At 32.4% G+C, this 51626-nt stretch overlaps 8 protein-coding genes across 8 annotated transcripts in view; 3 read left to right on the forward strand and 5 right to left on the reverse strand.

Moving 5' to 3' along the window:
• Nucleotides 1-333, forward strand: part of HELRODRAFT_172660 (hypothetical protein) — a gene marked incomplete at both ends in the record, with an annotated part of 1421 nt that extends 1088 nt beyond the window's left edge. The window contains one exon of the mRNA XM_009019325.1: nt 142-333. Coding sequence (XP_009017573.1) covers nt 142-333 — 192 coding nt within the window. The remainder of the gene's footprint in view (nt 1-141) is intronic.
• A 2789-nt stretch (nt 334-3122) lies between these two features.
• On the forward strand, nt 3123-4533 carry HELRODRAFT_172661 (hypothetical protein; the record flags this gene model as incomplete). Its single annotated transcript, XM_009019326.1, has 2 exons — nt 3123-4167; nt 4223-4533. The coding sequence occupies 2 exons, from the start codon at nt 3123-3125 to the stop codon at nt 4531-4533; spliced, it is 1356 nt and encodes a 451-aa protein (XP_009017574.1).
• Nucleotides 4534-6637: 2104 nt separating this feature from the next.
• HELRODRAFT_172662 (hypothetical protein) lies at nt 6638-7579 on the reverse strand (the record flags this gene model as incomplete). The annotated part of the gene is made up of 3 exons (XM_009019327.1): nt 6638-6703; nt 6879-7067; nt 7496-7579. 3 exons carry the CDS (start codon nt 7577-7579, stop codon nt 6638-6640), a joined length of 339 nt encoding a protein of 112 aa, XP_009017575.1.
• Nucleotides 7580-8553: 974 nt separating this feature from the next.
• Nucleotides 8554-11906, reverse strand: HELRODRAFT_172663 (hypothetical protein; the record flags this gene model as incomplete). Its single annotated transcript, XM_009019328.1, has 7 exons — nt 8554-8649; nt 9736-9787; nt 10068-10226; nt 10701-10797; nt 11060-11219; nt 11752-11838; nt 11895-11906. The coding sequence occupies 7 exons, from the start codon at nt 11904-11906 to the stop codon at nt 8554-8556; spliced, it is 663 nt and encodes a 220-aa protein (XP_009017576.1).
• A 225-nt stretch (nt 11907-12131) lies between these two features.
• HELRODRAFT_172664 (hypothetical protein) lies at nt 12132-15896 on the forward strand (the record flags this gene model as incomplete). Its single annotated transcript, XM_009019329.1, has 3 exons — nt 12132-12306; nt 14113-14397; nt 15673-15896. The coding sequence occupies 3 exons, from the start codon at nt 12132-12134 to the stop codon at nt 15894-15896; spliced, it is 684 nt and encodes a 227-aa protein (XP_009017577.1).
• A 10859-nt stretch (nt 15897-26755) lies between these two features.
• Nucleotides 26756-28268, reverse strand: HELRODRAFT_172666 (hypothetical protein; the record flags this gene model as incomplete). The annotated part of the gene is made up of 2 exons (XM_009019330.1): nt 26756-26792; nt 27841-28268. The coding sequence occupies 2 exons, from the start codon at nt 28266-28268 to the stop codon at nt 26756-26758; spliced, it is 465 nt and encodes a 154-aa protein (XP_009017578.1).
• A 1822-nt stretch (nt 28269-30090) lies between these two features.
• HELRODRAFT_79183 (hypothetical protein) lies at nt 30091-40788 on the reverse strand (the record flags this gene model as incomplete). Its single annotated transcript, XM_009019331.1, has 14 exons — nt 30091-30193; nt 30609-30682; nt 31212-31287; nt 32276-32468; nt 32670-32784; nt 32956-33055; nt 33483-33634; nt 38419-38643; nt 38761-38824; nt 38998-39109; nt 39343-39418; nt 39983-40105; nt 40296-40475; nt 40735-40788. Coding segments are annotated over 14 exons (1647 nt in total), but the record flags the coding sequence as incomplete, so codon positions are not given.
• A 10388-nt stretch (nt 40789-51176) lies between these two features.
• HELRODRAFT_172670 (hypothetical protein) overlaps nt 51177-51626 on the reverse strand; it is a gene marked incomplete at both ends in the record, with an annotated part of 1462 nt that continues 1012 nt past the window's right edge. The window contains one exon of the mRNA XM_009019332.1: nt 51177-51567. Coding sequence (XP_009017580.1) covers nt 51177-51567 — 391 coding nt within the window. The remainder of the gene's footprint in view (nt 51568-51626) is intronic.

The following is a 51626-nucleotide window of genomic DNA, read 5'->3' on the forward strand; positions in this document are numbered from 1 at the left end:
AGTATGGATTTTGTTGAATCCTGACTGGAATGTTAACAAATCACATAAAAGAAGATTATTTCTGCTGGAACTTGGAGAAGTAAATTTTTGAGACAAGTCTGATATATTTGCAATATTAAAATTATTTAATTTTTTTCACAGAGTATGATTAACTTTGGCCACAAGGATGACTTGGTAGAGACAAAGATTCCTGCTATACTCAGCAAATCCGGCAGATGTCATGCTTGTCCTAGAATAAAGGATAAGAAAACAGCACTAAAATGTTCAAAGTGCAACAAACCAACATGTAGAGATCATGTTTTTATGATATGTAGGAATTGTTCTACAAATTGAACAAATTACATTCACTTTTTGTGTTAAAAAATTAAATAAATTTTTTGTAACAATAAAAACAAATTATTATATTGTTTTGTTCATTAAAATTGTTGTTATTCACCAAACGTGTTTTATTTGCATGATAAAATTTATTTTGTGTCATCATTATTTGTTGTTATCATCAGATTTAACCTTGGGGTAGAAATCTACCCCATTCGTCTTCAGTGGATGAAAAAAATCGCCGTCATCGCAGGGTTAATTCGACAACAATTATTGAACATCTTGCACCTCAGTTACGGTAATCAGTACAAGTTTTCATTATAACTTCTTGATTGCCTTTGATGTCAATAAAATTTTGGAAAAAAAAATGTTGTAGTTGCGTTGTTAATGCCGTTGTTGATGTTTCTGTAGTTGTTGTTATCAATATATCTGCAGTTTTTCAAGGTAGAACACATAATTTAAAAAAATTTTGTTAAATAAGCAACTCGACTCGAAGTTTTGACGAATTTGAAATATAATTTGTGAAATAAAGTAATTCTCAGTGGTCAAATTAAGAGGCTGACCTCTCATGAATATATTGGCTTCACATTTATTAGTTTGCTTTATGCTGGGGTGCATTGGCTATGAGGCGCGTCCCCAGGTGGTGGACAGGGGAAGTCTTGGGCAGGGAAACCTTCTAGGAATGCATCAAATAATACGAATAAAATGCCGCGAGCCAACTGTACCAGAAGACAACGGTGAAAGAGGCAATAGCGGATGATCTTCGATTCTAAATCCACTGCCTTGTGGAACAGGGACCTTTGACCCAAAGGCTAGATGCACTGCTTACAAAAGTGCTCTCTTGGGCACGAGATAAACTGCAACCGCACTGCCTTGTGTGCTACCCGCAAAAAGCCTAGGCCTACTACTTATAACTGGTGGTTGTCGTTAGAAATTGGGCAATTCCAGATATAAAAATTTTTTGACCCAAACATCTTCCATGTCATCACAATCATTAGTTTGGACGATATACTGGACATATGCCTCAAAACGATGACGATATAGCATGATGTACACTAGAAGCAGATATATGCATTCAACATTTGTTATTGGTGTAAGATTATGGAATGCAACACCGTTTAACCCTCAAACACATTCCTGTCTACAAATGTAGACATTGCATTTTCAATCTTCAACAACTTTTTTATTTCTTATTTCATTGGGCTGAAATTTTATTTCCAAGAAAATTTTAGTTTGATCAAACAATTTTTAAAACTTCAACAAAAAATTTTTATAGGTGGCGCTACTAGATGTAAATCATCTTATTTCACTTACCTCTCTACATTTGTAGACATAACGGGGGTCAAGGTGATCGAGTGACCTTTAATACCCCTATAAAGAAGATGATCTGCTGTTTCATTTACCGTTTTGTAATAATAACTTATTCATATATTTATACATACATAATTACATTTCTGTCAGATTTCAGCCTTATGTATGTTTTTGCCGAATAGTACTTGCCAAGCAGTGAATCAATCTATTTTTTATTATCACTCGTAAACATTTTGTGTTCAGATTTTTAAAATACTATTACAAATTCAGAAATTAAAATGTCTAAAAAATATAGTTTAAAAGAAGCTATTACTTTTATTAATGTATCTGATAGTGAGGATGAAGTAGATAATGTTGAAAATCCTAATATTAGTGATTCTTCATCGGATCAGTCATCAGACACACAAGTTGAAGATAATTTCAATAGCGACAGTGACATTGATATTGATATGAAACTTACTACATATGATGATCTATTGCCTAGTAGCAGTGATGAAATGGAAGAAAGCGATGAAAATGAAGATGGGTCCATCAAGTTTGAAACAGTGAAGTCGCCCAATGGTATAGAGTGGACATCTTCAAAGCCAGTTTCGAGAAGACTAGCAAGAAATATAGTTAAATTTTCTCCAGGTCCAACAACAACTTTTAATGATGAATTGGAATTATTTCATTGTTTTTTAGATGAAAATATATTGCGTGTGATTTTATTAAACACAAACAGAAGAATGAAAGCCATTGGGAAGAAAAAATTTTCTTTTGAGGAATTGAAAGCTGGTATCGGTATTATGATAAGAGCAGGTGCAGATAAAGATAATTTATCATCTGTTCGTTCCCTATGGTGTCCCAAAGATTCAAGGCCATTTTACAGAATTGCAATGGCTCAAAATAGATTCAATTTATTGGTTCGTTATCTGTCACTAGATAACCGAAATACGAGAAAAGAAAGGCAAAAAAGCGATAACATGGCAGCAGTAAGAGATATTTGGGAAATGTTCCAAAACAACCTTAGAAAGCATTATGTACCATCTGAATGGCTAACGGTTGATGAACAACTTTATGGTTTTAGAGGATATGCACCTGGTCGTAGTTACATGCCAAATAAACCAGCTAAGTATGGAATTAAAATATTTTGGGTTTGTGATGCTACAAATGGTTTTGCCTTGAAAGGAGAAATTTATGCTGGCAAAAAAGGAGATGATCGACAAGTAGGTCTTGCTGAAGATATGGTTTTAAAGTTGGTGGAATGCTATAAAGGAAGCGACAGAAATATATTTATTGATCGCTATTTTACTGGTTATTCATTATGTGTGAAGCTCCTTGACAGGGGATTAACTATGACTGGTACAATTATGCCTAGTAGACGGGACGTACCCAAGTGTTTTAAAAATGTAAAATCAAGAGAATTAATTAGAGCCTTAAAATAAGAAAGAATTCGTGACACGGAGGAAGAAGCGAAACAGGAGGAGGAAGATAGAAGGATCAGAAGAGAGGCAGATATGCGGAGAATGGAACACAAGGAAGATACGGAAGAACAACTCGGAAGAAAAACACAGCAGCAAAAGTACGCGATTGGAGTCAAAGGACGAGTGGGACCGATGATTGACATGTGCCCGTCTGACCCGCGAAGAATTGCATCATATTTCCATCTCATTGAAGGCGTGTTTGACAAGTTTCAAGTTGAGGACAGTTTGAAGGTTAAAATATTGCTATCCAAATTGGATGTAAAAATGAGGAATGTGATGAACGAACTAGATAATGATAAGCGGTATGATTACGAGGTGGTGAAACGGCAAATACTGCAACGATGTCGTTTCTCTCCTATGAAACTGCGGGACGAGTTTTTTGGATCTAGGAAAGCGAAGGATGAGACCTTTCCGGCATTTGCTGCCAGATTACATAGTTGTCTCAGACTTTACTTCCAAAGCCGGCAAGCCGAATCATTTGACCGAGGGTTGTCACTTCTAGTGGCAGATCGTATGAAGGAACTGCTGCCGAAGAACTTATTGGATCATATTCTTACGCGAGAGAGTGAGGATTGGTTTACACATGACCAGATGGCTGACATACTGGAGCGCTATGAAGCCAACATGAATATGACCTGTTCCACCGCTCACGCGGCCGGGTATAAGGTACGACCGATGACGAATCAGGATAATTTGAACACAAGATGGCAGAAAACGGAGACAAAAAGTGGGCCAGTGTCAGTAAGTGGTTGTTATAGCCGTGGTAACACTGGTCATCTTGCCAAGCATTGTTCGAGGAAAATAAAGGACGAACCAGTAAAACGGATCATGAAATGCCAGGTGAACCAGATGTTAGATGGTACAGTGAATGAGCAGGCCCAGGAGGGAGTTGGTAAAAAGGTGCAAGTTGGAAAATTTTTCAAAAGACCCTTTGTGAAGGTCCAGGTACAGGGGAAACAATTCTGCGATGCTCTGGTGGATAGTGGAGTCGAGGTATGTTGCATCAGTGAAAAATTCTTTGATGCTTTAAATCTAGAGCGAATGGGCCAACTACGGATTGTAGGATTGGATGGACAGAGTAAGAAGGTTGACGCTACCTGGGTAACTGTGACTCCCCAGATAAAACACTGAAGTCATCGCACCAAGTGTGAAAGTTTGGTGTGCCATTATACCAAATGCCCACAAAAAGCTACTTATCACCCCTGATGTAGTTGAACGTTTGAAGGGGACAGAAGAATATGCAGTGCCGTTGGTGAGTTTAGAAGAAGATACAAGAAATGCCTCGGGTAAAGTTATTCAAAGAAGGATAAAAACATTTGATGGACTAACGCAAGAAGGTAAAGGACAGATGTTTTACGATCCGGAGGTTGGGCTCACACAATGGGAACCATGGAATCAAGAAGCTAATAATAATAATAACATTGATCACATTGAATCTGGCTGATGTTGAAATTCCAGATTGTTATAAATTTTTTGCTTGGTAGGGTTTTTTGTACGGGGGATATTTGTTCTGGAGTTAATTGTCCGGGGGGTATTTTGCTCGGGAAATTTTTTGCTCGGGGCTATTTGTCCGGGGAGTAAATGTCCGAGGGGTATTTGTCCGGGTGGTATTTGTCTTGTTTCCATTCAAAGTTATCATCAATTAAACCAACCCTGTTATTGCAACTAATAAAATCCAACATAATGGAAAACAATAATATTGCTAATTCGATATCAGACTTGGATTGTGAATTCGAAAACTTAAATTTTTTTATGTAAGTCGGACTATTATTATGCTAATCATATAAAAAACATTTTCACCCCATCATTATCGTCTGTAAACTGTTACACATAAATACACGTAGCTTATTTTTTAAAGTTAATGAAATTGAAATATTACTAGCAAATCTTGATATTAATCTAAATGTTATAGCGATTACGGAAACTTGGCTAATTTAATAGATAGCAAATGTTTTTTGCTTTTTTAATTTACAAGATATAATGTTCCAATTTTGTTCATTAACTTTTATTTATTTATTTTATATAGAACGAATGAAACCCTGTTAAAAAAAATTTATATTTTTTTTTACAAACAATAATATTACTAATCATTTTCAACCCATTAGTTTAACTTTTTTTATATTTCTTAAATTATTTTTAATAGACGGAAAAATGGTGTCAAAACGATACCAAGATACCTCATTTACGATATAATCAGAAAAGATGGACACAATGTAGGCAAGAGAATGATATGCGCATACTAAAAAATATCATTGAACTTCGAAATGAATGCAAAATAAATAAATCCGCGAAACCATTTAGCATCAGAGCTAAACCATTTTGGAATACAATTTACTCTAAAAGTTTACTGGATGGAAATTTTGCAACAAAGGTGTGCAATGAGGTAGATAGACTAATTTTTCAACCAGTTAATATGGGCTATAAAATGGGCCAATGCTAACCACTTCGAGTTAATACAGCTGACTTCAAACTCTCCGTGAGAACCAAAATGAAGGAAGGGATGCTTCCAAATTTTATTGGAGATCTTCATGTGAGCGGACTGAATCGGCCTTTTGAAAAAAAGACTAATGATAGCAATAATCTGCCAAAACATTTCCGCCATGGATAAAAACGAAGTCACGATTATAATGAATCAACGAGAGACGACTTGCCGCCCGTCAAAATGCCGAAACCCTCGGCTTGACGTAACAAAATGTCATAACTGACATCCCGCCTGAATTGAAATTACATTTTCTTTATTTGACATTTCATACATTGTCACTTTCATTTACAATAATCTAATCGACTCAAAATTATACTTAAAAATCCATATTAAAAATGTCAATAATAAAATCAATAAAACTCTAGGCTTGGTTTATCGTATAAACCCTTTCTTAAATAATAACTCTAGGGAAGTCTTTTATTTTTCATTGGTCAAAAGTCATCTGTTTTACTGTAATCTTATTCGAGAATAGACTAACAAAACTGTTTTCAAATAATAATCGGGATGCTTTCCTTAAAAATGAACTTCATTCTGTTTACGAAATAAACAAGTACAAGGCTTGCTGCTACTTATTCAAAGGGTTAAAGGGGATGTCAGCTAAAAAAAACCTCATACCATCTGCCCTAAATTGCATTGCTTGAGTAATAGTTCAATTTTATTTAGAACATTGATGGCAACCGACAAGCAAAGTTCCAGAATATTTTCTTTTTATGCACCAAAATTTTGGAATGATCTTCCAAATTATTTAAAAATCATTGACTCTTTGAATGTTTTTAAAAAAAACAATTGAAAGTATTTTTATAGTTGTTTCTCATGAATCATTTTTTAATTTTTTATTTATATTTACACATCTTGCAATGGTATTTTGACTTTTGAAACGTACTTCCGAATTATTTAAAAATCATTGACTCTTTTGATGTGCTAAAAAAACAGTTAAAAGTTTTATTATAGTTGTTTCTCACGATTCATTTTCTAATATTTATTCTTTTATTTACATGTCTTGATATTTTGACTTAAAATTTAATTTAATAAACTATTAGATATTTTATTGTTTTGTTTCATTACTTTATGTTATTACTTTAGTCAAGGTCACCAATAAAATAGCATTCATTGCTAAGGTTGCACCTTTTTTCTGTCATTTACGTAGTTTTTGATAGAAAAAAAACCATTTTATTATGGTCATCCTAAATTTTTATAAATAAAAATTTTGAAAAGCAAATACAATTTCGTTTCTTCTCCCAAGTTTTTGAACACTTATTCAAGTAGGTGTATGGGCGTGTAATCAAAACTCTAAAAAAGTAACATACAGCGTCCTTGATGGCCTCAGGTGCAGTCCACTTGATAGGGAACTTGTTGTTGAGGTGGATGATGTTCTCATGCGAAGGCTGGCTCTTCCTATCGGTGAATGAAGTGGGCGATGATGGCGTCGATGATGATGCAGCGCCATTGTTTAATAATGCTTGTTCAGGAGGAATAGCCAACCCAAAATCTGCCACCTGGTGAACCATATTTTTTATAATTCTAAAAACCCGCGAAAACTGATTAAAAATAAATTTAACTGTTAGAGTAAATATCTGTTGCTGAGAAAAAGCATTAGATTAAACAGCGCATCATCATAATAACACCTGAAGATAATAAATATCGTCCAGATATTAAATAATTAAACCAACGATCACTTAACTACAAACAATGACATAGCAGAATAATTAGTAAAAAATTATAATCTGGTAGAAAAATATATATTTGCAGGGCTAAATTCTACCCAAACCTAACCCAAACCGTAACATCATTACTACAGCACACCAACACAAAACATAACAGAACAAAGCTTAGATATATGATAGATACAGCACATAATAAATACAACCACACAGCACGGCAAACGACGTATAGTGTATCACAAAATAGTAACATAAGACGATACCTTTGCAGAACCATCTTCGTGAAGTAAAACATTCCTGGCAGCGAGGTCCCTATGAACGATTCCCCGTAGAGCTAGAAATGCCATGCCCTCACATACATCTCTGTCGTGTTTAATATGTGTATATGTTTGAAGTGTTTGCTGTGTTGAAGCATGCATTTAACAATGAAGTGCGTTTATATAATGTCTGTATGTGAGGGATAGGTTTATGTTATAGGTTATGAGGGATGTATGTACGAAACATGGACATTACCTCCCGTGCGTACAAGATCAACATTCATCCCTTGTAAAAATTAAATAGAGGACATGCTAACCAAGACATGCGGAGAAATAAAGATGCGGAGAAATAAAGAGTGAATACATCAATCACATTGCCAGAACAACTACTGAACTGGAACTTACGGACTCTAGAATTATCAGAAAAAGTAAGGATCCGAATAACATTACTAAAAGACTTTTATTCCTTATGAAAAAGATAGAAAGAAAGATAAGGATAGAAAGAAGGATAAGGATAGAAAGAAGGATAGTCCGGAATTTATTAGTGAGCTCAAGAAATGTAAAGAATATGTGGTTAGCATTAGGAAGGTAATTTTTAACATTAAAATTATTGCCTCAATATTTTATGGAAAAAAAATGAAAATTTTCAGCAAGCGTTTATTTGGAGTGTGATGATATGAATCTGAAGGCTGTCAAATGTCAATTGAAGACGCCAGGATTGAGCATTGACTCTTTAAAAAATATTTTTGAAACATATTTATTTCTGAGATGAAAATGAATATTTTGTATTCACTTTTATTTTATTTTTCATTGTCATAAATTTTTGTTTTTTTTTTTAATTTAATTTTGTTTTTTAGGAATTTTTGTGATGGCACTTTTTGAAAAAATTTAAATTTAATAAAATTTAAATTATAATTAATAATTAACCGTAGGAGATATAAATGAAGCTTTATATTGACACACTTCACAAGTGGCGCTTATTAATTTGTTATCATATCACATTTAATCACTAATGTCACTACACTCGTTGTTAATAAACCAGCTGCCTTTCATTGATAACATTTTTAGCAATAGTTCCTCATCTCATGTTGCTGAGATGCTTTTATCTGGTTCGACAGATCAGTATCCCATTTTTTTCTTTTTTGATTGTTTTCATGCATCTATCAAATTCAAGTAGAAAAAAATTATTAGTGCTGAAAAGGGACTTTGAATAGTTAGTTCATAAAAGCTTATTAAGCTTAAAAAAATTAGTTGAAAACATTTTAAAAAACTAAGTTTAATTTTAAATAAATTGAAATGAGCAGGTTTTAAAAAATAATTTAACTGTCGTTTTTAAATTATTCTAACGCTAATTGGTGCCTTTATTAGTTATTCATGAGTTAATTTAATAAACAGAAGGAATTTTAAAGCAAACATTAAAAAAGTCATTATACAATACAAATTTAATTTATGCTGAACCGAAATTATGTTTTTTTTTTATTATAAAGTTGGCTGTGCCAATGAGTTGATCGTCGACTCCACGCAGTCCTCCTGCACCTCATTTTATTTATGTTTGGTGAGGTCGAACAAAATATTTCACACCGAAAAAAGATGACCCTCGCGCCAAAATAAAATAACAATTTGAATATATGAAATACTTATTAATATGAAATCTTTGTACGTTTGAGATGCTATTTAATCAGTGATATATTAACAAATTTATAATTGCTAATTCGTAAACTGTTATTAGTTATTAATTCACAAATTCATAATGAACATCCGGGTGTCTGAACACACAATTTGACAGGCGCTCCGATGAGCTTCCAGTTGTTCGATGGTTCGATAAAAATCTTACTATTTTTATTTCTAACCCAATAACAATCAAGCCAAATACAAAAGTTATATAATTATCCTTAGGGAGATAAACAAAATAGACCTGCTCAGAAGTCAGTATCTATCAGAATGTGCGTGCTTACGTATGTATGAACTAGGAAGCGTGAATGTAAAAGTGTGTATGTATGAGGAGTGTGTGTGTGTGTGTGAAGTGTGTTTGTATCAAGTGCGTTTGTATGAAGTGTGTACATGTATATGTGAAAAATGTAAGTTTAGAAGTGTGTATGCTTAAAGTGTGTACGTGAATATGTATAAAATATGTATTTAATCACATGAAAATCCGTTGTAAAGATGTTTGAGTTGGCAACATGACAGCTATATTGTTATAATGCACTGAATAAACAAGGAAGTTAACTACGAACAAAGCCACAAACGATGTTGTAGATGATGATGATGCAGTTGTAGATGATTACGATCTTGTTGCGGCTGTTAATAATGTTGTTGTAGACGATGATGTTTTTGTAGGTGATGACGATGATGATGATGAAAAAAACTGTTGAAGATAATGCCGATGTTAAAAAAAATGTAGATGTTGAAACGTCAACTATTGATATATTGACAGGCAATAAAAAACCAAACATGATAATAAAATATTGTGATGACGATAAATTTGCGATGATTATGACGGAAATATGATAAAACTAATTTAAAAAAAAAATAAAAAATGAAAGGAGAATGAGAGGAATGAATGAGCAACCAAACAAACCTTGAGAACTTGATCTGGTCGGCAGGACTGATGACTGACCTGCCCCTCGTTCTCAGGTAGTCCACCAGGCTACCCTTCAACAGCAGCTCCATCATGATGTACGTCGGTGTGCCCATCACAACCCCCTTCAAATGCACCAGGTTTTTGTGCTTCAGTGTCCTGTAAGTTTATTGGTTGATTGATTGGCAGACGTGCCTGGTGTTCGAATATATAATTATATACTTGTGTATCTGTGCGCAAACGAGCGTGTGTGTTTGTTACATCAATCACTAATTGATAGTTTAATGAAAAGATTGCAGAAAGTAAAACAAAATTGACATTTCGATACAAAGCACAGATACAGACAACAGTGCCACCATCATCCACCCAACAAGCAGATGGTGAACAGTTGTAGTGATAATGATACAAACGAAAAAATAAAGCGAGCAACCAACTTGATCACATCCATCCAAACAGGACAACAACATCAATCAAACAACAAACTTATAAACGCTGCCAGTAACATAGTCGTCTCAACAGATAGAAAACCACAAACATTGGATCACATCAATGTGCATGAAACAACGTAAAACAATCAGGACGATCATAGCAAGAATTGACACAAAGTAACATAACAACAGCAATGACACGAACGTCATGACGGATGCTTCTTGTAGGAAGGTGTGCACCATTGTTCCTTTGATCACTTTGATAGCCACGTCCTCCCCATTAAGGGTGCCTCTGTATACCTCTGTCAGGTGATGAAAGTTGTCATGATGACGATGATGATGAAGGTGATGTTGATGACGATGGTTGTTAAGAAGTTAAGATGATAACACACACACACACACACACACACACACACACACACACACACACACACACACACACACACACACACACACACACACACACACACACACACAAACACACTAGCATATATATATTTGTTGTTCAGCAGGTAAAAGCACACATATATAAGCCCACTTATACATGTACGCACAAACACAAACCTCCATACTCTCCCTTTCCAATCTGTTCACCCAAAGTGATGTCTGAAAGGTTGAAGTTCCAGAGGGAACGAGTGAAAAATTCTTCGGTGGATTGATGCTGTGTTCGTGGGAGGGCTCGTCCTAACTGACAGACCAATCCATCGCTGTCTCTCTGGTAATGCTGTTGTTTCATTGGTTACCGTCAATGATTGATGTATGAAGTTTAAATTTTATTGGTTGTTAAGATAGATTGAGCTAGAATAGATGTGACTGGTGGTTGAGAAATAAATGATGAGTACAGCTTAAATGTGATTGGCTGTTGAGGTTGTAGACTATTGACAGCCAACATGAAATCAAACTTGATGTTTATAAAAATTGATTGGGAAACATCCATCTAAATCTCTTCATCATCATTGTTTGTGACATATTCATCCCAATCACCATCGTCGCAATCATCATCTATACATCATCATCATCATCATCACAATCCTCACCATTGTTACTATTACAATCATCATCAGCATCACAATTAGCATCATCATTACAAAAATCATCTCCGTCATCCTCACAAACATACCTTTCACAATCATCACCACCATCATCATCACAATCATCATCGTCAAAATCATCACTATCATCATTATCATTATTACCATCATCATCATTATTACCATCATCATCATCATCACCATCATCATCATCACCACCACCACCATAATGAGTGCGGTAAGATCGTCGAAGTGTGCCTCCTCATCAATGGTTAACTTTCCATCTTTATTATCGATGTGGTAGTGTTCTACCTGGCGGTTATGATAATGATAGTGATTATGATGATGATAACGATGATGTTCCTTACTATCAAGATCATAGTGATGCCGGTGATAGTGCTGATGATGATAGTTATAATGGTAACGATGATTATGATGGTCGTGGTAATAAAAGTAATGATGAAGTTGATGAAAACTGATAGGATAATTAGATATTAAAACATTAATAGAGATGATGATGGAAATGATAATGGTGATAAAAAAAGAGGATGATGATGGTGATGATAAAGAGAAAGAAAATGATGATCATGAATACAGCAAAAAAGATGGCACGAAAATATATTAAGGAATTAAAAATAGAACGGTTATTTTCAGAAGTTAAAACAAGAACAACAACATCACAGTTGCAATGCTCACAGCTTCCTCGTGGCGCAACTGGGGATCAAAAAGCCTCGAATGGGAACAAACCGCTCAGAGATCAGCATCAGAAAAACCAGTCAGGTTTTTGCCATGGGCAGACATGTCGCCGACCTGACCCTACTACTCCTGGCCGGAGACATCGAAACAAATCCTGGACCCCAGTGTGTGTCAAGTTACTGATATATATAACCTACAACACATTTTCAAAACAATTCGCGCTTGAAATTTACAATAGAATTTAGTACTGAAAAACAACTCGCGTTCGTCGATTGTCTCGTCGAACACACAGCAGTTAATCATCAAAGTCTACGTGAAACCTATCAACTTTGGCCAAGTAATAAATAACGCATCTGACTGTCCAGACAGTTACAAAAACAATGTAGCTTATAATTTCATCCACCGGGCATACAAAATTTCATCTGATGCTAATATTTTCAATAATGAATTAGTACGTATCAAACAATTCTTGATCAACAACAACTATTCAAATAAAATGATCGATGATAAAATGAATAAATATTTTCAAAAAGTTAATAATCCCGTCACTCTAAACTCGCAGTATATTACAATAAAAACAGCCATACCAATATGTGAATACAAAGTTTGTGACTACTCGTCAAAAATCCTACGTCGTCACGTCACTCGATAAATTATCCCATTTTAATATTCATTTATTCATTCTTGTTTTCATATCTTCATAATTTAACAACGTATACTCACATTGCTTTATTTTACGCGTTAGTATGATACATCCTACCATCTACGCCAGTACCATTCCATCACTACACAAACATGTTTCGTTTTCAGTCTACTTATAGTTCCATATCGATACTTAACAATTTTATTTGTATTTTAATATCTGATTTTCTTAATTTATTTGTTTTATTTTCTTTCATATATATTTTATTTATATTCGTTATTCATATTTATATCATGTTTACATGTTATTACAAAATAATCATTTTTACTCCAATTTCGGTTCTTGCAATTGAATTTTCTTAATTTCTATGATTTTAAACCTTTATTTCAATTTATAGTCCGTTATTTCAAATTATAGGATCTGAAGATGACATCTGTGTGTCAAAACAACGTTGTTAGCCACACTATGATTGGAAGTTTTAATAAATATGAATTGCAACAGTTACGTGTTGTTGAATGTCTTTTAAAGAAATTAATAAACGCTAAATGGGCAAAATCATTTAACCAAATTTATTTATTTTATGTATTTCCATACTTAAATTATAAGTTTTTCATGTAAATTTCCTGGTTACTTGTTAACATTTTAACATTTCATTCTTGCTGTATCAGTTGTATTAAGGACCAGTTTAACTATACGAATTTTGTAATTACCATTTTAGACTTATTTCGCAATAATAATTTTTAAAATTTTTCTTTTACTATTTTACACTAACTTGTATTGACCATATTTTGTATCTTACATGTATGCATGTATATTTTAACATTAACCCATTAATGCCGGCCGTACTCATTTGAGTACGCCTCTTGAATTTGGCATCAATTAAAATGGGAGGTGTTTTAAAGGTAATTATCTTGCTACATCCTGGTAATGCATACCATTTAACTAGTAGTGAGTGTAATTTAGACATTTTTGTGCATGTGTTTGATGTGACGAAGCTTAGAAGTTGGCGATTTTTTCATAGTGACAGAGCTACTTTTGCAAATTTTTTTTCTGTTAAAAAAATTTTAAAATTTTTTAATTTTATTTTAAAAACAAGAAGTCTTTGGATTAATCTTTATGTTAGTAACATTATTTTGAATATTAATTTGATATAAAGTAATTTACAAACACAAACATCTTACTGTCCTCGTACGAGAACGTTAGGCACAAATGAATATATTATGGTTAACTTTTTGATTTTACCTCAGACGTGAAAAACATGGATCCTAAATCCTTTTATGGCACTAAAACTTTTCAAAAATTAGAAGAAGCCTTAGAAGAGATAGAAAGTGATAATTTTGAAACAGTTGGCAGTGTTGATTTGTGTGTCCTTCCTCCAGATTTGGACGAATTGACAGATGCCGAAGAAATTGATGATGACAATATAATTGATCCTCATTATGTTCCAAAAGACATTTCAGGAACTATACAAATATCTGTTGATTTGAATAACGAACCGGATAACGAAAACGAACCTGATCAAATATCTGAAGGTTTATATAAACAATATACTACATTCGAAAAACCCAAATGGACAAAATCAGATTTTTCGTCAGCATCACCTAGTACAAGTAATTCGTTTGATGAAGACCTACAAAAAATCAAAGACAACCTTAAAGATTTGTCTTCAAGACAAATTTTTGAAAAATTTCTTTCCATGAATATTACTAATTACATATGCCATCAATCCATCATTTATGCACGACAAAAAAATAACCACTCAACTTAAGAACCAGAGGAACTACGAACTTTTTTAGCAATCTTATATTTTACTGGATACAATCCATTGCCAAGAGAGCGTTTATATTGGTCACTAGATGAAGATCTCGGAGTCTCATGTGTTTATAATGCTATGAGTCGAGACAGGTATCTGGAAATAAAGAGATTTCTTCATTTGGCTGATAATTCCAAAATTGCAGATTCTAAAGACCGCATGTATAAAATTAGACCGTTGTCAGACAAGTTGCAAGAAAACTTTTGTCAATGGGGATGTTTTCATAAAGACATTTCCATTGACGAATCTATGGTAAAATATTATGGACATCTTCCAGCAAAACAGTTCATTAAAGGTAAGCCCGTGAGATTCGGGTATAAAAACTGGATGATAGCTAGCTCCAGTGGATACTGCTATGGTTTCGATGTTTATTGTGGAAAAAAACCAAATGAAACTGAAGACACCAAAGCATTACCACTAGGAGCTAAAGTTGTGTTGGACCTTCTAAAACATTTACCAGAACCATCAAGAAATAATATCTATTTCGATAATTATTTCACTAGTTACGCATTGATGGTGTACCTAAAGAAAAAACATATAAATGCCACAGGGACAGTCAGAGAAAATCGAACGCAGAAATGTCCATTGATGGAATCAAAAGAAATTAAGAAAATGACAAGAGGGTCTTATGACTTCAAATTTGATAAAGCAAATGGCATTTTATGTGTAAAATGGTATGACAACAGTGCTTGTAGCATGTTGTCTAACTGGGATTCAATCAAACCACTGAACAATGTAAAGAGATGGTCAAGAACAACCAAATCTAAAGAAAACATTCTTCAGCCGAAATTGTTCGCATCTTACAATTCTGGAATGGGAGGAGTAGATAACCATGATCAATGCTTATCCCTATATCGAATAAGCGTAAAAGGGAAAAAGTGGTGGTGGGTTTTATTTACGTACTTTTTAGACATGGCAATGACCAATGCTTGGAAAATTCAGCAAATAACTTCTGAGAATGTAATGGACCAACTCGAGTTTCGTCGCCATATAGTACGTGGCTATTTGAGAGACGGTGCGGCGAGTAGAGCCAGTAGAAAGAGAAAAACCGGATCCAGTATTGAAACCACAGTAGGATTTCACTTCCCTGGAAAATTGGAAAAACAACTAAAGTGTACTTTTTGCCACATGAAAGCTAGATGGATGTGTAAAAAATGTGGCAAAACACTATGCATCGAAAAGGGGTGTTTCGAAAAGTATCATCTCGCATCTGCCTAACGTCCCCATTTGAGGACGCCTTTATAACGTTATACTTAAATAAATTTTTTTAATTTTTTTTGAATAAACATATTAAATATACTTCATATTTTACAATTTTGCACAATTTGATGTTTTTCATTCAGTAGTTTTGTTTTAGGCGTAAATGGGTTAACTTTAGGGACCAGTCGAAAATAGTTACTCTATTGCTAATTGGAACCCTTTTGTGTACATTATTGTAATTTATGTTTAAGTGGCCATAAGCGATAATTCATTGTGAATCCTATTACGGTCAACCTGTCTTTCATTCATTTATTTCAACCCTTAATTTTTAGTGGCAAATAAAATTTTCGTTTTTCGTTTTGTTTAATTTCGATCACTCCAAAATTATGTTGAAGGCCAAAAAATCATTCAAAAATGTGTCAACTGGTGATCCCAGTATCTAAAAAATCCAATTTTCTGATTCTGTGACAACTTATATTTATAAATTTTTCAATTTTTAGAATTTGTTCTGCAGTTAAGAGATGTTATCTTTTTGTAGATCAATTAGTCACTTTAACGATAATGGTGGAAATGATAATGAAGACGAACGATGATGATAATAATAATAAAGATAGTAACTATGTGAAGTATTTTTGGCGCGCGTTTATGAATGAATGTTTCATGTGCATGTGTTGTTTGGTTTGGCGCGCTTGTTGGAGTGGTCTGATATGCATGCTGGTAAAACGTTGCATAAACTGGTTTTGTATGCATGCTGGTGGAATATTATGTGAATTGGTTTTATGTGAATAGTATGGCAAGAGTATAGTGAGTATATTTGAAAGTGTATGAATGCTCATGTGAATGAATATATAAGTATTTTGGAACAATCGTTTTGGTTAGTCTTTCAAGGACAGTTTTTCGAGTTAGTTTGTCAAAGAGTTTTTCGAGTTTTTGAGTTAGTTTTTGGGAAAGTTTTCGAGTTAGTTTTGGTAGAGTATATATAAACAGTCAAAAAATAACAATGGCGGGTCAACGTATAATTATTTCGGAGTTAATTTGGTTGTTTAATGATAATAAGTCAAATTTCGATAACGAAAATTTTAAGCAATTAATAGCTAATAGTTTTGCTCAAGAAGAATTAATTTACGGGAAAAAATTGTTATTGAGCGAGTTAGAATTGTTAAAAGTGGAAAAACCTAAATTATCGCCACGTGGTAATACAAAGTTACACTATATAAATGATATTGTAGAATTGTTTAAGTTTATTCTAGACAATAAATGTATATGACAAAATGGCAACATCTGTTGTTGACTTTAATTGTTTTGTATCAAGTTTTGAATTATTGTTAAAGAACAGTAAGACTACTGCATACGTTACAGAATACTTCAATATTGATCTAATTGCTCATTCTAATAATAAACTAATATTTCAAAATTTATTCTCAAGTTATAGTTTTTTTCCATCTAATTATTTTCCTACAAGAGTGTCCATTACTTCTAAATCATCGATAACATTCCCACCAATGTCTATGAAAGTCATCAAAGCGGTGTGGTAACATCAGATATATTAGACCATTTCCCAATATTTTGTCTGTCACAAAATTCGGTCTTTAATATTAAACAGTCATCAACACTTAAGAGAAACTTCTCAAAAGTTGTTATTTGTAATATCAAAAAAAGCCTACGCGAAGTAAATTGGGACTGTGTCCTCAACTGTGATCATATAAATAGAATATAGATATAATAGGCATCGCTCACTATTAGCAAAAAAACTTGGGTAGCAATATAGAGTCTTTTGATGAAATTGAGCGGTAAGTCACGTGACAAAGTAAGAGATGTATTATCGTCAATGAACATGTAATGTTTATAATATTTACTTAAATTTCAGAATTTAATAATTAAGCCGCCATCGGTCTTTATGAAAGTGTCATTAAAACGTAAAGTTAGTTATATATGTTATAAACTTATTTTATGTATAAATTTATCATCAAAATCAATAGTTATATACATATCTTTTTAATAATGAATCTATATAATTACATATAAATCTTTTATAACATTTAGACATATTTATTAGAGTATAATTATTAAATGATTATATTGGTCTTTTGTCACAATTATTAAAAGATATATTCGGTTTCATAAATTTCAAAAAAAAATTCACATTGATACATCATACAAAACCAGTGAAGTTGAATGTGGACATTCATCATTATTGGCACTTTTAAATTATTATTAAATTTAATGATTTTTATTAAAAACAATTAATTGCATTGAAATAGGAAAATAATATGGTGACTCCCAAAAAGCAAAAGTTGGACGGTGATACGCTATTCAGTCATCAGAAAAGAATAGCATTAGTAAGTTTTTGCTTTTTATAATGTATTTCAAACATACTTATTAAAAGCGAGACTGCCTAGGCTGGCGGCGGCGTTTGCTGGTATTCGAACTCAGAAAAGTTTCGGCAAAAATTCTCAAACTATCATGATGTCATGATGATGTTGCTAATGCTAACAAAGATGATGAAAGAAATTATAAAAAAAACTATAATAACAATGATGTTGATGACTAGAACATTGCTTTATGTTAATGCTGATCACAATTTTTTGTAATTATTATGACTGATGGTCAAAAATTTTGATGATGATGACGACAATGATGATGACGATGATGTTGATGACGACGATGGTGACGACGACAACGATGATAATGACGATAAAAATGATGACTGGCAAGAATTAATAAGATGAATATGAAGTCGATGATAATGACTGTTGTAATTACTGACGATTCATCTTATAGTAATTATGAGAACATTAATAACGTTAAAACGCTTATCGGCACCATATAAAATGATAATGCTTCCGATGTTTGATAATTAAGTAAAAACAATGGAAAATTCCCAAATTATTTATTATTAAAAAAATTACTTGTCAGCATGATAAAATATATTGTAGAAACATCTAAAAATCCACAAACATCCTTCAAACAAATACAGTCGGACATCATTATAACGAACTTCTAAACAACGAAAATCACAATATAACGAAGTTTTTTATGTCCCTTAGAATTTTACATATAAAACTGCTTCTATACAGCGAAATTAATTACTCTAAAACAAACTAAATTTATATAAGTTAAAAGAAGTATCCAAAAAGCAAACATTCTATTAATTGATATAAGCGGTGTTTTTGTATTGCTTTAATTACCTAGAACCATATTTGTTGTTTCTTGTTCTAGTATTCTAGTAAATTTTGCGAATTCTACCTTGATTAATTTCAATGGACTCGGAATCATCGTTGCATTGAGAAAAAAATAAATTTCACTTCTAAAATATTAATGTACACCAAGCAAACACATGCAACGACCATACAAATTAAACAAACAACAAGAACATGCACAATTACACACCAAATACACAACAAAAATACACACCCTGAATAATTAAACCAATTCGAACAAGGAGACAACATAATTATAAAAGTGGCTTGGTCGTGCATTGGGTTCGAATTCAAAAACATTCACGCCTAGCATACAAAAAACTGTACGCCACGTGGATTTCAAGCGTATTCGTGTACGCTGTGTCTGCCCGTCCTCAAAATATACACACCGCACACGACAAACTCACCTTATTATTGAAGAAGATGCAGAGCGTGTAATCCCCGGGAAAGTTGGAGGACTCCCTGACCAGATAGCATTGGTCCTCGGCTTTCTCCATCAGCATCTGCGTGGCGAGCGACCTGCTCAACTTGCCGTGGTACCATCTGGTGTCGCGATGACAAATGATGACGATGATGTTGCTAGTGAGGATATTGATAGCGACAATGATAGCGATGGCGTGATGGGGATGACCACGGTGACAACAATAGAATTGGAAAAGTTTATGCATATGGTTCTAACATCAAAAGTTTATGAACATCAGAAGTTTATGTATATGTTACTAACATCATTCTGTCGTCTTTATAGTTACTAGTATTATAGTTGCATAATAATTGTATATATATATATATATATATATATATATATATATATATATATGTGAGGGCTGAAAGGGTCGGGATTAGGCGTGCGTTGGAGTTCGAGGTTGAAGTAGTGATAGGAAGGGGTCGTCCACGATTGGAATGGAGAGAGCAGGTGGAGAAGGACAAAGTGAAAGCGGGGTTGCGTGATCCTGAGGCGAATGACAGATGTGAATGGCGTCGAGGGGTATTTCGGTTTCATCATGGGTAGCCAAACTGCAACCCCCGATCTCGGGAAAATGTCGTCTAAACGTGTGTTGTTGTTGTTGTTGTATATATATATATATATATATATATATTTTATGATATTTTTATATTTATATTTTTTATTACTTATCTTTCTATAATACATATTTTAATAACGTCATTTTATTTTGTTTCAAATTTTATTTTTTATCTTTATCTAAATTATTTATTAATTATAATAATAAATTTTAATTTCTACATTTTCCTTTTTTTTTATATCGTCTTACTGACTTTCACTTTTAATATCATCCCGCCACGAAACACTTGTTTTTCCCGTCTAACTGAATTGTTTTATCATACGTTTCTACACAATTTTATTTACTTATTTTCATAATTTTGTTTTAATTTCATTCGTTTAAAACCGTTTATTGTTTTATTGCAATATTTTATAATTACAAGGTAACATTTTTTCATATTTTACATTTTCATATTTCTAATTTTCTAATTACAACGTCATAATTTCATTTCTTGTACTTTTCATTAAATTTCTTGATTTTAATGTTTAAATTATAATTCAATTTTTGATATTTCGTAAAACCAGGCTCTGATGATGACTGTATGTCGAAACAACGTTGTAAGCCTAGGATGACACATAATGATAATAAATATGAATTAAAACAGCTTCGTGTTGTCGAAATCCTTATTAAAAAATTAATTAATGCAAAATGGGCAAAAATATTTAACGATATTTGCATCAAAGAAAACCTCGTTCCAAAATATATATATATATAAATATATATATATATATATATATATATTTCAGAAATTAACTTTAAAAAAAATTAACTTTTATTAAAGTTTTCTTTGTGAAAATTTTTAACTATCACTTCATCCTTATAAATACATACAACCAAATCAGGCTCATGCATATAATTGGTAATCAAATGATATAACTTCATCAAATTTATACAGTATATGCATTCATTCAATTAACTAAACTTTTAATAAAGTTTCCAATTAAAAAAGGAATTTTTTTGCTGAAACTAAATCTCTTAATTAAACCACATTTGAAATCTTCTGCCTTAAAATGATTCTCATGAAAACAATTTTTTTGATAACATTTTTAGTTAAAAAAATTCGATAAAGAAATTTAAATAATGGTATAATGAAAAGTATAAGAATCATTATGTCCCTAATTCATTGGAATGGTATAGGAGAGATTATTTTACGCATTTAAAAAAATTAACGAGCCTGGGTATCCTTCTAATTAAAACCAAAACACAAAATAATATATTAATATTACTAACTGTTACTAAATATAAAAGAAAAAAATTGTATAAAAATATAGAGAAAATAACACACAAATACAAGCACAAACAAACAAAGGTATAAACATCATATACAGCCTGGTCTTTTTACACAGTAACCAGGTTCAAATATGACAAAAGGATCTCCGTTCGTGAGATGCATTGTGTGTGTGTGTGTGTGTGTGTGTGTGTGTGTGTGTGTGTGTGTGTGTGTGTGTGTGTGTGTGTGTGTGTGTGTGTGTGTGATGTGTCATTTAGCAAGTATTCATACACGCTGTTTTGTTGATTCTTCTGAATTGAGGAAAAAGCATGAAAACCATTCATTCTTTTACAAACGATGATTAAGAAATCATTTCTAAAAAAATAAATTTGTGCGTTAAGGAACTTGTGAATGTACGCTAGTTTGTAAGCTAGAGACTGTTTAAACACATTCAGCAACATAGAGAACAGGACATCTTAAACTTTCTAAGCAATAATTAGCAGTGAACGACATCATTAATTGCACATATTGACAATTGCGTATATAATTTGGATGATCGACTGTGTTAATCTGGGAATTTTATGAAAACAGGCAATAATGAATAATGTATCTTTAAAGTTGAACAACCTCAAATTAGGATATTTAATTTATTAGTACTGTTGATGTAAACTAATATTAACAAATTTATTAAGTAGAATAAACATATCAAAAATAGATAATCAAGAAAACATTCAACGAAGCAAAAAAAGAAAGTTGGAAAAAGTTTAGCCTGTTAAATCACACTTACACACGGCAATCAAAACTTCCCAGTATTAAAATGAACTTCAATTCAATGAAATGTTGTTCAGATGAAACACATGATTTCATCCTGCATATTAACATGTGCATGAATTATGCAGAACAAATTATGCTACAAACTTTATAAGATTCAGCATATTATCTGAATTTGAAATTCTCAGTGCTACCAGCCACTGCAAAAACTAACAGCTGTCAGATCATTCCACTGAATATATTATTTGTTTCACACAATGGCAGGAGCGATAACTGGACAGTTGTAGTTGTAACAAGCAGAATGGTTCTAATTTTCTATCAATATAACAAGTGTGGAAACAACCGTTCGTGCTGCAGATTCAAGCAGAATTTTAAAACATGCATGTAATATATTCCTTCATCTGAAATTGCCCAAATGACAAGTAAACGAAGAAGTAGCAGCTAGAAAAAGATAATTTGGGAAAAAATGGGAATGATTAGGATTATGTAAGCACCAACAACAAAGAATCTTTAAAAAAGACTCTTGATAACATTTCTATAAACAAAAATTCTGATAGAAATGATAAACAATCATTATAAATAAAGTAATAGCTCATCATAATTCAAAATAAAAAAACAAAATGTCAGAGAATAGATTTTTTGTGTTTAAAACTGGATTAAAATTTGATTATTACCAATAGTACCAAATTCATAATGAAAGGCCGCTTTTAGTTTAAGGTAAATAGACTTTATATATTCTATAAATCTATATGCTAAGTATTTATGTATGTATATAGGTATAGGTATTTATGTAGGAGTGTGCACGTCTGTATATAGACATACCCACTATGCAGTTGTTTAAAAATTATCAATTTGTCGTAAGACGAATTTCAGTTGATTATCAAGTTTGTTCAGTTCATGAACAAAATTTTCATTCATATTTTGCATTTCGGTTTAAATATTTATGTACATTCTAACATAAAAACCATTTTAGGCAATCATTTGTCATCATTAGTGCTCAATACGGACGGATTTTGTTTTATGTGTCCGTTCATATAGGTTTTGAGTGATTTTGTTACTGTTTCTTCACTAAGTGAATTTGTTCAAATTGTGTGTGAGTGTATGTGTGTGTAGTGTGTGTGCGTGTTTCTTTTCAAGTGGATAAGTATATCGGAATGTGTAAATTAGCAGTTATTTATGTATATGGCTTACTAACCTAATTGTGTACTAATTTGATAATTTGATAACTACTTTATAGAATTATAGCCTGAGCTTACTTTTCAATTATTATTATTATTATTTTATTTTATTGTTTTTGTTGTTGTTATAACACAAACCAACACCACGACACCTCTAACAACATAAACCAATACATTCAAGAGCAACCGCAACATTCAGGCACGTTAACAACAAAAACAACAAAGACTTACACCAAACAGCAACAAACAATCAACAAAGGCATACAACAACAAAAAACCTACAACCAACAAAGACTTACATCAAACAACAACAGGACACCAACAACCAAAAAAATATACATCAAACAAAAACAAACAAAAACCAGCAAAGGCTTACACAAACAACAAATAGCAACAAGTAGAAACAAACCCCATGGCGGATAAACCCAGGTGGTTGACTTTTGAAGAGTTGTTTAAGAGATCGGGCGATGGTGATGGTTTCGGTGACGCCGGCGGCGGTAATGGTTGGATGCTTTTCTTAACTCTGGGAGGTAGTGACTTTTTGAGGCGATTCGTTGGTACGAAGCCCTCCTTCCCATTTACATTTTTTGCTTTATACCAGCATTTGTCCTGCATGTTTGTGCGTGTGTGATGTGTGTGTATGTAGGTATGTGCGTGTGTGTGTGTGTGTATGTGTGTGTGTGTGTGTGTAAAATGTGTATGTAAGTGTTTGTTTTTAGATTTGTTTGTGCGTGAAAACAATTCGTTTGAACGTGTTCGAGTGTTTTGTTTGTTGATGTGGGCAAGCATGTTTGTTTATTGGTAAATAAATTCAGCTGTAGGTGCGTCCGTTGTACAATCATGACGATCCTCCTAACACATCACATAAATTCACAAATAAGAATACGTACAGAAACATTAACACACATCCATTGGACAAACAAACAAACATCAGACTCAATGATACTAACACACATATTCAAACACAAACACACATACACTCACACGTTCATATACAGATACGACACAAACACACAGCAGACACAAAAACACCAACACACATATTCATACTCAAACACACACACACACACACACACACACACACACACACACACACACACACACACACACACACACACACACACACAGAAATGCAGAAAATAAAAATAGAAATAAATAAACACAAAGAGGAAATAGGCTGATTACAAAATAAACTTACTGAACCACGGATTTTATGCACTTAAATGTTATCTGGACATACAAGTATGCAATACAAGAGTGTGTCTGTCAAGTGTGTTGTGTATGCATCACTTATGTGGGCACTGTGTATGTGTGCTTGCACGCATAACTGTACGTTGTGTTAACGTTACGTTAATGTTAACATTAATGTTACATCAATTTTGAGGTTATGTTAATGGTACGTTAATGTTGAGTTAATGTTATGTTAATGTTGAGTTAATGTTATGTTAATGTTATGTTGGTAGAAAATTGCCTACTGGTCATTTTCAATGAATTAGTCGGTCAGTCATAACTTGAAAAGTATCAGTTGGAAGATTTCTGCGTGATAGCTCAAATTTACTGATTAACTGCGTTAACGATTGAATTTGATTGACGTTTCAGTGTGTGGCAGATATAAGTGGTAGCAGGTGCATATGACCTAATATATAATGATATCAGTCAAGAGCTCTCCCATTCAATGTTCCAAATTTAAGGTGGTGTAAAGATTTCAAATGAAAGAAGTCTTTTGTTAAAAATGTTTACAGCTAGGAGAGAAAATAACACCTCAAATTACAAGGGGTTTTGGCATGGTTGCATGGCACTGCTTTGTAATAAAATGTCATGCCATTGTCAACAATTGTTGGAGGTAGTAATTTTGGCAAATGTTTTCCGAAAATTACAAAAAATTATGAGCTTAGCATTTTTTGTTTTGTATTTTGTTTCGAAAGACATGAAAGCTCTAAATTTTAATGAAATGGATACAATTGATCGTCTAATTTGGCGCAAAAAGTTGATGGCAAAGAAAACAACGTCCTACCTCGGGGAACCGGGTCTCTGGACGCAAAACGAAGATTGACTGATTTTGTTTGGAAATTGCTTCAAGAAACTCTCCCATTTAGGTATATGTAAAATAAAAAATTAGGACAGCATGCAACAATGAAGAGTGCAATATATTCCATACTTTTCCACGTGTATACAACATTTCCATCTATTTGGTCATAAGCTGAATTGAAGGAAATCCACATATTGGCAAAATGATAAAAAAAAAACAACTTAAACGAAGGTAGGATAAATTTTTGATTATAAAACTAATAAAATACATTTCGAATATATCAGCTGTAGTATCAAACTGATAGGGAAGGGATACTAAACAACATTGCATATGTGAACGAAACATCTAACAAATAACCCTTTTCCTTTTTCATATATTCCATTTCTTGGAGATATTGAAAATAAACTCACAAAACAGGACATTGATTGATTGATTGATTGATTGATTGATAGCATGTAAACAAACACTCTTCCATTCAAAGCCGGTCACTGGAACAGAAATACCAGGCCTGTTAATCATTATATTTATGAATCATAGACGCTAGAAGCAGAAGTTAGAAGACTTCATCTTTTTGAACTGAACTGCTACCGAAAAAGTATGAGATATACTGAATGGGCGATTATAAATAAGGAGATGCAAGAAATGTTAAAAAACAGCAATAAATAAATAGATTATGGTATGTAAGAATGGGACAAAAAGTAGTACGAGAAATGAAATACTGGTGGTGTTGGTGATGCAAGGGTGTATTAATTAAAAGGAGGAAGACCAAGAAGAAAGTAGGTGGATGTCATGGAAATACTGACTTATTTAAACATTCAACAAACTGTTCAAGTGGCGATGAAAAGAGAAACATTGGAATGAGAATCAAGCATCACTGATGTTGGCGTCGAAACAAAGTCAATATGAAGTGGTTATGATGTAACGATGTATTACATTAAAAACATCAAAAGCAATCAAATGTGCATCCTATACAGTTGAGTAACAGTAGTGAATGCTATATATGGGTATTTATTTCAAAAAAATTGTTCAAAAAGTAGCATTGAAATAAAAATGAAGAGAATTCAAATATGTCGTAAATAAAAAAAAGAAAACATAATGAAATAATATTTAAAGCAATATAAATGTAAAAAAAAACAAGCAAAAAATTTATTGTTGTTTAAAGGTAATTGATATCACCTTAAAAATTTTCCATGAAACCATACACCATCAATAAAATAACACTTATTTACCAAAATATAACAACAATCACAACACAATAACAGAACAGCACAAAACACATCACAAAGACCTAACCCTAACATAATGTAACACACAGCACAACACACAACAAAACTAAACAAACAGCGGTGGGACAGATGATGATGAGTTTCTCGCCACGTTTGAATGGCAATTCAGCATTGCCCTGAATGTTGTAATCGAACATAGCAACTACTTCTGTACCTGAGGTCCATATTTCCTCTGTCTCCTGCATGTTTGTGTGGTCGTGTGGGTGCGCGTGTGTAAGTGCATGCATGGCTGTAGTTTTGAGTGTATGTACAAAAAGCATCCACTTAATTTATTTTGATTTCATTTATTCATTTCGTTTAAGGAGGTTTGAATAAGTTAAAAAAGAGTTAAAATATAAATGGTAAGGATATTCTTAACTTACACTTTTTATAAGCATATACATACATAAACATACAAACACAAATATACACAAACACAAATACATACATATAATAAATAAATAAATAACATTATTTTTATTATTATTAAGAGTAATTTGTTATCGCCAATTAAGACAGTTTCAAGAGCACTCACAATAAAAAACAAAATGTATGTGACTTTGTGCTTGTATATATATATATATATATATATATTTGAGTTTGCCTCTTTCTCTTTCTCTCTCTCTCTCTCTCTCTCTCTCTCTCTCTCTATATATATATATATATATATATATATATATATATATATATATATAATTATTGATGAAAATCCCAGCATGTTCCAGGTTAGTTTACTTCCTGTTTAATTTTTCGATTTTTCTAACGGTGGATCGTAAATCATTGTCAAGTTTCTTGAATTCAAAACCAAAATTTTCATTTATTTTAAGCATGATAGAACAGAACAGCTTTTTTTGGTGATCTTATAACATCTTTGGTGTTTAAAGGAAAATTTTGGGATTACTGGCCATGCTTAAGAAAGATTTTTTCACCAATTTGTCATTCTTAATGAGAAGGTCTAACAAGAACATACTCGCTTCTGTCACTAGATCCTACGGCTTTAATTCTTGGCTTGTTGTCGCTATGCGTCAAGGAATATTGGGTGATCTCGGCCTACTGTAATTGCATACCAACCGTATCTTCAGAGCAGCATCAACCAGATCGTCAAACAATGCCATTTCGACCAGATGCTCGGACAGAAACCATAAATGATTACAAAATACTGCTTGTGTTGTTGTTGCCACTGTTTGGTTAGGACAGACAAAATTACAGAGAAAAGGTGGGTGTCATTGTCTGCCCCTTATTCTGGACCTCAAAATTGAGCTATGGGACAATGTAATATCGGATATATCATGTCCAAGTGATTTAGCAACCCATGTCAGTGACATTGATGCGATCAAATGCACCAACAACATATGGGAAATTACAAATATTTGTGACTTCCAGCATACTGTTATAGAAGGACCAGGATTTGTTGAAGGCTTGTAATTTTCATCACAATCTGATACTGTTGATTCTTCTGATGAGGTACTGTTGGCTTTCCTATTGGAAAATTTTTGGATGCAGATTGTGTTGACAAAGTCATGACGGATTGTTCTCAGGCGACGACAGTTTTGAGAAATAATTGTTATTCTGTAAATATTTAGACGGTAAATAAAGGTAGCAACAACACCTATGTTGCGTGACCTCTTAATATTAAGATAGCAGGCTGCAACTTTGCACAGTAACTGTGGAGCCATAATAGTCAAAATATAACAACTTGGAGCTGAGATACAAAGGAATTTTTTTGTGAGGGACTGTGGACCATCATAGTGTCAATGTGTGTGTGTGTTCTATAAATGATTAACAATTAAAGTTTATGTAACTGCAAGCAATCCTTTCAATAATTCAATAAAAAAAATTTGTTTTTTGAAAATTTAAAATTTGGTTTTATTTGAGTTTTCAATTGTATTATTTCTATAATTTATAACTTTGTTTAGTTAAATAGATGGATAAACACCGGTGTCTTACATCAAAACTATCCTCATTATTTATCGTAGATTTGTGAAAAAAAATAATGAAAATAAATTTATAAATGTGACTAATTTTAAACATAACAATAACATAAATTTTTATAATTAAAACTTTAAATTTAAAGTAATCACAATGAAATAGATTATTAAAATTTTATATATTATTTATTTATGATGCATGCATGCAAAAAAAGTGAAATCTATCTGACCTAAAAAAATTAATTATAAATGATAATCTACCTACAACCTTCTATAAAAAAAATGTTAAATGATAATTTATTATGATAATCATACGTAATGTAATATAATTATAATTATTACAGTACAAACAACAGATAAACATTAAAAATGTTTTCAAAAGTCTATATTAATTAATATTATGAAATATAAATTATTATATTATTATAAATAAAATTATTATTATGACGTCTGCAAATTTAAAATAATAAATATAAAATCATTCCAAAAGCAAACCATAGCACTGTAAGAGAGATATGGCAGTGTGTTCACAAGAATTTCACAAGTTGTGTTCTTGTATCACAGTATCAGCCACCAAACAAGCAAACAGTAATAAAAAATAATAATTGTTATATTTTATTTTTATAATAATTAATTGATAGTGATTATTATTAATATTATTAATAATAATAATCACAATCAGGAAGTAAGACAACTTCTCAACTAACAAGACAAATATGGTTGAAAATCTGTCAGCTTAGAAAGGAAAATAAGATTGAATTAATTAAACTGAATTACGAAAATGTCTCGTTCTTGACTAATTTAATTTGAAAAATGCTTCAGTAAATAATTTTCTAATTTGGCAAACACCACACACAACACTCAAAAATTAAAAACATTTTAATAATAATTCACGTAATTACAATTAAATAATTATTATTTACTAATAAATGTTTGTTTGATTTAAAAATAAAAATTAACAAAACATTTAACAGGTTTAAAATAACCATTAACTTATTAACCTTTAACGAAAATTGAAAAATTGATGCATCTCCAGCAAAAAACAAATAAAATAAAATGTTAGCAGAAGCATCAGCAGAGCAAAGAACAGTTAAAATGGAAGAACAACAAAATGTTTGTATTTTTTACTGGTATTAAACTGTCAATTTTTTCTGTTTGCCTATTATAAAAAAAACTAAAATTAATTTATAATAAAATATACAACAAACAATGATACAATTGAGCTTCTGCAATATAATGATCCAAACGCTTCTAAGTTAACGTTCTGGTCAAGTAGTATAAATCAATTCTAACGTTTAATTCAATGGGTAAAACCAAGTTAAATTTTACAAATATCTCCATCCATCAATTGAATATAATTATGCTTACACTAATTACATCTATTCATTAGTTTTAATACTCTATGTTTGAATTAATTAAAAATGAAAATTTTTGGGCAAATAAAAAAATTTTTGAACAAAGTTTTATTCTAAAATAACTTACGCAGATATTAAACAAAAGTATAGTTTATTTAAATTACTAACAATTAATTACACTAATAAACTCTTCAAATAACAACGTCAATATGAACTTAATAATGAAAATTTGCTTTCGTCGTGTCGATAGCCCACGCGAATCTCTCCTGCAGACTCTTGTTGTAAATCTTTCCAATCGGCACCTGCCATCGTTTGCACCTGGTCGTCATGGAAATGTTGGTGATGATCAGCTGATGATGATGGTGGTGATGATGAAGATGATGACGACGATGATGGTGGTGGTGATGGTGATTGTGGCAATGATGATGGTGGTAATGATCATGATGGTGATCGACAGTAACGACGATGAAGAAATGGATGAAAATGTTGGTATTGACTGGAGTAGATAGTGTTTAAACAAACTGACTGAGCCAATGATTGCTATGTTGGTGATGATTTTTATGACTGCAAAAATGATGGCCGGTATGACTTTTATGATTGTGCCTTCAAAAACAATAAATGATGTAACAAAAATGATTTTGATAAATTTTTCGCTCAAATTTTAAACGGCATAAAAAATAGACTAAAAAAAATTTAAAAAAGGTTAACTCATAATAATAGAATAGAAAATAACAACCAAGCAACACTGATCCTTGGATCCAGGTAGTTCAGCTTTGAGGTTCCCAGGGCTATTTCTCGATTTTCTAACTATTATACATATGAAGAACTTGTCAATAGCTCAATCATTAATGTTTGCACTGCTCATACGTTCAGTGGTGGATCTGGACAACGTAAAATGGGAGGTAGAGGCCAAAATTTAAAAAATGTTGAAATTTGATGGGGCAAACAAATTAGCAAAAAGCTCATTAGTGTGGCCAAAACTAGGTTGGCGACATTTTTTTCTTATCATGCCAATTTTGGGTCGATTTTGTAATGAAAAAAAAATATGAAAACCCAGTTTTTCTTGTCTAAGATCTGGGTTACTGACTTAATTTCTGACTTTTAATTTAAAAAAATCTGGCCATAGTACCACGGCCCCCCTCCCACTAAATCCGCCATTGCACTGGCTCATTCATTTATTCATTCGTTCATTCATTAATTCACTCATTGTCACATGTAAAATTATTAACACCTTAATCAATTTTTCATATGTAAAAAATATTGAAACAATGAAAAACAGCATCAGAACATTTATTGATATAAAAACATCTCCATTAACAAACTTGATTATTTTAACCTTATCTTTCAACTGCAGCTGCAACTTCGTAACATGTTCCTTCAGTTTGTTGCAAGTCGCTTCTTTCTTCATTACTCTGAAACAAGATCAAAAATAACTTTTAAACCATCAAATTTTCATTTATAACCCTGAAAAATAAAATTTGAAAAGCATTCAGATAAAATTTTCAAGTGGCATCAGTTCTGATAAACACTAACATATTGTTGAAACCACAGGAATGGTCGAGTTGCGCTATATAATTAACTTCAATAAATTATTATTATCTTGATTATTTGTTATCTTTGTAGAACTGTAAAAACTCTCGTTTGTAAAGCTGTATTTGACAAGGCACAAGTTGTTAAAGTAGTGAGGTTGTAGTTGTGATTTATGTACTTACGATCTGAATTATCGACGATCGCGCGTATTTCTTGGATTTGTAAATAATTTAGTGTTTCTGTTACTGTTAGCATTTGAATAAACGTTTAAACAAGTTTGCATTTGGAGCAGTTGTGTTTATCTATCAGATATCTTGAAACTACGGAATATACTGATAAGCTTGTAACAACACCGGTGTCAGAAGTGACGATCGTGCAAGTTATAACATTAAAAATCTTTGATGAATTTGATATAGTATCGTTTGCATCTATGTAACAATACCACAGTGGGAGGTGTGGTCAAATAAGGGGGAGGGCTTCTGGACTGCAGCCTCTTACAATGGAAAGTTTTGTAGGGTTCAACTGGAAATCCAGCGAAAATCTATGGCTATACCATTCACTTACAAAAAAATTCGTGATTTACAAAGTAAAATTTGTCATTTTGTGAGGCGGGTGCCGCATTTTCAAACTTGACATAGAATTAATACGTGAGCAATCAACGACATGTGTGCGAAATAACCAACATCTTATGTATTTGAATGCATGATCGTAGGCGAACATTCTGCGTACCACGAAAAAAACTCACAATTCTTTTTTTTTACATTTTGAAAATTTCTTATCAGATTTGGCTTTTCTCAACACTTTTTCAGCATCTCTCAGTTGTGCCTTTTTTGCATCAATCTGCAAATTGTATAAAATTTAATTCGTTACAAGATAGAATGTTGATAAGAAATTTCGTTTAATATACTAACTGAAAAAGCTTGGCTGATAATTACCTTTGATCTTAAATTTTCAATCTGCTTTTCAAAGTTCTTCGGAACAGCTCTCTGGTGATTGCAGAGAAGGGCGGCGTCGCGGTTGGCTTTGTTGTACTTGAAGAGTTTAGCATGCAGACTGTCTTTTTCTATGTAAACCAATGTTTATGTGGGCGGGTGCACAGGTTTAGTGTGTGTATACTAATGTTCTTATTCAAATGCTACGATTGTTAACGAACACGTAATAAACAACGTCAGAAATTCTGCATTAAAAGTTGAATGGTAAATATGCAACACTCTCAATCTATTTAGCACTTCCTTTTTGCTATATTTTGTTGAACAAAGCTTACCAACAGTTAATAGATCCAACTTCTCTTGTAATGTTCTCGATGCATGGAACGTCCTGAAGACCTTTGCCGTCAGACCATCCATAATGCTTTGCAAATGTTTGTTCAACATATTTGCCTGGTTGTGTGAAGAGCATTAAAAATATTTTTTTTATTAACATCCATATTCAACATCATCTCATCAAAACAGCAACATGCTCACATCAAAACATCAACGTTTAACATGATGACATCAAGACATCAACATTCAACATGACCACATCATGACATCAACATTTAACATGCTCACATCAAGACAGTCGAACAGTTCAGAGCCATGACACTTTTTTCTCATGAACAACTTAAGGTTATCAAAGACCATCTTAATTACAGGTACTCTATTGGTGTATCTACATAAATCGGTGGGTGTTGTAATCAAAAATTGTTAATTCAAATGCTTCAATCAATTGAGTTGTTGTGAAAAATAATAATTTGTCTTTATTTATTTTTTTATGAAAAAATTGACACATGTTAAATACAGATTTTGATATTCTCAATCAGACATACCATCACAGAAAAACGGACATTGAACAAAAACTAAATAAAAACATCGCATGAAAACCACTCCAACAATCAAATGATTCAATCATTTCAATGTCGAATAATATTTAACTGCATTTATTAACAGTTTGGCAAAAATTAACGTTCTAAGTAAACTAGCGGAGCGCCGTTTAAAAAAATAAAATTTGTTGAAGGAAGTCTAGATGTAACAAACACCGATGATGCTGTTGAAGTTTTCAACACACCATCCAGCAACAAACTCCACGGCAAACCCACCTTATACAATCCTTTCCGAGAAAATCAAACTCGACGACATTCCTCTTGCCATTGAGAGTGTTGTGCAGTTTGACGTGTTCAACTCTCAACGAACAACATCCCACAGTGTCGGCCGTCTCCTTATCTTTCTCGTTGCCCACTCTGAGAGCTAGCTGTTTGGAAGTGGATGCCGTCATTTCATATAATAGACGTTTCATGTGGTGTGTACTTTTCAGTACCAAACACTATTTTAATTTGGATTCTGGGTTGAGCGATATATGGCGAACATGTTTATTCGTGCCGAATTAGAATAATTTTCTCTTTTGGTGGAAGAACTTTAATTTTCTAGTTTTTTTGTATTTTTTCTATAATCATTTAAAAGTTTAAGTTAATATAAATTGTTGAATTTTGTTTCGTTACAACTCAACGGAAGGTGCCGGTGGGCCAGTCAAGCTGGCGCCACACAAGAAGAAGAAGAAGACGAGGTCTCTTTCACCTTCAACCATGATAGACGGACCAATGGTTTTCGTCATTGAACCACTATCCCCTGATAACAGCCATGACTTCAGAAAAATGTCAATTTTTAAAATTAGTAAATATTTCCAAAACAATATAGGCGAACTGAATTTCATTAAAATTCAACAGAACAGAATCTTAATTAAAATAAAAGATGAAAGTCAAAGAGACAAAATACTAAAAATTAATACAATTATAAATGAAAAAGTAAAGTGCTATCCTCATAAAGTTTTGAATACAAGTAAAAGAGTTATTAGGACTACAATTTTCAGATACCGTTCAGAGGAAAAAATGAAAGAGGAATTACAAAAGCAGGGTGTAATAGATATTTTTAATATAAAAATAACTAAAAATAATCAAAAAATAAATACTAACACCTTTATCCTAACATTCAACACATCTCAACTTCCTTCAGAAATAAAAGTATGTTACCACTCAATAAAAATTGAAAAATTTATTCCATTACCCACAAGATGCACTAAATGTCAGAAGTATGGTCATCACCATAAAATTTGCAGAAGTAAAGATCTGATTTGTTCAAGATGTGGAAATAAAGGGCACAAACATACATGGAAAGCACCATGCCAAAATGAGCCAAATTGTTATCACTGTGGACATAAACATGAAACTTTCTCTAAAGAGTGTTCAAAATTTAAATTGGAAAAAGAAATACTCAAAAGAAAAACAGAAAATAATGTATCATATAACCAAGCAAAAAGTCAGATATGTCAACAACAGAAACCCATGTTATCTCAAATAATAAAAAAAAGTAACAATGATTGATAAAGAAATTCAATGCAATCTTATAAATTGTTTATCAAATTCCACCAAAAACTACAAAAAAAGAAAAACTTCTGATAATGATATATCTCAAGAAACAACAAAAAAATTAGAATTAGATCAACAAATAAAATCCCATAAAAACTATAATAAAACAAGTAAAGAAAACAAAGATCCGTATATGTTTTCCAGCGATGAAAACACGAAAAGTGATGAATGCCTTAGCGAAGATACGAGGAAGATTCTAACAAAAATGACATTAATGTAAAAATGAAAAACGTTCCCAAAAATAAACATGGCTTATAATAAACAAACAAAAGAAATACCAGACACTAAAAGATTCATTAATAACTCCAAAACAAATAATCCTATTTAAGACATAATAATAGATAAAAATTCCCACACAATCAAAATCCTTCAATGGAACATCAGAGGAATGAAAAACAATTTACCAGAACTACAAATCCTAATTTCTAAACACAATCCACATATCATTTGTCTCCAAGAAACAAAAAACACTGAAGATAAACAAATAAAATTGAAAAACTACATGGGTTATCATAAAGCAGCTATCTCCACAAAAACAAATCCATCAGCTGGAACATCAATTTATATTCATTACAATATAACACAGTCTCCCGTTAATATAAAAATCGATAATCATTTCATAGCAGCAAAAATAACAATCTACAACAAATCAATAACAATATGCAATGGTTACAAACAGCCAAATTCTTTGATTAAATCACAAAACTTAAAACAAATAATAAAACAGATTCCTAAACCATTCATATTTCTTGGAGATTTCAATGCTCACAACAAAATTTAGAATTGCCTAAACTCAAATTCTCAGGGTAAGCAATTGGAAAAAACAATAATAGAAAATGATCTTTGCCTGATTAAGCCAACACAACCAACAAGATACCATGAAAACACAAACACTTCATCCACAATTGATCTAGCCATGACAACTCCAACTCTCTTTGAAGATATTGAATGGGATGCAGAACATGACTTACATGGCAGTGATCACTACCCAATAATTATATCCATCAGAAATAAACCCACAAATTCAGATTTGAAAAGATTTAACTACAACAAAACAGATTGGAGTAGTTTTACATTCATGATAGAGGATCAAATTAAAAATTTTGACACAATTGACGATGAGTCAATGAACAGATGGATAGAAATCATATCAAAAGTCATAAAACAAACTATCCCAGTTATTCAAAATAAAAAAGGTAAAGTTTTAAATACTTGGTACAATGAGAAGTGCAAAGATGCAATCAAACAGAAGCAAAATGCATTTAAAAGTTTCAAAAATAATCCCAATCAAGACAATTTTATAAATTATAAAAAGATCAAAGCAGAGGCACGCAGAACAGTAAGAGAAGAAAAAAAAATCTTGGAACTCATTTATCAATAATCTCAATTCCAACACATCTATAAATAAAATTTGGGAAATGATCAGAAAATTAAAAAATAAAAATAATACTAATAAAAACAGCCACATTTCACTCAATGGTAAAGAGTATACAACTGACCAAAAAATATCAAACATCTTGGCTATCAATTTAAACAGTAATTTTGCAACGATCAAGTCAATAGAAGAAAGTAAAGCTTTACATTTTAATTCAAATAATTTAGAACCATATAATACCTCAATAACTATGAAAGAAAAATTCCAATAAATAAACCAAACAAATCCAAACTTCAACCTGAAAATTACAGACCGATATCATTAACTTGTTGCACCTGCAAAATAATGGAAAAAATAATTAATACAAGACTAGATTGGTATCTCAAAATTAATAAAATAATATCAAATTCACAGTGTGGAGGAACCAAAGGAAGATCCACATAACCTACTTCTGCTTGAAACATTGGTAAGACAAGCATTAAACAATAACAAACAAGTCATAACAATATTTTTAGACATAGAGAAAGCCTATGATAGAGCTTGGAACTATGGAATTATGAAAAAGATACATCAAATTGGTTTACGAGGACTCCTCCCTAGATTTATTCAAAATTTCTTGACGGATCGATCCTTTCAGGTAAAATTTAACAACACATTTTCTGAAAAAAAGTATCCAGATCTAGGTATTCCACAAGAAAGCATTTTGTCACCAAAACTTTTTTGTTTACTTTTAGATAACATAACAAATATAATTTCTAAAAGAGCAATAACTTTACTGTATATGAATGATATGACAATAACATTTCGAAATAAAGATATTAGCAAAATGCCAGGGGAAATAAACACATTTTTGAAAACCTTAGAAAAATGGGCAATAGAAAATGGAATTAAATTTTCAGAAACCAAAACAAAAGCCATCCTTTTTTCAAAAAAACGAAACGAGATCTACCCCAAATTAAAATTTCATAGATTTCACCCAGCAATATAAATATTTGGGAATCATAATCGATGATAAACTTAATTTCATTCCCCATATTCAAGCGACAAAAAAAAAAGTCTAAAAGCACTCAACCTGATCAAAGTTTTATCTCATCATACTTGGGGAGCAGATCAAATGCACTTGATGACAATTTACCAGACAACGATAAGATCAATAATAAACTACGCTAGCCCAGTTTATGGATCAACAAGGAAATCATATCTCAAAATTCTTCAACCAATAATCAACGAGTCATTAAGAAGAGTTTTGGAAGCATATAAAACATCTCCATCTCCAATTTTTTCCAGAGATAAAATCAATAATCTAATATCATTCCTTCAGGAAATACAAGTTTTTAATAGAATTTAAAAATAATTTCTCAAAAGTTTTAAAACAACAAAACGCATTTATAGAAAAGGAACAAGGGGCGTAAAGATAGCCAGTTGTGCTGAAACGCCGTTAAACTGCACAAACAAACAAACAATATTTTAATTATTCATTTTTATTTTTTACCATTCTCCCTTCAAAAGTTTTCAGGGGCATCAACGACGAAAAACAATGTATGCAAATACCCGTGAAGCAACACATCATACGCATTGCATGTTTGCAATTCTCTTTGCAATTGAACCTAGTGACTACAATGGCGGTTCCAGGCACTTTAACGGTACACCATCGGGCCATTCCATCTATCCATCCAATGTTCTCCATAGTCCGAAAACCATCGGGGCCGATAGCGTTATCTTTTATTCCAGAAACCATGTCTTGATTTGGCTTGCTTTTTGGCCATCCATACGTTTCTTCCATTCTTCAATATCATCTAACCATTTTCTTGTGAGTCTTCCTTTCTTCCTTCTACTTTCTGTTTTGGCAAACACAACTATTTTTGTGAGCCTGTCCGAAAAAACTCATTTTTTTCTAATACTCCCGTCGTTATCGTCTTAATTCTATTAATTCTGACTCATAGTTTCGTTTGTTCTCTTTTGGTCCATTTCATACGGAGCATTTTTCTGTACATTTCATCTCAAATGCATCTAGTTTTCTTTTGTCTTCTTCCTTCAATGTTCATGTTTCACAGGCATGCATCACATACATCGCGCCATTACAGAGACTTGAATGGCAATTCAATGAAGCATAAAACCTTAGTCAATTACTTACATAACAAAATTTAGTTAATTTGTCAGTTCATTACTTATAAGTATATTGTGGTTCATTTGAGTAAATTTATTTTAATAATAAAAATCAAAAGCCTGCGTGCAAACTTGATCGATAAAATAGAGTGCAACAGCCCTCTGTCTAAAACACATCTCATTCGATTTGAAGTCCTTTTTGTAGTTGGACCTAATGTCGTCGAGGCACTTGTGCAGCTTGCGGGAGGTTTCGTACTTCTGCCAGTCCTTCTGACTTTTCAGTTTCGACGCAGGATTGAGCATGATGTACTTTTTCGTTCTGAAGATGTTCTCCGTCCAGCAGGCCAGCCAGGTAACCTTTTAAGAAGTTTTTGTCGTTGAAAAATAATGTGGCTTTGTAAAAAATTTTTTTTGAGGACATTTGATATGTTTTTGTACTATAAATATTCACAAAAGTTATGAACAACAACATACCGTGTTGTTGTTCATAACTTCTTTCCACTTGTGGCCTGTTGGTGGCTTGGGAATCTTTGGGCCCCTTCATTAAGTTAAACGATATTGAATCATTCACTGTAATCATTAAGTTTCCTCATCATTATCACCAACATCAACATCTCACCAACATCATCATCTCACCAACATCAACATCTCACTAACATTATCATTGCAATTAAATTGTATGAGTTGAAAATATTTAAAGAGTAAACAAACAGGCTGCAGTTAATGGTGACATCTTCTGGCTGAACCCTTCTTTTCAGCATTCCTTGTTTCGGGTGGTCGCCCCTGCCGACAAACAAACCAGGTGGCTCCACACGAAAGTTTCCTAAAATGATTTTTGAATTTTAAATAGTTGTCTGATGTTCGACAAACAAATATTTTAAAATTCATAACAACTTTAACATAGAAACTTTAATTTATGATGGTGGTATGTTTTTGAGATTGTATGCAGTTATGACTTGTTAAGTAGTTTTATTCTAATCACAAAAAATATTTAATATTTTTAAATTTTAAATAACATTAGTAAACCAACTTTCAAAAAATTTCAATGCAACGAACCAATTTTTTGTTTATGACCATCCACAACACAGTAGCCATATGTCTTTTGTAATTTTTCGTTAGCTTTCTTTAAAGCCTGCAACGGTTCTTTTATTTTCTAATTATGTCAACTATTTAAATACACACTTATGGATAGTAGAATTATCATTAATTCCAACAAATCTTTTTTGTCTAATATTTTTAACTTTAATAACAACAATTTACTAATTATTTCAAGTAATCTTCAACAATTTTTGTCAGGGTTTGTTTTTTAAAGTTGTTTTCTTTTCAATTTTTTTATGGACATGTGAAGGGACAGATCTAGACAATATTTTTGAAAAGCCAAAATTTTGAAAATGTTTGAATTTTGGCCAAAATTTTGATGATGGGCCAACATTTTTTTGCTTTATCACGTCCATCCTCAATTTTTGGTAAATTTTCAAGATTTTCGACCTAAAACGGTGCTTTTTTGTTCAAACAATGAGTTTTACAGACTTTTATTAAAAATACTGCTTACAACGGGGAACGTGAAGGCACTAGCTCCCCCGGCCCCTTTTAGATCCGCCACTGAACATGTGTGTTATCTAAGCCATCCAAACCCATACACAAACATTTTCAAACCCACACCATATCACAACCAAAAACATCCACTTTAACTAACTTGTTTTTCTTCTCTAGTCTTTTGTTTCTTTGCGTCTGAAATTCTTTTGAAGTGATTTTCTAATTCTTTGAAATTACATTTATTAAAGTTTCTTATGAGGCAACGTTCATTGTTCCTCATGGTCTGATTAGTTAACAAAAAATTTAATTTTCTTTTCATTCGTTCAAGACTATAACTTCCTTGTAGTACTCTAAAAACTTTCAAACTTCAAAAGAAATTTGAAAAATCAAATAAATTTTTACAAACAATCAAGCGAATCAACTTAAAAACCAGCCAACAAAAAAATTTTCAAACCAACAGCATCAAAACCAACACTTTTCCAATCAGCGAAGAAGTTCCTGTCAAAGGTTGCAGATGTTTTTCTGCTGTTTTGTAGGGCCGCATAGAAACCAGCAGCCTCTTCTGCCTCCAACGACAACTTCGTGGCAATTTTGTCGTAGTAGAAACGCACGTTGCGAGGGAGGCATTGGTAGGGGGGAGCGAAACATGGGCCCTTCATAAAAATTAATTGGAATATCAAAGATTTTTTCATAATTTGTTGATAAGCTTATGCAGTTGTTAAACATTTTTGGTTATGAATATCATTGGAATAACAATGCTATAACTACCTTTGCGGGATTGATGAACGTGATTATGAAAATGCTGCTGTCTTCTCAACATAGTGATGGTAAACTTACTTTTATATATTTGTTGTTCATGATCTCAAGTGACTTTAAATTTTATGACTCTGTAGTAATAATTGTTATCATCACCTTGTGCTCCAATGTTCTCCACTTAATGTTCTCATTTTTTCTCTTTTCTTTCCACCTGGGATTATGGATAATGTTTTTTATTTAACTAGTTTTTTTGAATGATATTATTCTGATTTTCAATTTTCATTTCCGTCGTCACTTTGCTTATCATCAACATCGTCATCTTTAAAATATCATTTGCGCATTACAATTCATGCAACATAATCCATGCATCATCCTCCATGCGTCATCTTCCATGCATCATCCTCATATATCCTTCCTCATCCTGTTATCATCAATATTGCTAAAGACATGTAGAATCACACAAGAATTAACAGTAGAGTTGCCGCAACTTTTTTTTCTTGGTTTCCGGCGGTGCGTGCAAAGTAATTTAATTAAAATAACCATTTTATTTTTAGCTAATTTCATTTTTCTTAATTATGTTCTACTGTTCTGTTTTATTAATTTCATTTTTTTTCGCTCGTTTTTACTTTTAATCACTCTTATTCTGTTTGGACTCGGTACAAATTATAATTAATAATTATCGGTCACATCTGCACGTTACTAATTATAATTAATAATTATAATTAATAATTACTAATTATAATTATTAATTATAATTAATAATTACTAATTATCGCTCACATCTGCACGAACGCATGATTCAATTCACATGACAACAGCTGCTTAATCTTCAACCCGACAAATCCGCCATTCATACATCCGTGTTCGTTCATACATCCATACATCATTCTATCCATGTTTTAATCATCCTTCTATCAAGCCACTATTACAAGACCAGTTTGCTTTTCACCCTACAGCCGCATCTACTTCCGCCATCCTCTCTCTTACTTCTATAATAACATCTCTTCTTAAAAATAATAATTATGTTCATCTTATTGCTCCTGACTTCTCTAAAGGAGTCATCTTACTTTTTTAGCTCTACTCTTTTATCTACCTTAACTAATAACTTTAGTGTAGTTCAAGGTTCAGTCCTTGGATCATCTACCTTTATCATCAATGCTTCTACTCTCAAAACTTTTTATTGTTCTAATCAAATCATCAAATACGTTGACAACACTTACTTTATCATCCCATCACAGGGTTGAGCAAACTTTTTGCTATGAGGGCCGCATTGAAAAATATTTTACCTCTAAAAGGCTGCATACGTACTTGAATAGCAAATTTTTACGACAAGAGAGAAAATTTTATAAGATCCAGGCGACATCATTCATGCATTATTATCCATGTGTTATCATCAATCATCATCATCCGTCCTCAAAGAAACATGAACCATAGTCCATAATCAAGCATGCATCCTCGTCCGATACTTAATGCACCAAAGATATCAAAGCAAGACTTGGCAAAGCACTAGAAGTTACAGCCGGTCTGCAAAGGATATGGAAAAACCATTCCATAACATTAAATATTAAATTCGCATGCCGGACACGTTGGTATAGCTACTTGCAATATAGAATTCGGAAGGTTGAACATTAAAAAAAATGAAAAAAAAATTGAAGCATTTGGAAAGAAAGGTTCTAAAATACTGAGGGTGTCATGGAAAAACATAAAAACAAAAAATTGAGTTTTAAAAACGACTGGAGTACAACGAAAATTTTTGCCTAAAATCAAAATGAAAAAATTATGCTATTTTGGTCACATCTTCAAAAAACACCAATGCAATGAAAAAGATATATAATATAATACAGGGGTTCCCAACCTTTTTTTTGTTGTACCCTCAAGTTAAAATGTTATTTGCGTACGTACCCCCATCAGACAAAAATTTCTCAGAAACTTTATTTTTTTAGTAATTTAGCTATTTTAGTAAATTTTGGTTATTTTAGTACAGTTACTTTAGTGACAGTCCTATCTGCTTATACATTTTACTAAATTTATTATAATATTAATATTATATTAAAATTATCATGGTTTCATGCCAAAATTAATTTAATCGAAAACAATGTTATTTTTATTTTTGAAATCTTTTTGAAAAACATGAAAATATAGTCCTGCTGATAATAATTATTATGCTAATAAAAACCTAATAATCATAGTTTTCTGCTAAGACAAAGAGTCAGAGAGTTCAGCTCATTGTCACAATAAAAGTATAATCATGTTAATGTGAGCACTGGGCTTGCTTAGATTTGCACAATTCTGCAATGTCAGGCTTTATTAATGTCAATTTTAGACGCAGGTCTGGCTCAAGTTCAAGTTTTGATCTGTAATTGTTTTTTATTGCCAACATTGCAGAAAATCCAGTTTAACAGAGATAAGAAGTACTGAAAGGGATCAAAAATTTCAAAGCTCTGTCAGAAATTAATCCATATTCTTCTCTTCTTTTAAGCCAAAAATCACTCAACAAGTCCTTGTTGAATTCATTCTTCAATCAATCAATCAATCAATCAATCAATCAATCAATCAATCAATCAATCAATCAATCAATCAATCAATCAATTAGCTTATAAAGCGCTATTTCCGCGATGTTCAACAGCGCTCCTCAATGAATTTTGAAAACAGATGAGTCTTGAGATCCGCTCTGAACTTCGCAAGTGATGGAGAAGTAGTCAGAGAAGTATGTAGAGAGTTCCAGAGAAAAGGACCAGAAAAAGCAAAAGCAGATTTGGCAAAAAAGTGTTCAATCTACCATCACACGAAAGTTCAATGAATTGATCTCTTTCTTGAACAGAAAAGTCAGCTGGCAATGCAACATCATAAAATGGATTTCTTATCCAAGTTTTGTCATCAAAGTTTTCAGAAAAATAGGTTCGAAAATTCAAAAGTAACTGAGAACAATGGTTCTTGATATCTTCAGCCATGTTAGGATGCAGTTGAAGTTCGTTCTCAGTCATGAATGTGTGCAGTGATTGAAATGCTGTTACTTGAAATTGTTCAACATCTGAAACCATGAACTGTAGCTTCCTAATGATTGCATTTATTTTGTCAACAACAACAAACGGAGTTATATTTCGTCCTTGCAAACTAGAATTCAAGTCGTTCAATTTACCAAAAATGTCCGCTAAATACGCCAACCTAACCATTAACCATAACTCATTCAGAAATAAATCGGCTGTTTGAAATCCAGTGTCCATGAGAAATATTTGCACTTCTGAACGTAGTTCAAAAAGTCGAGATAACACTTTTCCTCGTGACAACCATCGTACCTCTGTGTGCAAAAGAAGCTTTTTATGGTCACTTCCCATTTCATTACACATTATTGAAAACAAACAAGAATTGAAAGCCCGAGATTTTATAAAATTAACAACTTTAACAGATTGTTCTAAAACAGTTTTCAAACTAGCAGGCATGGCTTTGGTAGCAAGAGCTTCACGGTGAATACTGCAATGTGTGAATTTTGCTTCTGGTGTAACCTGTTTAATTTGCATAACTACTCCACCATATTTGCCAGTCATCGCAGTTGCACCATCAGAACACACTCCCACACAATGTTGCCAATCTATTCCTTTTAAAGTCATGAAATCATCAACTCTTTTAAATATTTCTAAAGCTGTTGTCCGGCCTGATAAAGACTCACAGAACAAAAATTCCTCTTCAATAGACTGCTCAAATTCGTACCTAACATACATCATCAGCTGTGCAAAGTTTGTAACATCTGTACTTTCATCTAACTGAATTGCAAAGTATTTGCTTGCTTGGATTCTTTTAATAAGAATGGTTTTTACATCTGATGCTAAATCATGAATTCTTCGAGAAACTGTATTATCGGACAATGGAACGACATTAAGTTTATTGGCAGCATTTTTTCCTAGAATGAATGACACAATATCTTTAGCTGCAGGCAATATAAGAATCTCCCCAATAGTGTGTGGTTTTCCAGTTTGAGCAATTCTCAGACTTACCAAATTGACGCCTCTAAAGACGCCTCTTAGGACGCCTCTAAAGCTTGTGAGTTAGCGTTAGCCCCTGTGATTGATTTTAAGGTGCTCCTACAATGTTTCAATTCAACTTCTTTTCTTTTGAAAAATTCTAGGGGTTTATCTTTGAGAAGAGCATGTTTTGTATTAAAGTGACGTTGAAGTAATGAAGGTTTCATCGAATGATTTGATAATTTTTCATTACATACGACACGCTGTGGCTTTGGTTCTTTTTCTTCACCACACCACGAGAATCCAAGAGACAAATACTTTTCATCATATCGCCTAATCTTCCGCAGCTTTTGAATGTCATCATCCGAGTCTGAATCTGCATGGACATCTGCGCTGAGCATCGGTTCAGTTGCGATGCTAGAGGATGACTTTCGTTTTAATGGTTGTTGTTTGAGCCATTTATCCATTGTTTAACTTTAACTTTATCTAAGAAATTTTAGTAAATGTTTTTATAATTAATTCCGATATTTTAAATTAAATTGTATTTATTAATAATTAAGATAAAATATTAGGTTCATTAATTTATTTTTGTGTAATGACGAAACCATGACAACAAAGAATAGCAAAACAAAGAAAAAATAACAAAAAATTAACGTTTAATTCTATTTTAACATGCATTCAGCAGATAACAGAAGCCCATGGGGTCAACTTGTAAAGTATGACCGTTAACTATTATGTTTAAACTTTACAAGTTTACAGTGTGAGCTTCTGCCATCCGCTGAATGCATAATTATAATAAATTAAATTAGCCCTGGCAAATAGGACATGAGATTCTGCGAATTCTCATTTCGTTTTGCCATAGAAGTCAGAATAATATTCTATCTATAATCTGCTATATAAAATATTTAGTATTTAATATTGTAAATGTTGGTAATAGACCATAATTTTTACAATATTCTACCGAATGGTTAGAATACCTAACCATTCGGTAGAATTTATAGAATATTGTATTTAATATTGTTAAATACTCTGCTGACTGTCACTATAATCTTGTTTCATCTGATATTGTACAAAATAGCTTTCTTAAAATATTTTTTGTTTTTTTATAGTTTTTTTGCGTACCCCTTGGCAACAGCTGGTGTAACCCTAGGGGTACGCGTACCACAAGTTGAAAACCGCTGATATAATACAAAGGACGTAGTCCGGATCAAAAAGAAGAAGTCAAAGAAAAAGATGGATCGGTGACATAATGGATTGAGCGGATTTTAAATGGAAGGGTTGCTGAAAATCGAGGATGGTTAAAAAAAAGACAATCCTCATCCATGCAACATCATCCATGCTTCATTATTCATCTGTCATCACCATCCATGCATCAACATTCATTCATCTGAATTTATTAACATTCATGCATTATTTATAATCAGCTTTCATCATAATTTATGCATCATCATCCATGCATCATCATCCATGCATCATCCATGCATCATCATCCATGCATCATCATCCATGCATCATCATCCATGCATCATCATCCATGCATTATCCATGCATCATCATCCATGCATCATTATCCATGCATCATCATCCATGCATCATCATCCATGCATCATCATCCATGCATCATCATCCATGCATCATCCATGCATCGTCATCCAAGCATCATCATCCATGCATCATCATCCATGCATCATCATCCATACATCATCATCCATGCATCATCACAATCACCAACCATTTCCAACTGGTTCCAGCGTTTTCTTCGTCTTGTTTTTTTCTATCGTCAGATTTTTTCTTCTCGTTGCGGATTGGTTGCAGACTACTCCTACTACTACTTCTTCTGTATGCCTCGTGAATGATGATGATGTTGGTGATGATGATGCTATGGTGATGTGATGGTATTACATATATAGAAATGATAAAAATTATTAAAAAAGATTGGAATAATGATGGCGGCGACGATGATGACGATGATGATGACGATAAAGATGAACATGATAAAGGAATGAAAATGTTGATATTTTATGTTGATGAGCAAAAGATTTCAGTAAAATTAAAAGCACTGTAATGAAGAAATAATGTTATCAATATTAATCAAAACACCTGCCGGTTTGACGTCGTTTTTTTCGATCTAATAATAATAATAATAACAATATTATTATTATTAGCAATAAAAATTATTATTATTATTAATAGCGATAAAAATTGTGCCTTTGAAGTTTGCCGCCTGTGTATGTATACATTTAAATGAACAGTTTTATGTATGGGTGTTTAGTTACTATCTTTGTCATATATTCGACGCTTGCAACTTGTCCTGTAAATAGGAAGTAAAGAAGCAGCGTAGCTGGCATGACTGCTTAAATTTCTAGACGTATAGAAAGAAGTATAAATTAAAATCGAATTATTACGATTGTTATAGAATGTTAGATACATTACGAATGTTATAGAAAGTTAGTATATAGGTTTGACAGTCAAAAACCTGTTAAAGGCTGAGTTAAAAGACATGCCCTCTTGGTTTTTAGTCTGTTGCTTCAGTATTTGTTAGTTATTTGCTGGTTAATTTTAATACATTGCGGTTTGAATTATTATTATTGTTGTTTTGTATATATTGACAGAGGTTTGATTTTTATTGTTTGATTTTTTATTTAATCAAAGAAGTATATACGGAGATTTGGCTTGGCTGGATTAGTTCATCGAAAACAATAAACGCTGAAAAGACGTGCTGACAGTTGACTAGGCCTGAGCCTTTGGTCAACAAGTAGGGCGCGAAAAAACTTTCGCCGGCCCGTGTTTTTAGACCCTGAGAGAGTCTGGTGTGTGTGTGTGTGTGTGTGTGTGTGTGTGTGTGTGTGTGTGTGTGTGTAGAGTGGCGGCTCCCGACCAGGGAGGAGTCCGCCGAGATGAAGGCTCGAGTGGATATTTGTAAGGGGGCGCGGTTGGAGACCACGTGATGATATTAATATTTTAAACAATAACTGTGACTGAAACATTTTCACAACGACGAAACACAACTTCATCATTTTTAATAATATTTCTTGAAGCAGCCACCAGAACCTCTTAAGTGACGGCTCACCGTCAACATTCTTCCGGTCCACTTCATTGCTCCTTCGCTTCCTTGCTTTCAAACTCTTTAAGTAGAAATGTACGTTAAATGTATTAATAAATTAATTTCCATAAATAAAACCGGTTTAAGTCAGGAGCATTTTTGTTATACGTTGAAAAAATATGCGAAAAACCAAATGTAATATCTTCAAAATTCTCTTTCTGAATTATTTTTCAGATGAATCAGCAAAGCATGCAGAATCAAAGCATGGCACATGTTGATTGTGATGGGTGAGGATCTCCTGGCATTAGAACACCGTCACAACAACGTTGCCGATCGGTCTTCGGCGTTAAGTAAGGAGTGTTGCGAATAAATACAACCAATAATAATTGCAATGCATTTTGACTGAGGTTGAACAAAAAATATGAAAGCGTTGGTTCTAAATGTTTTTGTAACATGATTGTAATGTATGTATATAGAAGTAACATTTATTTAATGGGGTTTTTTGGTGCTGCAAGACCTCACGAGAAATTTGGATTTATATAGAAAATTGTTTGTAAAAACTAGTTTTTTCACAAAGTTGTTGATAATTTTTTGTTACATAATGTTTGTTATAACATTTAATAATTACTAGAGAATTATGGGAGAAACGTAGAGTTATTTCAAAACCGATTTCAAAATTCTACATTTCTCACAATAAGTTTCTTTTTATGCGACGCGTGTCAGTTAAATTTTTAGATTTTTAATTTTAAAACTGAAAACTTTCTGTTCACTAATCAAACTGACTGAAAAATTGAAAAGATTAAATTTACAAAAATAATTTATCTATTCGGTTATCAATGGACATTAGTAGCTTTTTATCAAATCTAATCAGTTAATATTATTATTGAAATCTTCCAATGTCATATTTTTTAATTTTTCTAAAACAAAGTCAATTTTTATGACAAAATTCCTTTTATTTTTAACAGTCTCTATCTAAGTTTTCTTGTACCTACAAACACATGAAGACGAAACAACAGCATGTGTACATGCACAAACAACACTGAAAACTGACTTTGTTGTCGTTACCACAACATCCAGTGCTACTTTTAGGACTTTTATTCTTCACCATATTCTCTTAAATTGACAGCGAAATTATTTAAAAAAAATAAATTTAAGTAAAATGAATTTGCGCTAAGAAACTACAAGGTTCCGTAATTAATAATTATATTAAAATTAAATATTGAGTTAGAGCCAGCAATACTTCTTATTTTGATTATTTTGAATTAAGTTTTCTACAAATGATTAAAAACTGTTAACACCATAGACGCAAGAAAGTGTTCAAGTTTAAAATTTCAAGGTCGGAATTTACTAATGACAAGTTTTTGTGAGTAGTTTGATTATTGATTATGTTGATCTCTTCTGTAAACACTTACGTCACAGTTCAATGAAAATGATTATTGTTTTTTCATTTTTTTCACCGGGTTTGCTATTACATTTAAATTAATAATTCACATTAGGAATACTTGAAAAGTTCAGTGAGCCGAAAAAACGAATAAAAAATATAAAAAATTTGAATTGAAAATGCCATTGTATTTAAAGTTATTGAATCTTTTCTATCAAAAATATACTGCAAATTGTAATGAATGAATAAATAAACTAAATGTTTTGAAATTTTGTGGTGCGGTTCCAGATTACATTTTAAAGCAACTAAACAGCATTATTTTATTATTATTCCAGGAGATGTAGTCCTGCTTGATTTTGCCATGACATTTGATACTGTACAACACAAAAGATTTTCAGCTAGATTAAATGCTTATGGAATAAATGGATTGGTGTTTAAATGGATTGAATCGTTTCTTAAAAGCAGAAGACAAAAAGTTGTTCTAAGTGAAACTATTTTTGACTGGACTGAAATTTTTAGTGGTGTTCCTTAGGACTCGTTATTGGTCTTTATTCTCTACATCAATGACTTACCAACAAAACTGAAAAATACAACAAAACTCTTTGCAGATGGTATCAACATCGTGAGAGCAATATCGTCAGATAAAATTGTTGTCAAACTTCAATCTGATTTGAATGAGGCATTTAAATGGACGCAAGACTAACTAGCTTCTACGGTTCAATATTGAAAATGCACTGCTATGCACTGCGGATCAGGTAATAAAAAATGTCCACTGTATATAAATGGAATACTTCTCGTTGAATCTGAATCCGAGAGAAATCTTGGAGTGATATCTTCAAATGACTTAAAATGGAAAAATCAAGTCATCCCAGCATCAAACAAAGCAAACCAAATGCTTGGTCAAATAAAAAATCTTTTGGGAAATTTGATTATAAATTGCTTCGTACTTTATACCTAACTTTTATTCGTCCACTGTTGGAGTTTGCAGTATCAGTTTGGTCCCCAGATTTAAAGGGTGATAGCGAGGTAATCGAAAGAGTCCAGCACAGAGCAACAAAGTTGGTTCCATTTATAAAAAATTTAGCTTACGAAGATCGTTTTAAAAAATTAGGATTAACAACCTTGGTGGAAAAAAGAGATGATTTGATTCAGTTGTTTAAAATCATGCATAATTTTGACAAAATTGATTTAAATAATCGTTTTAACATAGTCAAAACCAAAACGCAAGGTCACAGTTTGAAATATTTTAAAGAGTTAACAAAACATAGAGGCAGAGAGAATTACTTATTCAATAGAGTCGCAAATACTTGGAACTCATTACCAAATGAACTTTGTTGAGGCACAACCAATGAACAAATTTAAAGCAGGCATTGATTGTTGGATAAACAACAATCAATCAACGAATCAGCTGTGCTAGCATGCCTGACAGCATGCTCTCTGGATAACCTCCAGAAAAGCATTACTGCTACTACTGCTACTAAATAGCATTGGTTTGAGTCTATTTAATTTTTTTAAAGTTCGCTACCATGGGTATATATGCCGCTGCTGGGGATGGATTAGCTTATTTGCCTGCTAGATTTTTATTAATTGTGTATTTAATGTGTTATATATTTTAGCATAAAAGTATTTTTAGACGCTTTTTTAGCTGTACAACAGAGATATATTTCATCAAGTTCTTTTTTCATGTTCTTTTTTCGTGGTACGTCCCGCATTTTTGACACAAATTTAATTAAGTTATGTTTAATTTCGTCAAATTTTAGCAACTCTACCAGCGTCAAACTGCTACAGTATTAATTTGAACAAAAAATTTTAATTAAACTATTCAAGCAGCTAAATATTTCTCAAAATTTACAAACGGTGAACTAGGGAAAAGTAACTCGACATAAGAGTGCTGACTGTTTTGAAGGAATAAAGGATTACACTGAGCAACAAAAAAAATTTTTGAGGAAATTTCCTAATTTTTTACAACTGATTTATGATAATTTGGCACCGCTGAGTCGGAAAATGACATCCGTTTCTCTAGGTCAGGTCCAGTTTTTCTGCTAAGTTAAATGTTTATTTTATTTTATTTGTGAATAAATCAGTAAAATTTTTGTGCCATAATCGGTTTATTTCTATGAACATTTCTCATTCGGAATTGGTTTCAAAGAGAAAAAAGCGTTCTGAAACACAGTACCTTAAGTAAGGGTCATTAATGTTCGTCATTGTTAAGAATTTAGGGCTGGAACTTCCGTTTATTGGATACCCTGGAATGCTCAGCATCAGGGATGTCTCTCTTTAGAGTCCAGCAGTAATCAGCCATCATGACGGCATTCCAACGTCCCTGATACCTGGTCTCCATCTCCTTCATCTCCTGGTGGAATCTCTCTCCCTGCTCGTCGCTCATTGATCCAAGATTCTCAGGAAAACGATCCATATGTGAAAATAGATAATGCAGTTTGATGCTCATGTTGCATCCGAGTTTTTTGAAAGCAGTCACCATATTGTTGACAAGTTCAGCATAGTTTCTGGCCTTGTTGTTGCCAAAGAAGTTTTTCACAACGAGAACAAAAGCATTCCATGCTTCCTGTTCCACTTTGTTCATTGACTTTTCAAACTCTGGATCTCTGATGAGCCGACGGATTTGAGGACCGTCAAAGATACCAGCTTTAACTTCACTATGGTA

Source organism: Helobdella robusta (genome assembly GCF_000326865.2).
Source record: "Helobdella robusta unplaced genomic scaffold HELROscaffold_24, whole genome shotgun sequence".
Classification (NCBI taxonomy): domain Eukaryota; kingdom Metazoa; phylum Annelida; class Clitellata; order Rhynchobdellida; family Glossiphoniidae; genus Helobdella; species Helobdella robusta.